Raw genomic sequence first — 72089 nt, 5'->3', positions numbered from 1 at the left:
TATAGGCTTCATTTTAATACTGGTGTGATACCCTTGGTTGTAAGTATCGATAAAATCCTGAACTTTATCAAAATATTTGAACGTGTTGACCGCTGTAAAATATCTCCACATTTTGGTCTTTATGGTGCGGTTAAACCTCTCCACTACCGATGCCTTAAGCTCATTACCGGTGGTGAAATGATGTATTTTGTGTCTCTTCAGTAGATTCTGAAATTCTCTGTTGAGAAACTCTTTTCCTTTATCAGTCTGCAGTTTTTTAGGACATCGACCCTGGGACAATATATCCTCAAAGGCCCTTGTCACCGCCCGACCTGTTTTATTATGTAGAATGCGAGCCCAGGCATATTTTGATAACACATCGATACACATCAACATAAATTTGTGACCATTGTTATGTTTTGATAAATTTGACATATCGACTAGATCCATTTGCCATTGTGAGTCTATGTCAGTTGCATATACGCGGTTTCTTTTAAAGTTAATCCTGAGAGGTTTATGTAAGGTATAGGCGTCTTGTTCCCGTAACCATTCTGAAACAACCACATCATTAACCTTCACTCCGGCCTCAGCGAGTCCTCTTTGAAAACCCTTCTTACCCGCCAAACCCCCAATCTTGGCTGGGTTGTAGTATAGTTCCTGCATTTGGGGAGCTTGCCGAGTCATTCTGTCAAATAACCACACAGACCCACACTATGCGCAAAGTTTTTATACAAGGTTTTTTATTCAACTTCAGGAGAGCAGATACCCCTTTTTAGACATTTGAGAAAAGTATAACATACACAACAATTTTTTCTACGGTCCAGACAAAAAGAAATCAGATGATTGGTTACTTGATCTATATCAACAAATATACCTGTTTCTTTATCTTGTAGGCACACACCTCAGTTACATATGTAAATAAAACAACAATATGACCTATTTTAAAAGTAAACAGAGGTGTATTAAACATGCTCAGTAAAAGGTCATACAGATGTTGATGAAATGGCCTAATATCATTCTTGGCCCCCTTGAGCCCTTCATCCCAGTGTTCGTACCCACCGGTCTTTGTTACAGCAGCCATTCACTTTGCCAGGTTTGAAAGTTGATCCTCATCGATGGTTAAATCTGTAGAGAAAAGGCTCGCGTTGGCTACTTTTCTGTCAAGCACATGGTGTAATAACGCTCTCAGGTTAGCTGCAGAGTGTTGATGACAGAACCAGTTGCAGAAGCAGTCCAGAACATTCCCCATGTTCAAAGTCCCTTAGTTCAGGTCAGAGTCTGAATCAGTGGCGTAGATGTCGAATTCTTCGTCGCTGCCCCCAGCTTTAACTTCTTTACGGAAGAAATAAGCTTTTAGCTTGCCAGCGGTTTTTCTACTCGGCTCATCCAGGTCATTGACCAGCTGCCCAAGTTTCTCTATTATAAACGGCTCCTTTTTCAGCTCCAGCAAAATCTCATCTATGATTTTCTGGACTTGTCCCGCAGTGACATGTATGTGGGAGTAAGACAGCGCCTTGATTAGTGCCGGTTTCAGCCACGGTTTGTTCAGTCTTCTGTAAAACACGTTGAAATAGAACAGGAAATAGTAACGGTCTGGTTCAAACAAACAACTGTGTCTCAACTGACTGGGGTGATTCACTTCACACCCCCGACAGACTTCTTTCAGAGCTCGGTCGATGAGAGCACTCAGAATATACACCAGGGTGCTTTTAACCACTCTGCTTACTTGGTCACATACCCCGGGCATAAATCCTGCGTCTTCATCACCCCCCGGGACAGTCCGATGCTCATTGGGTCGCCTGGTGGTTTGTGGGGTGTTTCAACATCAATTGGACTGACCCCCTCCTGAGACGCACAGACGGTAGACAGTTCGGCAAAATCGAGGCCCTCCATGAGCTCCAGAGGCTGGGGATCCCCGAGACTCATTTGGACATCCATCGCACCGCATGTTGTTTTGTAATGAGGGACCGGGGTCTGAGGTCTCGGAGAGTAACCGCAGTCAGAGGGTTCCGGAGTGTATACAAAATCTGGGGAATAGAACCAGGGGTGATCCCGGGTTTGAAGAGGCCTGTAGAGCCTGTCGACATCCGCAGCTTTCGGGTAAGACATTCTCTTTAATTTTAAACCATGAATGAATTGTTGCGCCTTTTATCCTATCTCTTCACTACGTCACGACACACCGCCCTCTTAGAATAGAGTAGCCCCTGAGCCGTCAGACCCCCCTCCAAAACCCCACACGTCATCTGTTTTATCATCGTCGTCGTCATTCAAGGGGGATATATAATCCATAATCCAGCATATTCTCCTTCTAACCAAATCCAGTTGCGAACATTTGGTCAAGATGTCAAAACCATCATTTATACAGTTTATGACCTCTTTCAAGAACGGCCAGTCCACGGCGTCAAACATAATTTCAGTAACCTGTTTTTCTGGATCCTCCACACCCCCTTCAATAGGGTTTGTAATCAGGGTACTGCTAAACAAAACCTTACGATCTGTAGTTAGAGATAGACTCTTCACCACTCTACCGTAGTTCTGCAAGCTTTCCCATTCACACCTTTCAAAACCCTGAGTCGGAGACTCCATTTCGCATTCTTTTGGTCCCTCTTGCAAGCCTTCTAGAGTCTTATCCACAAGCCCCAGATCTCTCCAGGCCATCACCTTCAACCAGTCCTCATAAGAGTATTCAATTACCGTCTCAAAAGGTTCCAACGTACCCTCCTTCTCTCCCAAAGCAAAAAGCTCCACTCCAACATAGCTGGGATCCCTTTTAAAGCGGTAACCCCGTCGAGCCCCCCAGAACAACACCCAGGAGCGTTCAATCTTCAAATTGGTGAGTACAGGAACCCTTGCCTGGGATTGTTTCTTGCGGGGTTTCATGTTGATGTCGCTGGACATGTTGAAGAAGCGGGATGTTTCAGATGCTGAGAATTAAAGAGGTATTGCCTAAAAGCAGCGCGGGTTCTTAAATAGAGAGGAGAGTTTCGGGGCGTTGCCTTCAGAGGGGTGGGGGTATTTATGGGTGGCCTTGTTGTTCAGGGTTTTATGGGTGTACACTTTCTGACGGATATGACGTAGGAATAATTAAGGAAATAACTCTACCTAAAATCACGCCCCCCAATTATGACGTAGGAATATTAATAAGCTTAGGGCATACGTCATAACAAAATAGGCCGCGCCCAAAAAACCCTACTATCTACTCTTATGTAGTTGAAGGCGCAGTATAGCTCTGATAGTCTGGTGGTGACGGAAGACCACCAGCCGTTTGAACAAGCCATTCAGCATCACCTTGTTGGGCTAAGTGCAGGCACTGTCAGAGCGCAGGGCGTCCTGCCTTTGAAAGAGTTTCCAAAGTGTCCTGATGTGCCCTTTAGCAATGCCAAACAGGTCTGTGAAAATGGCATCCTTTCGCGGCACTTCAGACGCCATCTCACAGTCTAACCGACCTGAATCGCCACAGCCCGTTTTACCAGCAGGCTTCAACAGTAACCGTTCGAAGCAAGAAGCGGCAGTGTCGGTTTCCGTAGCATAGCGTTATCACATACGCCTCACATGCGAAAGGTCCCTGGTTCGAAACTGTGCGGAAACAACCCGCGGTGCACGCGTGCCAGTGCCGTGTTACCTGTCGCCATCTCTCTGCCCCAAGGCTGGCCATCGTTTTCTCTTCATCGGAGTGGCAAGAAATCCTGACCTTGAGAACAAACGATCGCAGAAGGGTAGCTTTGCGAAGCGCTGGAACTGACACTTTTAAAATCGATACATGTTGTTGCTGTTACAATACGACCGTAGCAGGATCAGCGACATTGCTGTTACTCTTATGAGTAGATAGTAGGGTTTTTTGGGCGCGGCCTATTTTGTTATGACGTATGCCCTAAGCTTATTAATATTCCTACGTCATAATTGGGGGGCGTGATTTTAGGTAGAGTTATATCCTTAATTATTCCTACGTCATATCCGTCAGAAAGTGTACACCCATAAAACCCTGAACAACAAGGCCGCCCATATCCTGTTGTTCTTGTTGTTCTTGTTGGTCAACTGTAGAGTGTGAATGGGTCGGCTCTTCCTGTAGTGGTTGGGGGTCTTTTTTAAATATACATGTAATGGTTTAGTAAATCTAAACCGTTATAAGATCAACAAGTTCTGTTGTCTGTAATGGTCCCAGGTCTTAACAATGCCAGTTTTGAATAGTGCGTTTATCATATTCACACTGTCTCTGTCTGTCTCTCTCTCTCTCTCGCCCAATCATTTTATAAGATCAACAAGTTCTGTTGTCTGTTATGATCCCAGGTCCTAACAATGCCTGTTTTGCATAGGGTTCTTATGTTATCCACACTGTATCTGGCTCTGTCTCTCCCCTCAAATTTAATTAAAAATAAAATTAAAAAAGAGGGTGTGTGTGTGGGTGTTTGTGTGTATAGGTTAATTGTTTTTGTAAAACAAAAACAAAAAAAGCTGTGGTTAAATTTTATCTCTCACATAATGTGTTCAGTCGTTTTACTTAAATACATTCTAGGGTCTTAAAGCTCATAAGAGTTAGACTTAAGATAAGGATATGCTTTTAAGGTATTTTAGCAGTCTCAATCCCTGATGATAAGGAATCGTTTAAAAAATAAAAACAACTGATCACTCAATGCTAAATAGATCACAACACTCAAGGCTAAATCACTCACACCATGGGGGTGGGGGTGGGCTCAGACAACAGTACGTATGGCGTGTGGTATCAAAACATTCAGAATACTTTTAACCTATATAATTTATAAGCTTTGTAAAATAAACCCAAATATCTCTTTTGCGGGGATAAACGCTGTTCTGAGTAGTTTGTGACTTGTTTAATACCAAACAAAGCATCGCTATAAAAAAAAAAAAAAAAAATCACTGTAAAAGCGCTAGTTATTTTAGATCTTTATAGTTATTTTCTTGGCTCAGGTTGTTTATTAGCGCTTATAAAGGCCTGAAATATTCTTAGTGGTTGTTGACTATAGGTCTTGATGCTTAAAAATGTTTTTTGAGAGACCAAAAGGTTCTAATAAAAGTTTAGAGTAGAGAGGAGAGAGATCGTCTCCATCTTGGTTTCTATTTGAAATTTGATGCAGTGTCATTTTATTGGTTGGTTTTGATATGTTAATTGGTAACAGGGCGGCACAAAGGCCAGACCAGAACAATGCCTTACAAGCAGATCCGGCATGTGGCCATCAGTATAAGTATGAAGGTCTGGTCTTCAGCTCGACAGACTCACACTGACCTTTCGATTTAAAACTAAAGATCAACAATGTCCGGAAACAACATCAGCGACTTCGATTTAAACGAGTTTTTAGGCAAGTCTTCAGATTATTTTCATTGACTCAGAGCGTCATCTGTTTTAAGTTCTGTAAAATTATTTTTCAGCCAGTCAACAGGAGTTAATTCCCAACGCTGAGGAGATCATCTGGAACAACGACGTAAGATTTTTGTGTTTGCGCTCATGGGTTCTTATGTATGGGTGTGTGTGGTTTTGAAGCGGCTCATTAGAGTTATGAAAACGTTTTAATATATATTAATGCCGGTCTCGTTAATTACACAGAAACTATCGAAAGGCCTGTGATTAATGTCTCCGAGGATCGACCAAGAGAAGTGGTTGTCCCTAGACAGGCTGTCTGCCGACCGGGTAAGAACTAAACCCCTGTTTGTTTGTATAACGTTTCTGTAAGATGTTTGAGTCCAGTTTTGTTAATTTTAAAAAATTATCCTGTCTAGCAGTATTAAGAAACGTGGTTCGAGACAACGAAAGGCCTTCCACATCGAGGGCTTGTTTCGTTTTACCTTCGAGAACCGTAACCTTTCAAGAATCTGAAAGGCCGTCAGCCCCGGTATCTGATAGCTGTGAGTATATATCTGCAGCCTGTAAGAGGTTAAAGCTTTTTATAAAGCGGTGTGGTTAAAGGTTAAACATGTCTCTTACATTCACAGCGGTGCAAAAAGCTAAACCAGCCGAAAAACATAAGAAACGATTATTCTGTGGAGGTAAGTAAGATCTTTCAAACTTTAATGTTTTTAAAAGGGCTTTGTTTTGCCCGTTGGGGGCTAATATTTAAGCGATGGGTGACCGTTTCCTGTAGGGCGGGGGGTTCTGGGAAAGATCTTTAGAAGTCCGGACAGGTCTAGGCTTGTTTCTGGGGAACGTGTTTAGAAATGACCGATTGCCGTACCGTCTGGTTAGGAAGTAAAGCCGTCCGAAAGGGTTTAGTAAGTTGTTTGGCTTATCTCCCGCTATTATACTTCTGTTTTAAAGTGGTTGTAGGAAAAGGCTTGAAGGTGTTCATTGTATTTAATATTTAAACAGATCGTGAAAACGTTTGTGAAACAGGAAGTCCCGGGATCAGGAAGCGTTTACACTTGGAAGGTTCGTTTAAAAATGAAATGTTGTTGTGTGTGTGTGTGTTTTATTAACAATATTTCAGTTTTTAAAGAAACATTTAAGAAACAGTTTATTTACAGCGGCTTCTCTGTTTTACATTTATTATCAAGTCCTAATAAATATATTGTCTGTAAATAATAAGGCGTTGTAGTGAATGTCTAAGGCTATTTTCAAAGGTCTAAAAAAGCTAAAGGTTTTGAATGTCCTGGACATGTTGTTTTAAGTTTGATTTCTGTCGCCGTTTAAAGATGTAAATGTAATGTATATTTTTATTCTTCCCAAGACTCTTGGGATAGTCATTCTGTGGATGAGCTATTGAGGACAATTACCCCGTCTAAGTGGGATCAAACATCTTCCCCGGTGAGATCACCGAGAGGATCCCCCACGGTGGTCTTGGAGACACCCCAACATCTACTCAGGCCACAGCCTTCTGGGGGTAATTCAACACCCCAGATTCAGCCCGCCGCATTGTCGGGCGGAACAAATACAGGCATCCAACAACCTCAGGGGTCGCCGTCAGTCAGGGCTGACACACCACCCAACGACGGCCTGGTTTCAACATCGTCCCCCCAGACCCGTTTCTTGGCTACAGAAACGCGGAACAGTACCCCGCGCTTGGCCAGGGTGTAACCGCAAAGGCCTTCTTGGTCTCCGTCCATGAGTATACGCTCGCTCCCTGCCTCCTTCGACCGAGATTTACCGGAGCGACCATCCTTTGAAGCTGAGCCAGGCCACCAGCCCCCGGAGCTACTTCCTGAAGGTCGGCATGAGTTGCTACATACTTTGTTACAAAATCAAAGACTTGTGTTAGTGGGGCAAAACCTGATGATAGAGAGCCAAAACACCCTTATTAATCCCCTTACTAACGAATTGTACCGTATTTAATGTTTTAATAGACACAAAATGCCTTACTATTGTGGGTTGTTGGAAAAATATTTTTTTTTTTTAAAAATGTCCTGACTTGGTAAAAGAACTCACAAACTAAAGGATTATGAACAAGCTAGGGCCCCAAAAAGACCTTCCCGAGAGAACATCCCCGGCCCTGTTGTGAACTCCTCTGATGTCCCAATGAACCTGGAACTATTACAAATGATAAATGATTCAAATAACCCCCAATTACCACCGATAGAATGTGAATTAACAGACTTACCGGTGAACCCCGACCTGTTACAGATGGTCAATGATCTAAATAACCACCTCCCACCGGTAGCGCTTATAGAGGTTCACCCCCTAGTTCACCCCGATTTGTTTGAAATGGTGGAGGCTTTGGAGGAGCTACCCCTACCAAATTCTGCCCCTATTATAAATGATTTGAGACAATTAGAACACAGGATGGCGGCAGAAGCAGCCATCACTATAGAGGAGGGTATTGACATTAACCGGTTGGATATCTTTGAAGGACTTTTACAGGCTTTAAATGAGCCTCCTCAAAAAGGGGGTTTTGTAGATGTCAGCAGTGGGGGTGTTCGGAATGTGGAGGGTTCTGAGACTGATAAGGCTGTGGAGGACATGCTCTGTGAGAATGTAGGGGGTGAAGGCTTGGTTCAAAATGATGATGTGTCCAAGAGTACCAGTGATCCCGTGATTATAGATAGACCGGCCTATAACAATTTTGAAATGATTCAGCGTTTTACTTTTGCAGAACTTTTAAATTGTGACAATTATGCAGAAATATTTGTCAACATACACGAGGCCTTGCAGAAAATGCTTGAACAGGTTGCTGAAAGGGTCAGACCTCGAGATGTTGTACAGTTAGAACTCAGAGGGGATGATTTGTTTAGCAACCTATCTGTAATGCTGAGTGGAGATAATTTAGATGTCTGGCTAAAATCGAAGCGTTATTGCAAAGTAACGCAGCCATCTTAGCTGATGAAAGTCTGTCTCTGGTAATGAATGTGGTTCATAACCCTGAGGGTGGGGCGCTTAGAAGACTGTCGAAATGCTTGAAGAACAACATAATTAGGACCAAGCTCAGGCAATTAGTGGTGAGTTCCAGTGGGGACAATAAGCTCTGTTTTGCTTACAGTTTAATAAAACTACTCACCCCCGACATGCCTGAACCCCAAGCTCTGCAAGAGGCTTTAATGCTTCATCAGAGGGCCGGCTTAAACTCTCAACAGATGGTTGCCTTTTCAGACATCACCAAGTTTGAGGAGTTGTTGTCTTTAAAAATTGTTGTGTGGTACCGTTGTGAGGTAAAGGAAGTATTTGTGAAATTTCAGACACATCCTGAAACCCATACACAGACACTGTTTCTCTTCCTAAGTGATAGTCATTACTATGGAATAAAGAGTTTGACGGCTTTTTTGGGTTGTTTGTATGTTTGTCATTGGTGTTATAAGGCCTTCAATGATAAGCTTAAGCACCGCTGTGACGGTTACTGTAACGTCTGTTTCAATCCGCAATGTCGTAAGGGTTTGGCCCCTACCATCCGATGTAAAGATTGCTTAAGGATTTGTCTCTCAGCGTTCTGTTTTTCCGAGCATAAGGTACAGAGGGCGCTGCTGAGGGGGTTAAAAAATTGAGTTATTGTGATCAAACTAAATATTGCCCGCAGTGTTGCCTCCAGTACCGTTTTCATGAGATAAAACCACACAAATGTCTGGAGCCGAGATGCAGGATCTGTAATGCTGATTTAACCCCGGGGTCCGAACACCAGTGCTTTATTCAGCCGGTTAAAAAGGAGCCGCCGCACAACCGGTATGTCTTTTTTGCTTTTGAATGCCGGCAAGAAAACGGGGTCCACGTTGCTAATTATATACACTGTATTGACATGTTGGATCGTGAGTGGTCAGCTAGCGGTGAGAGTTGTGTCAGGGATTTCTTTACGCGGTATCGCGGTCCAAAATACCTCAATTACACATTTATTGCCCACAATGCTAAGGGTTATGATTCTTACATTTTGATGAAGTATCTGGTGGAAAATGGGGTGACCCCAAAAATAATAGCTCAGGGTGACAAGATCATGTGTTTCACCGACGAAGCTTTCAACTAACGTTACATAGACTCGTTAAATTTCCTCCCCATGAAATTGAGCGCTTTGCCTAAGGCTCTGGGTTTTGAGGCTCAGAAGAAAGGTTGGTTCTGCCATTTTTTTAATACTCTGGACACTCAAAATTATCGAGGGTCCTACCTGCCCGCCTCTTATTATGGGGTTGATACTATGATGTCTCATGAGAGGGAGGAATTCTTTAAATGGTACAATACGGTTAAGGGAGGTGTTTTTGATTACCGAGAAGAGATGGCCGCTTATTGTAAAAATGATGTGGTGATCCTTAAAGAAGCCTGTGTGCGTTTCCGCGCCGAGGTTATCAACACATCGGGTCTCGACCCTTTGCAAAGTGTGACCATAGCGTCTCTCTGCATGAAAATGTATCGGTCCAATTTCTTGCAGAAAATCACTATAGCGGTCACCACTTCTGACAACTATCGTGCTAGACAAAATAACTTTTCGACTGTCTCCATACAGTGGCTGGAATACCTGAGTGCCCGGGATAACATCTTCATCAGACATGCTTTAAATCAAGGGGAAGTAAAAATGGGGCCTTACTACTTAGACGGTTTTAGCGACGTGTCCGGGCGGCGTACCGCTTATGAGTTTGCAGGTTGTATTTACCATGGCTGTCCTCAGTGCTTCGACCCAAACACCTTTAACCCCGTAACACAAAAACTCTGCGGTGATATGTACTATGATTTCCAGGAACGAATTGAAACTTTAAAAAACACCTATGGTTTGAACGTGCTGGTGATTTGGGAACACGAGTGGACGACCCTGAAGCAACAGGATGCGGGGGTACAACGGTTTATGGAAACCTTGGACTTTCCTGAACGTCTAGAGCCCCGGGATGCGTTATTTGGGGGTCGTACCAATGCCCTCTGTTTACATTATGAGGTAAAGGAGGGTGAGAGAGTAGATTACTATGATTTCACCAGTCTGTACCCTTATGTCAACAAGACCAAAATGTACCCGATGGGGCGTCCAACCATTGTTTATCGTGACTTTCTCGAAATCGGACATTACTTTGGTTTGATCAAAGTCACCATGTACCCTCCTCGCGAGCTGTTCTTACCCGTGTTGCCTTACAGGTGTTCGGGAAAATTGATGTTCCCTCTGTGTAGAACGTGTGTGGAAACTGAAAATCAAACTACCTCTTGTCTGCACAGTGATGAAGAGAGAGCGCTGACGGGTGTCTGGTGTAGCATTGAGCTTGACAAGGCGGTGGAGAAAGGTTACAGAGTCGGTAAGGTGTATGAGGTTTGGCATTTTTCTGAAAAACCTGATACTCTTTTTGCTGATTACATTATGACCCATCTGAAAGGGAAACAGGAGGCATCGGGCTATCCCTCATGGTGTGTTGACTCCGCGGCCAAAGAGCAATACGTTCAGCAATATTTTGAAAAGGAAGGGATCCGTCTAGAGCCGGGGAACATAACTGTAAACCCCGCCAAGAGACAAATGTCCAAACTGATTTTAAACAGTCTGTGGGGTAAGTTTGGGGAAAGAAATTACCGTCTAAACACAACCTTGATTAAAACCCCTAAACAGTTTATAGAATTTATGTTTTCCAAACAACATGCAGTATCACACTTTCAATTCTTAAATGACCACGTGGCACAGGTCCAGTGGAGGGCCCCTAAAGATTTCCCCACCAAACAGGGGAACGTTAATGTTTTCATAGCGGTTTTTACCACGGCTTTCGCCCGGCTTGAACTGTACAACTTAATGGATCAGTTGCAGGAACGCACGCTCTATCAAGATACTGACTCTGTAATCTTTGTCACCAGGCCAGGGGATTGGGTCCCTCCCCTCGGGGACTACCTTGGGGAGTTAACGAGTGAACTAGATCCTCAGGACCACATAGTGGAGTTTGTTTCAGGGGGTCCTAAGACTTACGCATACAGAACGGCTGCGGGTAAGACCTGTATGAAAGTTAAGGGTTTCACTCTGAACCACTGTAACATCAAGCTCATTAACATCAAGTCTCTGACGACCCTGGTAGAAAGTTTTTTAACCGAGAAAGACGCGCCTCCTCGTGAGATTATTACAGCCGGAAATCAGATCTATCGCAATAAAAAGGGGTACACGTTGTAAAATAGATCACTAAACAAACGGTTCAGGGTGGTGTACAATAAAAGAGTGTTGAAGACTGATTATACCACTCTGCCTTATGGATATAAGCGGTGGTTTTGATAACAGACTTCAACACCCTTTCTCCTGTATTATAGCCGGTCCCTCCAATTCGGGGAAGAGCTATCTTATAAAGAACATCATAGAAGATGTGGACGCAACCGTGTCCCAAGCTCTTGACAACATAGTGTGGTACTCTTGCTGGCAACCTCTCTACGATGATTTGGCTTCGAAAAAAAATAATCTGAAATTTGTGCAAGGTCTCCCCGCCTCGTTGTGTGACGATGACTTGTTCCCGCCCGGTCAAACTAATCTAGTGATCCTTGATGACCTGATGGAGCAGGCCGGTGACAACAGTGAAGTGGAAAAAGCTTACACAAAGTACACTCATCATAGGAATTTAAGTATTATTTATTTAGTTCAAAATCTATTTTTTCAAGGTAAAAAAAGCCGCACTATTAATTTAAATGCCAATTATATAATTCTTTTTAAAAACCCCAGAGATAAACTACAGGTCACCGTCGTGGCTCGTCAAATGTAACCTAACCAGACCAAGTTCTTTTTGGAGGCATTTGAGGATGCCACCAAAAAACCCTACGGGTACTTGATTGCGGACTTAAAAGCACAAACCCCAGAAGACTTTCGCCTCAGAACAGGTTTGTGCCCGCCCGATTGGCCGGCAGTGTATGTGCTAAAGAAAAGGAAATAAATAAGAATGTCTGTTCGGATTAAAAGAAATCTGCCGCTTTTGCAAATGTTATCTGAGGGGAGCCCGCGCCATAGGAAAGCTGTGCTGGCAGGGGCCCCCTCGGATTTGATCGAGACCCTGTGTGAAATAGCTTTTAACATCTTACGCGGTAATATACCCCTAACCCCTTCTCAACATTCTAAACTCAAAAAACAAAAAGCGGTTATCAAGATCATCGCTAATAAGAAGTATTCTATTAAAAGAAAAAGAAAGAAGATTAATCAAACCGGGGGTTTTATAGGACCGCTGTTGAGCATAGCCGTGCCTTTCCTAACCAGTCTTCTAGCTTCCAGAGTGGGTTAATAATGGAATATGCTCAGAAAATGTTTTTGATCCCTCAGGAGCAGCTTGAGAAACTGAGAAAAAATGTTGTCGGGCCAGAGCCCATTAGACAAACGGCCGAAAACAATCTGAACTCTGAAATGAAAGCTATACAGGCCAGGGCTGATTTAAATCAGTATTCCAAAGCCCAGTTGTATACCAACACTTTACAGCGCTACCTCCGTCTGGTTAGACAGGGTGAAAAAGATCAAAACATTTTAACTTTAACCATGGCCTCTCAAGAAAATGGTTCTGGGGCTGATGCGGGAGGTACGGTTGATAAAGATGTTGCGGTGACCGAACCTGTTGAGAGTTCAGAGGGAGATGTTGTAACGGATGTTTTGAGAAACATGCCGGCCAGAAGCAAAAGACATGCAGAATATATCCTGCACAAAATGGTTCAGAAACCGCGGGTAACGGCTTGGAATGAACAGGGTGAATTTGTTTTTAAAGGACAACTGATCAAAGGTTCACACGTTTGATTTGTTGAAGAGTGTCACTAGCACTAATAAGGTACCCGATAGTCGCCGACCTGTAGGCTGGAATGCTTTCCTACAGGCGATGGCCTGTCTGAACATGCCCCAATCCACAGTTCCTAACCAGGAAACGCTACAAAAAATCCGTCTGTGTAAAGAGGTGGAGCCTGATCTGACTCCGATATCTCATTACTCTGACCGTGCTGAGCGACCATCCTCAGGATCTATCCATCGTTGGGAAGCTTATTAATCTCATGTTTTTATTTGTCTCCCCTGTAAATAATGACCCGACAAACAATTTTTTATTTTATTTTTTTTTTTTCAAATGTTGTACATTTATTTATAACATAACCCCTGCTTTGTATAAGAATTGTATTGAAAAAAAACAATAACTAATGATTCAAAGGCTGTTTTCATTATTTTTTCACCTTAACACGCATGACATCTTTTAAAATCCTCACAAGAACACCCCATCTGTATACATGGCTGGCTAGGGTCGTAAGTCATTGTGTTATAAGGGGGGGTCCACAGTGTCCTGACAAACTCTGCCACTTTTTTATCATTTTGGCCTAAATCCTCACTGTACAAGGCCATAATATCGGGGTATGACCTTCCTTTAGATCTATGATATAAGAAAAACACACAGTGTTGACCACAAGTGAAGGTCTGAAGACTTTGTACTTGACGACCGCTGTAAATGGTTTCTTGACAGTTGTTGAGCAGAAAGTTATTGATCTTCCGAGGGAAATGTCTGAAATCCGGGGGGTTTGCATAGGAATCAAAAAATTCACCACGGTGGTCCTCCCTTAGATAAATAGCCAGCCAATGTTCTCCGGGCATGTTTTTAGGGTGTGTGTTGATTATGTACATTGCAGGTAAATTCTTGATCTTAAATTTAGGCAGCTGATCGCAGGCGTTGACCCTTTAAACAGTTTCCGTGAGCCGGCCAGGGCATTCATGATGTGGTTGAGCTCTCTGGTGTTCATTTTAATAATAATCATACAGAACGTTTCTTCTCTGATTCACCTCAATAATGTTGTCAAACACAGCATACACGACCATATTTACAGTGCGTGGTAGAGGCTGCTTGAAACGCATCTCCAAACGCATATTGCCCGTCTTCATCAGTGAAAAATGTTGTCCACACTCTTCGTCAGGGGTCAGGTTGAAACCGTACAGGGTGTAACCGCTGCAGTATTCCCGGCGATCGATCAGCAGAGTTTGATCCTTGAGATGGCGACCCGTAGCCAGTACTAGACTGTAATATTCACGAACCGCATTGCCGTTTTCAAAGTCAGGTTGAAAAGGTCTGGATGGAACCTGCACACCATCGACGTACAACGCTATAAATTCCGCATTATAATCTTTAAAGTTAAAGGGGTTCTTGTTGTAAACCCCGGTAAATGCATCATTAACCACGAGGCCTATAATAACCTGTTTTGGGAGCTGTCCTAGAAACAGATTTTCCTGGTTCATCACCCGTGTCCCTGCGGGGATACTGTGGACTTTCATATAGACTCTTTCGATCGGGTACTCGGCGTTTGCCGTCATTAACGCCTGCGCGTGTCCTAGTTTAACCGCCGGGGAGACGGACACTTTTTTCACAAACAGCGAGGCCGATAATATGGTCAGTTTATATTTTTCAGTATCAGGGGTCATCAGACAAAAAGCACTTTTACTACGGATCATTTTAATTTTAATGTCTACCCCGTTGAGCATGAGTTTTTCTTGGAAAAATATGTCTGCATGGATATGCCCCATTAGCTCAAAGGTCCTCCCTTCTGTTGAAGAGGCCGTTCTTTTTTGCAAACCCTTATTGAGTCCCTCTGGATCCTTGTCGTCCATAGCTTCCGGGATGTCTTTGAAGAAAAGGCCGGGGCTGTACTGTTTGCTTAGGGTCTCCTTACTATAATTAAGTTTACACTCCATCATGGCTCTATAGGGGTAAGTATTGCTGCTTTGACTAATGAGCCGATCTCCCAGGGTCACATCCACCTGTGAAAACATGGTGGCCACCGGGTAATTGATGACCCCAGCGTTGGTCGTCTTCTCGATTGCATCGCCATCCTAATCAGTCACTTTTCAGTTCATTAAAATAAATGTGTTATTCAAATCAATATAATCCTCGCCATTGCCAGCTATAAAAAACTCCAGAGGGGCCGTGTCTGAAATTGCAGAAAGAGGGGGAATCTCTACATATATGATCTTATCTATACTCGTTTGAGTGTATGGAACTGTAAACAGATCCAGTTCTGATTTGACGCATTCTTCCGATAGACTGTGGACAAAAGACATGTTTAAAAGATGTATCCTGAGGCTCTATTTTTCTTTCTTTGAGACTTTCTTTTTGCAGGTTTTTTCTTGTGCTGCTTCCTTCTCCGAGTGTTTCCACAATATGTTGGAGAATGAGAGATTCTTCGTTTTTTGTTAGCCACAGATCATCGTCGCCCTGGTGGACACATGCTGTTTCTTCTTTTACCCCCCCTCCTCGCCATTACCATGAGACCCGAACCCTCCTGATGCTCATGGCTAGCTGCCCGGTTCATAACATTGGTGAACACGTCACTAACAATATTTTTAGCCGCTGATTTCAAGTGGGGTCTGGCTATAGCAAAGCCTCTCTTAAGCAGGGGTACGGCCATTCTAAAGAGACCACGAAAGAGTCCTCCTAGACCGGCGCCATACATTGTGGGGGCTCCTACAAAACCGGGCAAGCCGTTCCATCTTGCATCTTGTAATAATCCACATAGGCGCTAGGATCTACATAACCCCTCGAGGTAGCCATTTTAATAATGTACACACTGTTTCAGGGGTCGAAAATGTAGTTTGACATTAACTTTACCGAAGCGGAAGGGTACGTTGATATTCTGATCCGATTTTACTTCGATCGTGATGTTGTCAAAGTGGGTCTTTGAGACTGGTACGTAGTGTGGCTTGTCATAAGTAATTGTGACCATGTCATTGCTTTTACCTTTAATAAGTACATTTCTCAAAAGGGGGACATAACTATCCCCAACCCTCTGGTGGGTTATGATATCCGTATACACATAAAGAGTGTTAAAGCCGCCACACCACTTCTGAGAACCTGCTCTCTGTGTCAGAATAGAACCCTAATATACGCCCCAGTTGGCCGCTGGTTTGAATGCTAATACCTGGTAACACCTTGTACACTCTGTTTTTAATAGGGTTGTAATATAGCTTGATGTTGGGGGTGCCTTCTGAGAACTGTTTATGCATCTCATCTAATATTTTATCCACATTGTCATAATAACCTCCTTGTATCGTGAATGTCCATTGACTCTTTTTAACATCATCAAAAATGGCGAAGGTGGCATCCTTATCTTGTAAAACAGCCCAAGTGTAAGGATACTGTATTTCCGCCAACCCCACTTCCCACAACCCCCTTAGATCTATAGATTTTCCAAATTGTACCGTGTAACTGGATATTTCATTTTTAGGGTATATATCGAGAGAGGCGTTACTGGGTAGAGTCACGTAGAAGCCTCCTGATTCCATCTTGAGTATCGAAAGTAATGCCCCCAACACACCCGCGGGCTTGTTGTTATAAGGATTGAATATCGCAAACCTGTTGTTCCGGGACCCAACTATTGAACTTTTCAGGCCATCCAAGCCATTTCACCAACACATATTTTTTCCGGTTCTGGGTTTTTTCAGCTAATATCTTTTCAACTCTGTATACACTGTCTTTACCCACAATAATTTTTTGTAACTCGGCTTCGTAAAACGTTCCTTCTATATCCTCCCCGTCATAGTCTTTTAACCGGTACACGGGGGGGTCTCTAGCCAACTGTTCGGTAACTGTAAAATATTCGTCAGAAAATGTTTGTTCATAACCTTTGGCAAAAGTACTCCTTAGCTTTGAAACGCGAACCACATCACCGATGTTGAACTTATAAGTAGTTTTTCCCTTCTTAATAAATGGTCCGTATAATTTTGTATAGACCTGAAAAGAATTACTTTGATCAACATCTATAGACTTCATTTTAATACTGGTGTGATACCCTTGGTTGTAAGCATCAATAAAATCCTGAACTTTATCAAAATACTTGAACGTGTTGACCGCTGTAAAATATCTCCACATTTTGGTCTTTATGGTGCGGTTAAACCTCTCCACTACCGATGCTTTAAGCTCATTTCCGGTGGTGAAATGATGTATTTTGTGTCTCTTCAGTAGATTCTGAAATTCTCTGTTGAGAAACTCTTTTCCTTAATCAGTCTGCAGTTTTTTAGGACATCGACCCTGGGACAATATATCCTCAAAGGCCCTTGTCACCGCCCAACCTGTTTTATTATGTAGAATTCGAGCCCAGGCATATTTTGATTACACATCGATACACATCAACATCAATTTGTGACCATTGTTATGTTTTGATAAATTTGACATATCGACTAGATCCATTTGCCATTGTGAGTCTATGTCAGTTGCATATACGCGGTTTCTTTTAAACTTAATCCTGAGAGGTTTATGAAAGGTATAGGCGTCTTGTTCCCGTAACCATTCTGAAACAACCACAACATTAACCTTCACTCCGGCCTCAGCGAGTCCTCTTTGAAAACCCTTCTTACCCGCCAAACCCCCAATCTTGGCTGGGTTGTAGTATAGTTCCTGCATTTGGGGAGCTTGCCGAGTCATTCTGTCAAATAACCACACAGACCCACACTATGCGCAAAGTTTTTATACAAGGTTTTTTATTCAACTTCAGGAGAGCAGATACCCCTTTTTAGACATTTGAGAAAAGTATAACATACACAACAATTTTTTCTACGGTCCAGACAAAAAGAAATCAGATGATTGGTTACTTGATCTATATCAACAAATATACCTGTTTCTTTATCTTGTAGGCACACACCTCAGTTACATATGTAAATAAAACAACAATATGACCTATTTTAAAAGTAAACAGAGGTGTATTAAACATGCTCAGTAAAAGGTCATACAGATGTTGATGAAATGGCCTAATATCATTCTTGGCCCCCTTGAGCGCTTCATCCCAGTGTTCGTACCCCCCGGTCTTTGTTACAGCAGCCATTAACTTTTCCAGGTTTGAAAGTTGATCCTCATCGATGGTTAAATCTGTAGAGAAAAGGCTCGCGTTGGCTACTTTTCTGTCAAGCACATGGTGTAATAGCGCTCTCAGGTTAGCTGCAGAGTGTTGATGACAGAACCAGTTGCAGAAGCAGTCCAGAACATTCCCCATGTTCAAAGTCCCTTAGTTCAGGTCAGAGTCTGAATCAGTGGCGTAGATGTCGAATTCTTCGTCGCTGCCCCCAGCTTTAACTTCTTTACGGAAGAAATAAGCTTTTAGCTTGCCAGCGGTTTTTCTACTCGGCTCATCCAGGTCATTGAGCAGCTGCCCAAGTTTCTCTATTATAAACGGCTCCTTTTTCAGCTCCAGCAAAATCTCATCTATGATTTTCTGGACTTGTCCCGCAGTGACATGTATGTGGGAGTAAGACAGCGCCTTGATTAGTGCCGGTTTCAGCCACGGTTTGTTGAGTCTTCTGTAAAACACGTTGAAATAGAACAGGAAATAGTAACGGTCTGGTTCAAACAAACAACTGTGTCTCAACTGACTGGGGTGATTCACTTCACACCCCCGACAGACTTCTTTCAGAGCTCGGTCGATGAGAGCACTCAGAATATACACCAGGGTGCTTTTAACCACTCTGCTTACTTGGTCACATACCCCGGGCATAAATCCTGCGTCTTCATCATGCCTCCGGGACAGTCCGATGCTCATTGGGTCGCCTGGTGGTTTGTGGGGTGTTTCTACATCCATTGGACTGACCCCCTCCTGAGACGCACAGACGGTAGACAGTTCGGCAAAATCAAGGCCCTCCATGAGCTCCAGAGGCTGGGGATCCCCGAGACTCATTTGGACATCCATCGCACCGCATGTTGTTTCATCCTGAGGGACCGGGGTCTGAGGTCTTGGAGAGTAACCGCAGTCAGAGGGTTCCGGAGTGTATACAAAATCTGGGGAATAGAACCAGGGGTGATCCCGGGTTTGAAGAGGCCTGTAGAGCCTGTCGACGTCCGCAGCTTTCGGGTAAGACATTCTCTTTAATTTTAAACCATGAATGAATTGTTGTGCCTTTTATCCTATCTCTTCACTACGTCACGACACACCGCCCTCTTAGAAGAGAGTAGCCCCTGAGCCGTCAGACCCCCCTTCAAAACCCCACACGTCGTCTGTTTTATCATCGTCGTCGTCATTCAAGGGGGATATATAATCCATAATCCAGCATATTCTCCTTCTAACCAAATCCAGTTGCGAACATTTGGTCAAGATGTCAAAACCATCATTTATACAGTTTATGACCTCTTTCAAGAACGGCCAGTCCACGGCGTCAAACATAATTTCAGTAACCTGTTTTTCTGGATCCTCCACACCCCTTTCAATAGGGTTTGTAATCAGGGTACTGCTAAACAAAATCTTACGATCTGTAGTTAGAGATAGACTCTTCACCACTCTACCGTAGTTCTGCAAGCTTTCCCATTCACACCTTTCAAAACCCTGAGTCGGAGACTCCATTTCGCATTCTCTTGGACCCTCTTGCAAGCCTTCTAGAGTCTTATCCACAAGCCCCAGATATTTCCAGGCCATCACCTTCAACCAGTCCTCATAAGAGTATTCAATTACCGTCTCAAAAGGTTCCAACGTACCCTCCTTCTCTCCCAAAGCAAAAAGCTCCACTCCAACATAGCCGGGATCCCTTTTAAAGCGGTAACCCTGTCGAGCCCCGCAGAACAACACCCAGGAGCGTTCAATCTTCAAATTGGTGAGTACAGGAACCCTTGCCCGGGATTGTTTCTTGCGGGGTTTCATGTTGATGTCGCTGGACATGTTGAAGAAGCGGGATGTTTCAGAAGCTGAGAATTAAAGAGGTATTGCCTAAAAGAAGCGCGGGTTCTTAAATAGAGAGGAGAGTTTCGGGGCGTTGCCTTCAGAGGGGTGGGGGTATTTATGGGTGGCCTTGTTGTTCAGGGTTTTATGGGTGTACACTTTCTGACGGATATGACGTAGGAATAATTAAGGAAATAACTCTACCTAAAATCACGCCCCCCAATTATGACTTAGGAATATTAATAAGCTTAGGGCATACGTCATAACAAAATAGGCCGCGCCCAAAAAACCCTACTATCTACTCTTATGTAGTTGAAGGCGCAGTATAGCTCTGATAGTCTGGTGGTGACGGAAGACCACCAGCCGTTTGAACAAGCCATTCAGCATCACCTTGTTGGGTTAAGTGCAGGCACTGTCAGAGCGCAGGGCGTCCTGCCTTTGAAAGAGTTTCCGAAGTGTCCTGATGTGCCCTTTTGCAATGCCAAACAGGTCAGTGAAAATGGCATCCTTTCGCGGCACTTCAGACGCCATCTCATAGCCAAGCCGACCTGAAACGCCTGAGCACGTTTTACCAGCAGGCTTCAACGGTAACCGTTCGAAGCAAGAGGCAGCGGTGTCAGTTTCCGTAGTGTAACGGTTATCACGTTTGCCTAACGCGCGAAAGGTCCCTGGTTCGAAACCGGGCGGAAACAGCCTGCTGTGGGCCGGTCCTTTTCATCCTGCTTGCCCTCGTGGTTCCCCGGAGGCGGTGGGTGGTTTTTCTTCGTTGGAGTGCCCGAAATCGGTGCACTCACAGCGTCCGTCCGTCGACAGGTTGAAATTGTAAGTGCTGGTGTAGGCACTTTTAATTAAAATCTGATGATGATGATGATGATGTTGTTGTTCTTGTTCTTTTGTTGCTGTTGTTTTTGTTGTTGTTCTTGTTGTTCTTGTTGTCGTCGTGGTCGCCGTCATTATTATTGTTAAAGTAAAGCAGTAGTTAGATTTGTTGCTACCGTAAGGTGTAGAAGGCACAATAGCTCTGTGAATGTCTGATGGTGGCAAAAGACGAGCAGCAGCTGTTTGAACAAGCCATTGAGCATCACCTTGTTGGGGTAAGTGTAAGTCTTGTCATAGCTCAGGGCGTTCTTCCTTTGAAAGAGTTTCCAAAGTGTCCTGATGTGCCCTTGAGCAATGCAAAATAGGTCAGTGAAAATAGAAACCTTTATCTCACAGGCTGGCCCACAGGAAATGCCTGTGCGCGTTTTACCAGCCTACTTCAATGGGAGCCATTCGAAACGCCAGGATGGGTTGGTTTCCGTAGTGTAGTGGCTATCACATTCGCCTCACATGCGAATGGTCCCCGGTTCGAAACCGGGCGGAAACAACCCGCGGTGCACGCGTGCCAGTACCGTGTTACCCGTCCTCATCTCCCTGCCCCAAGGCCGGCCGTCGTTTTCTCTTCCTCGGAGTGGCAAGAAATCCTGACCTTGAGAAGAAATGATCGCAAAAGGGTAGCTTTGCGAGGCGCTGGAACTGACACTTTTAAAATCGATACATGTTGTTGCTGTTACTATACGACCGTAGCAGGATCGGCGACATTGCTGTTACTCTTATGTAGTTGAAGGCGCAGTATAGCTCTGATAGTCTGGTGGTGACGGAAGACCACCAGCCGTTTGAACAAGCCATTCAGCATCACCTTGTTGGGCTAAGTGCAGGCACTGTCAGAGCGCAGGGCGTCCTGCCTTTGAATGAGTTTCCGAAGTGTCCTGATGTGCCCTTTAGCAATGCCAAACAGGTCTGTGAAAATGGCATCCTTTCACGGCACTTCAGACGCCATCTCACAGTCTAGCCGACCTGAAATGCCTGAGCCCGTTCTACCAGCAGGCTTCAACGGTAACCGTTTGAAGCAAGACGCGGCGGTGTCAGTTTCCGTATTGTAGCGGTTATCACGTTCGCTTAACACGCGAAAGGTCCCCGGTTCGAAACCGGGCGGAAACAGCCTGCTGTGGGCCGGCCCTTTTCGTCCTGTTTGCCCTCGTGGTTCCCCGGAGGCGGTGGGTAGCTTTTCTTCATTGGAGTGCCCGAAATCGGTGCACTCACAGCGTCCGTCCGTCGACAGGTTGAAATTGTAAACGCTGGTGTAGCCACTTTTAATTAAAATCTGATGATAATGATGATGATGATGTTGTTGTTCTTGTTGTTGTTCTTGTTGTCGTCGTAGTCGCCGTCATTACTAATGTTAAAGTAAAGCAGTAGTTAGATTTGTTGCTACCGTAAGGTGCAGAAGGCACAATAGCTCTGTGATTGTCTGATGGTGGCACAAGACGAGCAGCAGCTGTTTGAACATGCCATTGAGCATCACCTTGTTGGGGTAAGTGTAAGTCTTGTCATTGCTCAGGGCGTTCTTCCTTTGAAAGAGTTTCCAAAGTGTCCTGATGTGCCCTTGAGCAATGCAAAATAGGTCAGTGAAAATAGAAACCTTTATCTCACAGGCTGGCCCACGGGAAACGCCTGTGTACGTTTTACCAGCCGGCTTCGATAGGAGTTATTCGAAACACCAGGACGGGTTGGTTTGCGTAGTGTAGTGGCTATCACGTTCGCTTCACACGCGTAAGGTCCCCGGTTCGAAACCGGGTGGAAACAACCCGCGGTGCACGCGTGCCAGTGCCGTGTTACCCGTCCCCCATCTCTCTGCCCCAAGGGTGGCTGTCGTTTTCTCTTCCTCTGAGTGTCAAGAAATCCTGACCTTGAGAACAAACGATCGCAGAAGGGTAGCTTTGCGAGGCGCTGGAACTGACACTTTTAAAATCGATACATGTTGTTGCTGTTACAATTCGACCGTAGCAGGATCGGCGACATTGCAGTTACTCTTATGTAGTTGAAGGCGCAGTATAGCTCTGATAGTCTGGTGGTGACGGAAGACCACCAGCCGTTTGAACAAGCCATTCAGCATCACCTTGTTGGGTTAAGTGCAGGCACTGTCTGAGCGCAGGGCGTCCTGCCTTTGAAAGAGTTTCCGAAGTGTCCCGAAATCGGTGCACTCAGAGCGTCCGTCCGTCGACAGGTTGAAATTGTTAACACTGGTGTAGCCACTTTTAATTAAAATCTGATGATGATGTTGTTGTTCTTGTTCTTGTTGTTGTTGTTGTTCTTGTTTTTCTTGTTGTTCTTGTTGTCGTCGTGGTCGCCGTCATTATTATTGTTAAAGTAAAGCAGTAGTTAGATTTGTAGCTACCGTAAGGTGTAGAAGGCACAATAGCTCTGTGATTGTCTGATGGTGGCACAAGACGAGCAGCAGCTGTTTGAACAAGCCATTGAGCATCACCTTGTTGGTGTAAGTGTAAGTCTTGTCATAGCTCAGGGCGTTCTTCCTTTGAAAGAGTTTCCAAAGTGTCCTGATGTGCCCTTGAGCAATGCAAAATAGGTCAGTGAAAATAGAAACCTTTATCTCACAGGCTGGCCCACGGGAAACGCCTGTGTGTGTTTTACCAGCCGGCTTCGATGGGAGCCATTCGAAACACCAGGACGGGGCGGTTTCCGTAGTGTAGTGGCTATCACGTTCGCCTCACACGTGAAAGGTCCCCGGTTCGAAACCGGGTGGAAACAACCCGCGGTGCACATGTGCCAGTGCCGTGTTACCCGTCCCCATCTCTCTGCCCCAAGGCTGGCTGTAGTTTTCTCTTCCTCGGAGTGGCAAGAAATCCTGACCTTGAGAACAAACGATCGCAGAAGGGTAGCTTTGCGAGGCGCTGGAACTGACACTTTTAAAATCGATACATGTTGTTGCTGTTACAATACGACCGTAGCAGGATCGGCGACATTGCTGTTACTCTTATGAGTAGATGGTAGAGTTTTATGGGCGCGGCCTATTTTGTTATGACGTATGCCCTAAGCTTATTAATATTCCTACGTCATAATTGGGGGGCGTGATTTTAGGTAGAGTTATTTCCTTAATTATTCCTACGTCATATCCGTCAGAAAGTGTACACCCATAAAACCCTGAACAACAAGGCCGCCCATAACCTGTTGTTCTTGTTGTTCTTGTTGGTCAACTGTAGAGTGTGAATGGGTCGGCTCTTCCTGTAGTGTTTGGGGGTCTTTTTTAAATATACATGTAATGGTTTAGTAAATCTAAACCGTTATAAGATCAACAAGTTCTGTTGTCTGTAATGGTCCCAGGTCTTAACAATGCCAGTTTTGAATAGTGCGTTTATCATATTCACACTGTCTCTGTCTGTCTCTCTCTCTCTCTCGCCCAATCATTTTATAAGATCAACAAGTTCTGTTGTCTGTTATGATCCCAGGTCCTAACAATGCCTGTTTTGCATAGGGTACTTATGTTATCCACACTGTATCTGGCTCTGTCTCTCCCCTCAAATTTAATTAAAAATAAAATTAAAAAAGAGGGTGTGTGTGTGGGTGTTTGTGTGTATAGGTTAATTGTTTTTGTAAAAAAAAAAAAAAAAAAAGCTGTGGTTATATTTTATCTCTCACATAATGTGTTCAGTCGTTTTACTTAAATACATTCTAGGGTCTTAAAGCTCATAGGAGTTAGACTTAAGATAAGGATATGCTTTTAAGGTATTTTAGCAGTCTCAATCCCTGATGATAAGGAATCGTTTAAAAAATAAAAACAACTGATCACTCAATGCTAAATAGATCACAACACTCAAGGCTAAATCACTCACACCATGGGGGGCGGGGGTGGGCTCAGACAACAGTAGGTATGGCGTGTGGTATCAAAACATTCAGAATACTTTTAACCTATATAATTTATAAGCTTTGTAAAATAAACCCAAATATCTCTTTTGCGGGGATAAACGCTGTTCTGAGTAGTTTGTGACTTGTTTAATACCAAACAAAGCATCGCTATTAAAAAAAAAAAAAAAAATCACTGTAAAAGCGCTAGTTATTTTAGATCTTTATAGTTATTTTCTTGGCTCAGGTTGTTTTTTAGTGCTTATAAAGGCCTGAAATATTCTTAGTGGTTTGTTGACTATAGGTCTTGATGCTTAAAAATGTTTTTTTGAGAGACCTAAAGGTTCTAATAAAAGTTTAGAGTAGAGAGGAAGAGATCGTCTCCATCTTGGTTTCTATTTGAAATTTGATGCAGTGTCATTTTATTGGTTGGTTTTGATATGTTAATTGGTAACAGGGCGGCACAAAGGCCAGACCAGAACAATGCCTTACAAGCAGATCCGGCATGTGGCCATCAGTATAAGTATGAAGGTCTGGTCTTCAGCTCGACAGACTCATACTGACCTTTCGATTTAAGTCTAAAGATCAACAATGTCCGGAAACAACATCAGCGACTTCGATTTAAACGAGTTTTTAGGCAAGTCTTCAGATTATTTTCATTGACTCAGAGCGTGTTGTGTGCATGTATTGTAAATAAGGCTATAACATTTGTTTTAAGTTCTGTAAAATTATTTTTCAGCCAGTCAACAGGAGTTAATTCCCAACGCTGAGGAGATCATCTGGAACAACGACGGTAAGATTTTTGTGTTTGCGCTCATGGGTTCTTATGTATGGGTGTGTGTGGTTTTGAAGCGGCTCATTAGAGTTATGAAAACGTTTTAATATATATTAATGCCGGTCTCTTTAATTACACAGAAACTATCGAAAGGCCTGTGATTAATGTCTCGACCAAGAGAAGTGGTTGTCCCTAGACAGGCTGTCTGCCGACCGGGTAAGAACTAAACCCCTGTTTGTTTGTATAACGTTTCTGTAAGATGTTTGAGTCCAGTTTTGTTAATTTTAAAAAAATTATCCTGTCTAACAGTATTAAGAAACGTGGTTCGAGACAACGAAAGGCCTTCCACATCGAGGGCTTGTTTCGTTTTACCTTCGAGAACCGTAACCTTTCAAGAATCTGAAAGGCTGTCAGCCCCGGTATCTGATAGCTGTGAGTATATGTCTGCAGCCTGTAAGAGGTTAAATCTTTTTATAAAGCGGTGTGGTTAAAGGTTAAACATGTCTCTTACCTTCACAGCGGTGCAAAAAGCTAAACCAGCCGAAAAACATAAGAAACGATTATTCTGTGGAGGTAAGTAAGATCTTTCAAACTTTAATGTTTTTAAAAGGGCTTTGTTTGCACGTTGAGGGCTAATATTTAAGCGATGGGTGACCGTTTCCTGTAGGGCGGGGGGTTCTGGGAAAGATCTTTAGAAGTCCGGACAGATCTAGGCTTGTTTCTGGGGAACGTGTTTAGAAATGACCGATTGTCGTACCGTCTGGTTAGGAAGTAAAGCCGTCCGAAAGGGTTTAGTAAGTTGTTTGGCTTATCTCCCGCTATTATACTTCTGTTTTAAAGTGGTTGTAGGAAAAGGCTTGAAGGTGTTCATTGTATTTAATATTTAAACAGATCGTGAAAACGTTTGTGAAACAGGAAGTCCCGGGATCAGGAAGCGTTAACACTTGGAAGGTTCGTTTAAAAATGAAATGTTGTTGTGTGTGTGTGTGTTTTATTAACAATATTACAGTTTTTAAAGAAACATTTAAGAAACAGTTTATTTACAGCGGCTTCTCTGTTTTACATTTATTATCAAGTCCTAATAAATATATTGTCTGTAAATAATAAGGCGTTGTAGTGAATGTCTAAGGCTATTTTCAAAGGTCTAAAAAAGCTAAAGGTTTTGAATGTCCTGGACATGTTGTTTTAAGTTTGATTTCTGTCGCCGTTTAAAGATGTAAATGTAATGTATATTTTTATTCTTCCCAAGACTCTTCTGTGGATGAGCTATTGAGGACAATTACCCCGTCTAAGTGGGATCAAACATCTTCCCCGGTGAGATCACCGAGAGGATCCCCCACGGTGGTCTTGGAGACCCCCCAACATCTACTCAGGCCACAGCCTTCTGGGGGTAATTCAACACCCCAGATTCAGCCCGCCGCATTGTCGGGCGGAACAAATACAGGCATCCAACAACCTCAGGGGTCGCCGTCAGTCAGGGCTGACACACCACCCAACGACGGCCTGGTTTCAACATCGTCCCCCCAGACCCGTTTCTTGGCTACAGAAACGCTGAACAGTACCCCGCGCTTGGCCAGGGTGTCACCGCAAAGGCCTTCTTGGTCTCCGTCCATGAGTATACGCTCGCTCCCTGCCTCCTTCGACCGAGATTTACCGGAGCGACCATCCTTTGAAGCTGAGCCAGGCCACCAGCCCCCGGAGCTACTTACTGAAGGTCGGCATGAGTTGCAACATACTTTGTTACAAAATCAAAGACTTGTGTTAGTGGGGCAAAACCTGCTGATAGAGAGCCAAAACACCCTTATTAATACCCTTACTAACGAATTGTACCGTATTTAATGTTTTAATAGACACAAAACGCCTTACTATTGTGGGTTGTTGGAAAAATAAAAAATAAATTAAAAAATGTCCTGACTTGGTAAAAGAACTCACAAACTAAAGGATTATGAACAAGCTAGGGCCCCAAAAAGACCTTCCCGAGAGAACATCCCCGGCCCTGTTGTGAACTCCTCTGATGTCCCAATGAACCTGGAACTATTACAAATGATAAATGATTTAAATAACCCCCAATTACCACCGATAGAATGTGAATTAACAGACTTACCGGTGAACCCCGACCTGTTACAGATGGTCAATGATCTAAATAACCACCTCCCACCGGTAGCGCTTATAGAGGTTCACCCCCTAGTTCACCCCGATTTGTTTGAAATGGTGGAGGCTTTGGAGGAGCTACCCCTACCAAATTCTGCCCCTATTATAAATGATTTGAGACAATTAGAACACAGGATGGCGGCAGAAGCAGCCATCACTATAGAGGAGGGTCTTGACATTAACCGGTTGGATATCTTTGAAGGACTTTTACAGGCTTTAAATGAGCCTACTCAAAAAGGGGGTTTTGTAGATGTCAGCAGTGGGGGTGTTCGGAATGTGGAGGGTTCTGAGACTGATAAGGCTGTGGAGGACATGCTCTGTGAGAATGTAGGGGGTGAAGGCTTTGTTCAAAATGATGATGTGTCCAAGAGTACCTGTGATCCCGTGATTATAGATAGACCGGCCTATAACAATTTTGAAATGATTCAGCGTTTTAATTTTGCAGAACTTTTAAATTGTGACAATTATGCAGAAATATTTGTCAACATACACGAGGCCTTGCAGAAAATGCTTGAACAGGTTGCTGAAAGGGTCAGACCTCGAGATGTTGTACAGTTAGAACTCAGAGGGGATGATTTGTTTAGCAACCTATCTGTAATGCTGAGTGGAGATAATTTAGACGTCTGGCTAAAATTGAAGCGTTATTGCAAAGTAACGCAGCCATCATAGCTGATGAAAGTCTGTCTCTGGTAATGAATGTGGTTCGTAACCCTGAGGGTGGGGCGCTTAGAAGACTGTCGAAATGCTTGAAGAACGACATAATTAGGACCAAGCTCAGGCAATTAGTGGTGAGTTCCAGTGGGGACAATAAGCTCTGTTTTGCTTACAGTTTAATAAAACTACTCACCCCCGACATGCCTGAACCCCAAGCTCTGCAAGAGGCTTTAATGCTTCATCAGAGGGCCGGCTTAAACTCTCAACAGATGGTTGCCTTTTCAGACATCACCAAGTTTGAGGAGTTGTTGTCTTTAAAAATTGTTGTGTGGTACCGTTGTGAGGTAAAGGAAGTATTTGTGAAATTTCAGACACATCCTGAAACCCATACACAGACACTGTTTCTCTTCCTAAGTGATAGTCATTACTTTGGAATAAAGAGTTTGACGGCTTTTTTGGGTTGTTCGTATGTTTGTCATTGTTGTTATAAGGCCTTCAATGATAAGCTTAAGCACCGCTGTGACGGTTACTGTAACGTCTGATTCAATCCGCAATGTTGTAAGGGTTTGGCCCCTACCATCCGATGAAAAGATTGCTTAAGGATTTGTCTCTCTGCGTTCTGTTTTTCCGAGCATAAGGTACAGAGGGCCGCTTCTGAGGGGGTTAAAAAACTGAGTTATTGTGATCAAACTAAATATTGCCCGCAGTGTTGCCTCCAGTACCGTTTTCATGAGGTTAAACCACACAAATGTCTGGAGCCGAGATGCAGGATCTGTAATGCTGATTTAACCCCGGGGTCCGAACACCAGTGCTTTATTCAGCCGGTTAAAAAGGAGCCGCCGCACAATTATAATTAATTATATACACTGTATTGACATGTTGGATCGTGAGTGGTCAGCTAGCGGTGAGAGTTGTGTCAGGGATTTCTTTACGCGGTATCGCGGTCCAAAATACCTCAATTACACATTTATTGCCCACAATGCTAAGGGTTATGATTCTTACATTTTGATGAAGTATCTGGTGGAAAATGGGGTGACCCCAAAAATAATAGCTCAGGGTAGCAAGATCATGTGTTTCACCGACGAAGCTTTCAACTAACGTTACATAGACTCGTTAAATTTCCTCCCCATGAAATGGAGCGCTTTGCCTAAGGCTCTGGGTTTTGAGGCTCAGAAGAAAGGTTGGTTCTGCCATTTTTTTAATACTAAGGACACTCAAAATTATCGAGGGTCCTACCCGCCCGCCTCTTATTATGGGGTTGTTACTATGATGTCTCATGAGAGGGAGGAATTCTTTAAATGGTACAATACGGTTAAGGGAGGTGTTTTTGATTTCCGAGAAGAGATGGCCGCTTATTGTAAAAATGATGTGGTGATCCTTAAAGAAGCCTGTGTGCGTTTCTGCGCCGAGGTTATCAACACATCGGGTCTCGACCCTTTGCAAAGTGTGACCATAGCGTCTCTCTGCATGAAAATGTATCGGTCCAATTTCTTGCAGAAAAACACTATAGCGGTCACCACTTCTGACAACTATCGTGCTAGACAAAAGAACTTTTCGACTGTCTCCATACAGTGGCTGGAATACCTGAGTGCCCGGGATAACATCTTCATCAGACATGCTTTAAATCAAGGGGAAGTCAAAATGGGGCCTTACTACTTAGACGGTTTTAGCGACGTGTTCGGGCGGCGTACCGCTTATGAGTTTGCTGGTTGTATTTACCATGGCTGTCCTCAGTGCTTCGACCCAAACACCTTTAACCCCGTAACACAAAAACTCTGCGGTGATATGTACTATGATTTCCAGGAACGAATTGAAACTTTAAAAAACACCTATGGTTTGAACGTGCTGGTGATTTGGGAACACGAGTGGACGACCCTGAAGCAACAGGATGCGGGGGTACAACGGTTTATGGAAACCTTGGACTTTCCTGAACGTCTAGAGCCCCGGGATGCGTTATTTGGGGGTCGTACCAACGCCCTCTGTTTACATTATGAGGTAAAGGAGGGTGAGAGAGTAGATTACTATGATTTCACCAGTCTGTACCCTTATGTCAACAAGACCAAAATGTACCCGGTGGGGCGTCCAACCATTGTTTATCGTGACTTTCTCGAAATCGGACATTACTTTGGTTTGATCAAAGTCACCATGTACCCTCCTCGCGAGCTGTTCTTACACGTGTTGCCTTACAGTTGTTCGGGAAAATTGATGTTCCCTCTGTGTAGAACGTGTGTGGAAACTGAAAATCAAACTACCTCTTGTCTGCACAGTGATGAAGAGAGAGCGCTGACGGGTGTCTGGTGTAGCATTGAGCTTGACAAGGCGGTGGAGAAAGGTTACAGAGTCGGTAAGGTGTATGAGGTTTGGCATTTTTCTGAAAAACCTGATACTCTTTTTGCTGATTACATTATGACCCATCTGAAAGGGAAACAGGAGGCATCGGGCTATCCCTCATGGTGTGTTGACTCCGCGGCCAAAGAGCGATAAGTTCAGCAATATTTTGAAAAGGAAGGGATCCGTCTAGAGCCGGGGAACATAACTGTAAACCCCGCCAAGAGACAAATGTCCAAACTGATTTTAAACAGTCTGTGGGGTAAGTTTGGGGAAAGAAATTACCGTCTAAACACAACCTTGATTAAAACCCCTAAACAGTTTATAGAATTTATGTTTACCAAACAACATGCAGTATCACACTTTCAATTCTTAAATGACCACGTGGCACAGGTCCAGTGGAGGGCCCCTAAAGATTTCCCCACCAAACAGGGGAACGTTAATGTTTTCATAGCGGTTTTTACCACGGCTTACGCCCGGCTTGAACTGTACAACTTAATGGATCAGTTGCAGGAACGCACGCTCTATCATGATACTGACTCTGTAATCTTTGTCACCAGGCCAGGGGATTGGGTCCCTCCCCTCGGGGACTACCTTGGGGAGTTAACGAGTGAACTAGATCCTCAGGACCACATAGTGGAGTTTGTTTCAGGGGGTCCTAAGACTTACGCATACAGAACGGCTGCGGGTAAGACCTGTATGAAAGTTAAGGGTTTCACTCTGAACCACTGTAACATCAAGCTCATTAACATCAAGTCTCTGACGACCCTGGTAGAAAGTTTTTTAACCGAGAAAGACGCGCCTCCTCGTGAGATTATTACAGCCGGAAATCAGATCTATCGCAATAAAAAGGGGTACACGTTGTAAAATAGATCACTAAACAAATGGTTCAGGGTGGTGTACAATAAAAGAGTGTTGAAGACTGATTATACCACTCTGCCTTATGGATATTAGCGGTGGTTTTGATAACAGACTTCAACACCCTTTCTCCTGTATTATAGCCGGTCCCTCCAATTCGGGGAAGAGCTATCTTATAAAGAACATCATAGAAGATGTGGACGCAACCGTGTCCCAAGCTCTTGACAACATAGTGTGGTGTTACTCTTGCTGGCAACCTCTCTACGATGATTTGGCTTCGAAAAAAAATAATCTGAAATTTGTGCAAGGTCTCCCCGCCTCGTTGTGTGACGATGACTTGTTCCCGCCCGGTCAAACTAATCTAGTGATCCTTGATGACCTGATGGAGCAGGCCGGTGACAACAGTGAAGTGGAAAAAGCTTTCACAAAGTACACTCATCATAGGAATTTAAGTATTATTTATTTAGTTCAAAATCTATTTTTTCAAGGTAAAAAAAGCCGCACTATTAATTTAAATGCCAATGATATAATTCTTTTTAAAAACCCCAGAGATAAACTACAGGTCACCGTCGTGGCTCGTCAAATGTACCCTAACCAGACCAAGTTCTTTTTGGAGGCATTTGAGGATGCCACCAAAAAACCCTACGGGTACTTGATTGCGGACTTAAAAGCACAAACCCCAGAAGACTTTCGCCTCAGAACAGGTTTGTGCCCGCCCGATTGGCCGGCAGTGTATGTGCTAAAGAAAAGGAAATAAATAAGAATGTCTGTTCGGATTAAAAGAAATCTGCCGCTTTTGCAAATGTTATTTGAGGGGAGCCCGCGCCATAGGAAAGCTGTGCTGGCAGGGGCCCCCTCGGATTTGATCGAGACCCTGTGTGAAATAGCTTTTAACATCTTACGCGGTAATATACCCCTAACCCCTTCTCAACATTCTAAACTCAAAAAACAAAAAGCGGTTATCAAGATCATCGCTAATAAGAAGTATTCTATTAAAAGAAAAAGAAAGAAGATTAATCAAACCGGGGGTTTTATAGTACCGCTGTTGAGCATAGCCGTGCCTTTCCTAACCAGTCTTCTAGCTTCCAGAGTGGGTTAATAATGGAATATCCTCAGAAAATGTTTTTGATCCCTCAGGAGCAGCTTGAGAAACTGAGAAAAAATGTTTTCGGGCCAGAGCCCATTAGACAAACGGCCGAAAACAACCTGAACTCTGAAATGAAAGCTATACAGGCCAGGGCCGATTTAAATCAGTATTCCAAAGCCCAGTTGTATACCAACACTTTACAGCGCTACCTCCGTCTGGTTAGACAGGGTGAAAAAGATCAAAACATTTTAACTTTAACCATGGCCTCTCAAGAAAATGGTTCTGGGGCTGATGCGGGAGGTACGGTTGATAAAGATGTTGCGGTGACCGAACCTGTTGAGAGTTCAGAGGGAGGTGTTGTAACGGATGTTTTGAGAAACATGCCGGCCAGAAGCAAAAGACATGCAGAATATATCTTGCACAAAATGGTTCAGAAACCGCGGGTAACGGCTTGGAATGAACAGGGTGAATTTGTTTTTAAAGGACAACTGATCAAAGGTTCACACATGTTTGATTTGTTGAAGAGTGTCACTAGCACTAATAAGGTACCCGATAGTCGCCGACCTGTAGGCTGGAATGCTTTCCTACAGGCGATGGCCTGTCTGAACATGCCCCAATCCACAGTTCCTAACCAGGAAACGCGACAAAAAATCCGTCTGTGTAAAGAGGTGGAGCCTGATCTGACTCCGATATCTCATTACTCTGACCGTGCTGAGCGACCATCCTCAGGATCTATCCATCGTTGGGAAGCTTTTTAATCTCATGTTTTTATTTGTCTCCCCTGTAAATAATGACCCGACAAACAATTTTTTTTTTTATTTATTTATTTTTCAAATGTTGTACATTTATTTATAACATAACCCCTGCTTTGTATAAGAATTGTATTGAATAAAAACAAAAACTAATGATTCAAAGGCTGTTTTCATTATTTTTTCACCTTAACACGCATGACATCTTTTAAAATCCTCACAAGAACACCCCATCTGTATACATGGCTGGCCAGGGTCGTAAGTCATTGTGTTATAAGGGGGGGTCCACAGTGTCCTGACAAACTCTGCCACTTTTTTATCATTTTGGCCTAAATCCTCACTGTACAAGGCCATAATATCGGGGTATGACCTTCCATTAGATCTATGATATAAGAAAAACACACAGTGTTGACCACAAGTGAAGGTCTGAAGACTTTGTACTTGACGACCGCTGTAAATGGTTTCTTGACAGTTGTTGAGCAGAAAGTTATTGATCTTCCGAGGGAAAGGTCGGAAATCCGGGGGGTTTGCATAGGAATCAAAAAATTCACCACGGTGGTCCTCCCTTAGATAAATAGCCAGCCAATGTTCTCCGGGCATGTTTTTAGGGTATGTGTTGATTATGTACATTGCAGGTAAATTCTTGATCTTAAATTTAGGCAGCTGATCGCAGGCGTAGACTCCTTGAAACAGTTTCCGTGAGCCGGCCAGGGCATTCATGATGTGGTTGAGCTCTCTGGTGTTCATTTTAATAATAATCATACAGAACGTTTCTCCTCTGATTCACCTCAATAATGTTGTCAAACACAGCATACACGACCATATTTACAGTGCGTGGTAGAGGCTGCTTGAAACGCATCTCCAAACGCATATTGCCCGTCTTCATCAGTGAAAAATGTTGTCCACACTCTTCGTCAGGGGTCAGGTTGAAACCGTACAAGGTGTAACCGCTGCAGTATTCCCGGCGATCGATCAGTAGAGTTTGATCCTTGAGATGGCGACCCGTGGCCAGTACTAGACTGTAATATTCACGAACCGCATTGCCGTTTTCAAAGTCAGCTTGAAAAGGTCTGGATGGAACCTGCACACCATCGACGTACAACGCTATAAATTCCGCATTATAATCTTTAAAGTTAAAGGGGTTCTTGTTGTAAACCCCGGTAAATGCATCATTATCCACGAGGCCTATAATAACCTGTTTTGGGAGCTGTCCTAGAAACAGATTCTCCTGGTCCATCACCCGTGTCCCTGCGGGGATTCTGTGGACTTTCATATAGACTCTTTCGATCGGGTACTCGGCGTTTGCCGTCATTAACGCCTGCGCGTGTCCTAGTTTAACCGCCGGGGAGACGGACACTTTTTTCACAAACAGCGAGGCCGATAATATGGTCAGTTTATATTTTTCAGTATCAGGGGTCATCAGACAAAAAGCACTTTTACTACGGATCATTTTAATTTTAATGTCTACCCCGTTGAGCATGAGTTTTTCTTGGAAAAATATGTCTGCATGGATATGCCCCATTAGCTCAAAGGTCCTCCCTTCTGTTGAAGAGGCCGTTCTTTTTTGCAAACCCTTATTGAGTCCCTCTGGATCCTTGTCGTCCATAGCTTCCGGGATGTCTTTGAAGAAAAGGCCGGGGCTGAACTGTTTGCTTAGGGTCTCCTCACTATAATTAAGGATACACTCCATCATGGCTCTATAGGGGTAAGTATTGCTGCTTTGACTAATGAGCCGATCTCCCAGGGTCACATCCACCTGTGAAAACATGGTGGCCACCGGGTAATTGAAGACCCCAGCGTTGGCCGTCTTCTCGATTGCATCGCCATCCTCATCAGTCACTTTACAGTTCATTAAAATAAATGTGTTATTCAAATCAATATAATCCTCGCCATTGCCAGCTATAAAAAAACTCTTGAGGGGCCGTGTCTGAAATTGCAGAAAGAGGGGGAATCTCTACATATATGCTCTTATCTATACTCGTTTGAGTGTATGGAACTGTAAACAGATCCAGTTCTGATTTGACGCATTCTTCCGATAGACTGTGGACAAAAGACATGTTTAAAAGATGTATCCTGAGGCTCTATTTTTCTTTCTTTGAGACTTTCTTTTTGCAGGTTTTTTCTTGTGCTGCTTCCTTCTCCGAGTGTTTCCACGATATGTTGGAGAATGAGAGATTCTTCGTTTTTTGTTAGCCACGGATCTTCGTCGCCCCCTGGTGGACACATGCTGATTCTTCTTTTACCCCCCTCCTCGCCATTACCATGAGACCCGAACCCTCCTGATGCTCATGGCTAGCTGCCCGGTTCATAACATTGGTGAACACGTCACTAACAATATTTTTAGCCGCTGATTTCAAGTGGGGTCTGGCTATAGCAAAGCCTCTCTTAAGCAGGGGTACGGCCATTCTAAAGAGACCACGAAAGAGTCCTCCTAGACCGGCGCCATACATTGTGGGGGCTCCTACAATACCGGGCAAGCCGTTCCCGTCTTGCATCTTGTAATAATCCACATAGGCGCTAGGATCTACATAACCCCTCGAGGTAGCCATTTTAATAATGTACACACTGTTTCAGGGGTCTAAAATGTAGTTTGACATTAACTTTACCGAAGCGGAAGGGTACGTTGATATTCTGATCCGATTTTACTTCGATCGTGATGTTGTCAAAGTGGATCTTTGAGACTGCTACGTAGTGTGGTTTGTCATAAGTAATTGTGACCATGTCATTGCTTTTACCTTTAATAAGTACATTTCTCAAAAGGGGGACATAACTATCCCCAACCCTCTGGTGGGTTATGATATCCGTATACACATAAAGAGTGTAAAAGCCGCCCCACCACTTCTGAGAACCTGCTCTCTGTGTCAGAATAGAACCCTAATATACGCCCCAGTTGGCCGCTGGTTTGAATGCTAATACCTGGTTTTGACACCTTGTACACTCTGTTTTTAATAGGGTTGTAATATAGCTTGATGTTGGGGGTGCCTTCTGAGAACTGTTTATGAATCTCATCTAATATTTTATCCACATTGTCATAATAACCTCCTTGTATCGTGAATGTCCATTGATTTTAACATCATCAAAAATGGCGAAGGTGGCATCCTTATCTTGTAAAACAGCCCAAGTGTAAGGATACTGTATTTCCGCCAACCCCACTTCCCACGACCCCCTTAGATCTATAGATTTTCCAAATTGTACCGTGTAACTGGATATTTCATTTTTAGGGTATATATCGAGAGAGGCGTTACTGGGTAGAGTCACGTAGAAGCCTCCTGATTCCATCTTGAGTACCGAAAGTAATGCCCCCATCACACCCGCGGGCACGTTGTTATAAGGATTGAATATCGCAAACCTGTTGTTCCGGGACCCAACTATTGAACTTTTCAGGCCGTCCAAGCCATTTCACCAACACATATTTTTTCCGGTTCTGGGTTTTTTCAGCTAATATCTTTTCAACTCTGTATACACTGTCTTTACCCACAATCATTTTTTGTAACTCGGCTTCGTAAAACGTTCCTTCTATATCCTCCCCGTCATAGTCTTTTAACCGGTACACGGGGGGGTCTCTAGCCAACTGTTCGGTAACTGTAAAATATTCGTCAGAAAATGTTTGTTCATAACCTTTGGCAAAAGTACTCCTTAGCTTTGAAACGCGAACCACATCACCGATGTTGAACTTATAAGTAGTTTTTCCCTTCTTAATAAACGGTCCGTATAATTCTATATAGACCTTAAAAGAATTACTTTGATCAACATCTATAGGCTTCATTTTAATACTGGTGTGATACCCTTGGTTGTAAGCATCGATAAAATCCTGAACTTTATCAAAATACTTGAACGTGTTGACCGCTGTAAAATATCTCCAGATTTTGGTCTTTATGGTGCGGTTAAACCTCTCCACTACCGATGCCTTAAGCTCATTACCGGTGGTGAAATGATATATTTTGTGTCTCTTCAGTAGATTCTGAAATTCTCTGTTGAGAAACTCTTTTCCTTTATCAGTCTGCAGTTTTTTAGGACATCGACCCTGGGACAATATATCCTCAAAGGCCCTTGTCACCGCCCGACCTGTTTTATTATGTAGAATGCGAGCCCAGGCATATTTTGATAACACATCGATACACATCAACATCAATTTGTGACCATTATTATGTTTTGATAAATTTGACATATCGACTAGATCCATTTGCCATTGTGAGTCTATGTCAGTTGCATATACGCGGTTTCTTTTAAAGTTAATCCTGAGAGGTTTATGTAAGGTATAGGCGTCTTGTTCCCGTAACCATTCTGAAACAACCACATCATTAACCTTCACTCCGGCCTCAGCGAATCCTCTTTGAAAACCCTTCTTACCCGCCAAACCCCCAATCTTGGCTGGGTTGTAGTATAGTTCCTGCATTTGGGGAGCTTGCCGAGTCATTCTGTCAAATAACCACACAGACCCACACTATGCGCAAAGTTTTTATACAAGGTTTTTTATTCAACTTCAGGAGAGCAGATACCCCTTTTTACACATTTGAGAAAAGTATAACATACACAACAATTTTTTCTACGGTCCAGACAAAAAGAAATCAGATGATTGGTTACTTGATCTATATCAACAAATATACCTGTTTCTTTATCTTGTAGGCACACACCTCAGTTACATATGTAAATAAAACAACAATATGACCTATTTTAAAAGTAAACAGAGGTGTATTAAACATGCTCAGCAAAAGGTCATACAGATGTTGATGAAATGGCCTAATATCATTCTTGGCCCCCTTGAGCGCTTCATCCCAGTGTTCGTACCCTCCGGTCTTTGTTACAGCAGCCATTCACTTTTCCAGGTTTGAAAGTTGATCCTCATCGATGGTTAAATCTGTAGAGAAAAGGCTCGCTATGGCTACTTTTCTGTCAAGCACATGGTGTAATAGCGCTCTCAGGTTAGCTGCATGGTTAGCTGTTGATGACAGAACCAGTTGCAGAAGCAGTCCAGAACATTCCCCATGTTCAAAGTCCCTTAGTTCAGGTCAGAGTCTGAATCAGTGGCGTAGATGTCGAATTCTTCGTCGCTGCCCCCAGCTTTAACTTCTTTACGGAAGAAATAAGCTTTTAGCTTGCCAGCGGTTTTTCTACTCAGCTCATCCAGGTCATTGAGCAGCTGCCCAAGTTTCTCTGTTATAAACGGCTCCTTTTTCAGCTCCAGCAAAATCTCATCTATGATTTTCTGGACTTGTCCCGCAGTGACATGTATGTGGGAGTAAGACAGCGCCTTGATTAGTGCCGGTTTCAGCCACGGTTTGTTCAGTCTTCTGTAAAACACGTTGAAATAGAACAGGAAATAGTAACGGTCTGGTTCAAACAAACAACTGTGTCTCAACTGACTGGGGTGATTCACTTCACACCCCCGACAGACTTCTTTCAGAGCTCGGTCGATGAGAGCACTCAGAATATACACCAGGGTGCTTTTAACTACTCTGCTTACTTGGTCACATACCCCGGGCATAAATCCTGCGTATTCATCACGCCCCCGGGACAGTCCGATGCTCATTGGGTCGCCTGGTGGTTTGTGGGGTGTTTCTACATCCATTGGACTGACCCCCTCCTGAGACGCACAGACGGTAGACAGTTCGGCAAAATCGAGGCCCTCCATGAGCTCCAGAGGCTGGGGATCCCCGAGACTCATTTGGACATCTATCGCACCGCATGTTGTTTCGTCCTGAGGGACCGGGGTCTGAGGTCTTGGAGGGTAACCGCAGTCAGAGGGTTCCGGAGTATATACAAAATCTGGGGAATAGAACCAGGGGTGATCCCGGGTTTGATGAGGCCTGTAGAGCCTGTCGACGTCCGCAGCTTTCGGGTAAGACATTCTCTTTAATTTTAAACCATGAATGAATTGTTGCGCCTTTTATCCTATCTCTTCACTACGTCACGACACACCGCCCTCTTAGAAGAGAGTAGCCCCTGAGCCGTCAGACGGCGTCAAACATAATTTCAGTAACCTGTTTTTCTGGATCCTCCACACCCCCTTCAATAGGGTTTGTAATCAGGGTACTGCTAAACAAAACCTTACGATCTGTAGTTAGAGATAGACTCTTCACCACTCTACCATAGTTCTGCAAGCTTTCCCATTCACCACCTTTCAAAACCCTGAGTCGGAGACTCCATTTTGCATTCTCTTGGACCCTCTTGCAAGCCTTCTAGAGTCTTATCCACAAGCCCCAGATCTCTCCAGGCCATCACCTTCAACCAGTCCTCATAAGAGTATTCAATTACCGTCTCAAAAGATTCCAACGTACCCTCCTTCTCTCCCAAAGCAAAAAGCTCCACTCCAACATAGCTGGGATCCCTTTTAAAGCGGTAACCCCGTCGAGCCCCCCAGAACAACACCCAGGAGCGTTCAATCTTTAAATTGGTGAGTACAGGAACCCTTGCCCGGGATTGTTTCTTGCGGGGTTTCATGTTGATGTCGCTGGACATGTTGAAGAAGCGGGATGTTTCTGATGCTGAGAATTAAAGAGGTATTGCCTAAAAGCAGCGCGGGTTCTTAAATAGAGAGGAGAGTTTCGGGGCATTACCTTCAGAGGGGTGGGGGTATTTATGGGTGGCCTTGTTGTTCAGGGTTTTATGGGTGTACACTTTCTGACGGATATGACGTAGGAATAATTAAGGAAATAACTCTACCTAAAATCACGCCCCCCAATTACGACGTAGGAATATTAATAAGCTTAGGGCATACATCATAACAAAATAGGCCGCGCCCAAAAAACCCTACTATCTACTCTTATGTAGTTGAAGGCGCAGTATAGCTCTGATAGTCTGGTGGTGACGGAAGACCACCAGCCGTTTGAACAAGCCATTCAGCATCACCTTGTTGGGCTAAGTGCAGGCACCGTCAGAGCGCAGGGCGACCTGCCTTTGAAAGAGTTTCCTAAGTGTCCCGAAATCGGTGCACTGAGAGCGTCCGTCCGTCGACAGGTTGAAATTGTAAACGCGGGTGTAGCCACTTTTAATTAAAATCTGATGATGATGATGATGATGATGCTGTTCTTGCTGTTGTTCTTGTTGTTCTTGTTGTCGTCGTGGTCGCTGTCATTATTATTGTTAAAGTAAAGCAGTAGATAGATTTGTTGCTACCGTAAGGTGTAGAAGGCACAATAGCTCTGTGATTGTCTGATGGTGGCACAAGACGAGCAGCAGCTGTTTGAACAAGCCATTGAGCATCACCTTGTTGGGGTAAGTGTAAGTCTTGTCATAGCTCAGGGCGTTCTTCCTTTGAAAGAGTTTCCAAAGTGTCCTGATGTGCCTTTGAGCAATGCAAAATAGGTCAGTGAAAATAGAAACCATTATCTCACAGGCTGGCCCACGGGAAACGCCTGTGCGTGTTTTACCAGCCTGCTTCGATGGAAGCCATTCGAAACGCCAGGACGGGTTGGTTTCCGTAGTGTAGTGGCTATCACGTTCGCCTCACACGCGAAAGGTCCCCGGTTCGAAACCGGGCGGAAACAACCCGCGGTGCACGCGTGCCAGTACCGTGTTACCCGTCCTCATCTCCCTGCCCCAAGGCCGGCCGTCGTTTTCTCTTCCTCGGAGTGGCAAGAAATCCTGACCTTGAGAACAATCGATCGCAGAAGGGTAGCTTTGCGAGGCGCTGGAACTGACACTTTTAAAATCGATACATCTTGTTACTGTTACAATACGACCGTAGCAGGATCGGCGACATTGCTGTTACTCTTATGTAGTTGAAGGCGCAGTATAGCTCTGATAGTCTGGTGGTGACGGAAGACCACCAGCCGTTTGAACAAGCCATTCAGCATCACCTTGTTGGGCTAAGTGCAGGCACTGTCAGAGCGCAGGGCGTCCTGCCTTTGAAAGAGTTTCCGAAGTGTCCTGATGTGCCCTTTAGCAATGCCAAACAGGTCTGTGAAAATGGCATCCTTTCGCGGCACTTCAGACGCCATCTCACAGTCTAGCCGACCTGAAATTCCTGAGCCCGTTTTACCAGCAGGCTTCAACGATAACCGTTTGAAGCAAGACGCCACGTTGTCAGTTTCCGTAGTGTAGCGGTTATCACGTTCGCCTAACGCGCGAAAGGTCCCCGGTTCGAAACCGGGCGGAAATAGCCTGCTGTGGGCCGGCCCTTTTCGTCCTGCTTGCCCTCGTGGTTCCCCGGAGGCGGTGGGTGGCTTTTCTTCATTGGAGTGCCCGAAATCGGTGCACTCAGAGCGTCCGTCTGTAGACAGGTTGAAATTGTAAACACTGGTGTAGCCACTTTTAATTAAAATCTGATGATGTTGTTGTTGTTGTTCTTGTTGTTGTTCTTGTTGTCATCGTGGTCGCCGTCATTATTATTGTTAAAGTAAAGCAGTAGTTAGATTTGTTGCTACCGTAAGGTGTAGAAGACAACAGTAGGTATGGCGTGTGGTATCAAAACATTCAGAATACTTTTAACGTATATAATTTATAAGCTTTGTAAAATATACCCAAATATCTCTTTTGCGGGGATAAACGCTGTTCTGAGTAGTTTGTGACTTGTTTAATACCAAACAAAGCATCGCTATAAAAAAAAAAAAAAAAATCACTGTAAAAGCGCTAGTTATTTTTGATCTTTATGCTTATTTTCTAGGCTCAGGTTGTTTTTTAGCGCTTATAAAGGCCTGAAATATTCTTAGTGGTTGTTGACTATAGGTCTTGATGCTTAAAAATGTTTTTTTGAGAGACCAAAAGGTTCTAATAAAAGTTTAGAGTAGAGAGGAGAGAGATCGTCTCCATCTTGGTTTCTATGTGAAATTTGATGCAGTGTCATCTTATTGGTTGGTTTTGATATGTTAATTGGTAACAGGGCGGCACAAAGGCCAGACCAGAACAATGCCTTACAAGCAGATCCGGCATGTGGCCATCAGTATAAGTATGAAGGTCTGGTCTTCAGCTCGACAGACTCATGCTGACCTTTCGATTTAAGACTAAAGATCAACAATGTCCGGAAACAACATCAGCGATTCGATTTAAACGAGTTTTTAGGCAAGTCTTCAGATTCTTTTCATTGACTCAGAGCGTGTTGTGTGCATGTATTGTAAATAAGGCTATAACATCTGTTTTAAGTTCTGTAAAATTATTTTTCAGCCAGTCAACAGGAGTTAATTCCCAACGCTGAGGAGATCATCTGGAACAACGACGGTAAGATTTTTGTGTTTGCGCTCATGGGTTCTTATGCATGGGTGTGTGTGGTTTTGAAGCGGCTCATTAGAGTTATGAAAACGTTTTAATATATATTAATGCCGGTCTCTTTAATTACACAGAAACTATCGAAAGGCCTGTGATTAATGTCTCCGAGGATCGACCAAGAGAAGTGGTTGTCCCTAGACAGGCTGTCTGCCGACCGGGTAAGAACTAAACCCCTGTTTGTTTGTATAACGTTTCTGTAAGATGTTTGAGTCCAGTTTTGTTAATTTTAAAAAATTATCCTGTCTAACAGTATTAAGAAACGTGGTTCGAGACAACGAAAGGCCTTCCACATCGAGGGCTTGTTTCGTTTTACCTTCGAGAACCGTAACCTTTCAAGAATCTGAAAGGCCGTCAGCCCCGGTATCTGATAGCTGTGAGTATATATCTGCAGCCTGTAAGAGGTTAAAGCTTTTTATAAAGCGGTGTGGTTAAAGGTTAAACATGTCTCTTACCTTCACAGCGGTGCAAAAAGCTAAACCAGCCGAAAAACATAAGAAACGATTATTCTGTGGAGGTAAGTAAGATCTTTCAAACTTTAATGTTTTTAAAAGGGCTTTGTTTGCCCGTTGAGGGCTAATATTTAAGCGATGGGTGACCGTTTCCTGTAGGGCGGGGGGTTCTGGGAAAGATCTTTAGAAGTCCGGACAGGTCTATGCTTGTTTCTGGGGAACGTGTTTAGAAATGACCGATTGCCGTACCGTCTGGTTAGGAAGTAAAGCCGTCCGAAAGGGTTTAGTAAGTTGTTTGGCTTATCTCCCGCTATTATACTTCTGTTTTAAAGTGGTTGTAGGAAAAGGCTTGAAGGTGTTCATTGTATTTAATATTTAAACAGATCGTGAAAACGTTTGTGAAACAGGAAGTCCCGGGATCAGGAAGCGTTTACACTTGGAAGGTTCGTTTAAAAATGAAATGTTGTTGTGTGTGTGTGTGTTTTATTAACAATATTACAGTTTTTAAAGAAACATTTAAGAAACAGTTTATTTACAGCGGCTTCTCTGTTTTAAATTTATTATCAAGTCCTAATAAATATATTGTCTGTAAATAATAAGGCGTTGTAGTGAATGTCTAAGGCTATTTTCAAAGGTCTAAAAAAGCTAAAGGTTTTGAATGTCCTGGACATGTTGTTTTAAGTTTGATTTCTGTCGCCGTTTAAAGATGTAAATGTAATGTATATTTTTATTCTTCCCAAGACTCTTGGGATAGTCATTCTGTGAATGAGCTATTGAGGACAATTACCCCGTCTAAGTGGGATCAAACATCTTTCCCGGTGAGATCACCGAGAGGATCCCCCACGGTGGTCTTGGAGACCCCCCAACATCTACTCAGGCCACAGCCTTCTGGGGGTAATTCAACACCCCAGATTCAGCCCGCCGCATTGTCGGGCGGAACAAATACAGGCATCCAACAACCTCAGGGGTCGCCGTCAGTCAGGGCTGACACACCACCCAACGACGGCCTAGTTTCAACATCGTCCCCCCAGACCCGTTTCTTGGCTACCGAAACGCGGAACAGTAACCCCGCGCTTGGCCAGGGTGTCACCGCAAAGGCCTTCTTGGTCTCCGTCCATGAGTATACACTCGCTCCTTGCCTCCTTCGACCGAGATTTACCGGAGCGACCATCCTTTGAAGCTGAGCCAGGCCACCAGCCCCCGGAGCTACTTCCTGAAGGTCGGCATGAGTTGCTACATACTTTGTTACAAAATCAAAGACTTGTGTTAGTGGGGCAAAACCTGGTGATAGAGAGCCAAAACACCCTTATTAATACCCTTACTAACGAATTGTACCGTATTTAATGTTTTAATAGACACAAAACGCCTTACTATTGTGGGTTGTTGGAAAAATAAAAAATAAATTAAAAAATGTCCTGACTTGGTAAAAGAACTCACAAACTAAAGGATTATGAACAAGCTAGGGCCCCAAAAAGACCTTCCCGAGAGAACATCCCCGGCCCTGTTGTGAACTCCTCTGATGTCCCAATGAACCTGGAACTATTACAAATGATAAATGATTTAAATAACCCCCAATTACCACCGATAGAATGTGAATTAACAGACTTACCGGTGAACCCCGACCTGTTACAGATGGTCAATGATCTAAATAACCACCTCCCACCGGTAGCGCTTATAGAGGTTCACCCCCTAGTTCACCCCGATTTGTTTGAAATGGTGGAGTCTTTGGAGGAGCTACCCCGACCAAATTCTGCCCCTATTATAAATGATTTGAAACAATTAGAACACAGGATGGCGGCAGAAGCAGCCATCACTATAGAGGAGGGTCTTGACATTAACCGGTTGGATATCTTTGAAGGACTTTTACAGGCTTTCAATGAGCCTCCTCAAAAAGGGGGTTTTGTAGATGTCAGCAGTGGGGGTGTTCGGAATGTGGAGGGTTCTGAGACTGATAAGGCTGTGGAGGACATGCTCTGTGAGAATGTAGGGGGTGAAGGCTTTGTTCAAAATGATGATGTGTCCAAGAGTACCAGTGATCCCGTGATTATAGATAGACCGGCCTATAACAATTTTGAAATGATTCAGCGTTTTAATTTTGCAGAACTTTTAAATTGTGACAATTATGCAGAAATATTTGTCAACATACACGAGGCCTTGCAGAAAATGCTTGAACAGGTTGCTGAAAGGGTCAGACCTCGAGATGTTGTACAGTTAGAACTCAGAGGGGATGATTTGTTTAGCAACCTATCTGTAATGCTGAGTGGAGATAATTTAGATGTCTGGCTAAAATCGAAGCGTTATTGCAAAGAAACGCAGCCATCTTAGCTGATGAAAGTCTGTCTCTGGTAATGAATGTGGTTCGTAACCCTGAGGGTGGGGCGCTTAGAAGACTGTCGAAATGCTTGAAGAACGACATAATTAGGACCAAGCTCAGGCAATTAGTGGTGAGTTCCAGTGGGGACAATAAGCTCTGTTTTGCTTACAGTTTAATAAAACTACTCACCCCCGACATGCCTGAACCCCAAGCTCTGCAAGAGGCTTTAATGCTTCATCAGAGGGCCGGCTTAAACTCTCAACAGATGGTTGCCTTTTCAGACATCACCAAGTTGCAGGAACATAACTGTAAACCCCGCCAAGAGACAAATGTCCAAACTGATTTTAAACAGTCTGTGGGGTAAGTTTGGGGAAAGAAATTACCGTCTAAACACAACCTTGATTAAAACCCCTGAACAGTTTATAGAATTTATGTTTTCCAAACAACATGCAGTATCACACTTTCAATTCTTAAATGACCACGTGGCACAGGTCCAGTGGAGGGCCCCTAAAGATTTCCCCACCAAACAGGGGAACGTTAATGTTTTCATAGCGGTTTTTACCACGGCTTACGCCCGGCTTGAACTGTACAACTTAATGGATCAGTTGCAGGAACGCACGCTCTATCATGATACTGACTCTGTAATCTTTGTCACCAGGCCAGGGGATTGGGTCCCTCCCCTCGGGGACTACCTTGGGGAGTTAACGAGCGAACTAGATCCTCAGGACCACATAGTGGAGTTTGTTTCAGGGGGTCCTAAGACGCATACAGAACGGCTGCGGGTAAGACCTGTATGAAAGTTAAGGGTTTCACTCTGAACCATTGTAACAACAAGCTCATTAACATCAAGTCTCTGAAGACCCTGGTAGAAAGTTTTGTAACCGAGAAAGACGCGCCTCCTCGTGAGATTATTACAGCCGGAAATCAGATCTATCGCAATAAAAAGGGGTACACGTTGGAAAATAGATCACTAAACAAACGGTTCAGGGTGGTGTACAATAAAAGAGTGTTGAAGACTGATTATACCACTCTGCCTTATGGATATTAGCGGTGGTTTTGATAACAGACTTCAACACCCTTTCTCCTGTATTATAGCCGGTCCCTCCAATTCGGGGAAGAGCTATCTTATAAAGAACATCATAGAAGATGTGGACGCAACCGTGTCCCAAGCTCTTGACAACATAGTGTGGTGTTACTCTTGCTGGCAACCTCTCTACGATGATTTGGCTTCGAAAAAAAATAATCTGAAATTTGTGCAAGGTCTCCCCGCCTCGTTGTGTGACGATGACTTGTTCCCGCCCGGTCAAACTAATCTAGTGATCCTTGATGACCTGATGGAGCAGGCCGGTGACAACAGTGAAGTGGAAAAAGCTTTCACAAAGTACACTCATCATAGGAATTTAAGTATTCTTTATTTAGTTCAAAATCTATTTTTTCAAGGTAAAAAAAGCCGCACTATTAATTTAAATGCCAATTATATAATTCTTTTTAAAAACCCCAGAGATAAACTACAAGTCACCGTCTTGGCTCGTCAAATGTACCCTAACCAGACCAAGTTCTTTTTGGAGGCATTTGAGGATGCCACCAAAAAACCCTACGGGTACTTGATTGCAGACTTAAAAGCACAAACCCCAGAAGACTTTCGCCTCAGAACAGGTTTGTGCCCGCCCGATTGGCCGGCAGTGTATGTGCTAAAGAAAAGGAAATAAATAAGAATGTCTGTTCGGATTAAAAGAAATCTGCCACTTTTGCAAATGTTATTTGAGGGGAGCCCGCGCCATAGGAAAGCTGTGCTGGCAGGGGCCCCCTCGGATTTGATCGAGACCCTGTGTGAAATAGCTTTTAACATCTTACGCGGTAATATACCCCTAACCCCTTCTCAACATTCTAAACTCAAAAAACAAAAAGCGGTTATCAAGATCATCACTAATAAGAAGTATTCTATTAAAAGAAAAAGAAAGAAGATTAATCAAACCGGGGGTTTTATAGGACCGCTGTTGAGCATAGCCGTGCCTTTCCTAACCAGTCTTCTAGCTTCCAGAGTGGGTTAATAATGGAATATGCTCAGAAAATGTTTTTGATCCCTCAGGAGCAGCTTGAGAAACTGAGAAAAAATGTTGTCGGGCCAGAGCCCATTAGACAAACGGCCGAAAACAACCTGGACTCTGAAATGAATGCTATACAGGCCAGGGCCGATTTAAATCAGTATTCCAAAGCCCAGTTGTATACCAACACGTTACAGCGCTACCTCCGTCTGGTTAGACAGGGTGAAAAAGATCAAAACATTTTAACTTTAACCATGGCCTCTCAAGAAAATGGTTCTGGGGCTGATGCGGGGGGTACGGTTGATAAAGATGTTGCGGTGACCGAACCTGTTGAGAGTTCAGAGGGAGATGTTGTAACGGATGTTTTGAGAAACATGCCGGCCAGAAGCAAAAGACATGCACAATATATCCTGCACAAAATGGTTCAGAAACCGCGGGTAACGGCTTGGAATGAACAGGGTGAATTTGTTTTTAAAGGACAACTGATCAAAGGTTCACACGTTTGATTTGTTGAAGAGTGTCACTAGCACTAATAAGGTACCCGATAGTCGCCGACCTGTAGGCTGGAATGCTTTCCTACAGGCGATGGCCTGTCTGAACATGCCCCAATCCACAGTTCCTAACCAGGAAACGCGACAAAAAATCCATCTGTGTAAAGAGGTGGAGCCTGATCTGACTCCGATATCTCATTACTCTGACCGTGCTGAGCGACCATCCTCAGGATCTATCCATCGTTGGGAAGCTTATTAATCTCATGTTTTTATTTGTCTCCCCTGTAAATAATGACCCGACAAACAATTTTTTATTTTATTTTTTTTATTTTCAAATGTTGTACATTTATTTATAACATAACCCGTGCTTTGTATTAGAATTGTTTTGAATAAAAACAAAACTAATGATTCAAAGGCTGTTTTCATTATTTTTTCACCTTAACACGCATGACATCTTTTAAAATCCTCACAAGAACACCCCATCTGTATACATGGCTGTCTAGGGTCGTAAGTCATTGTGTTATAAGGGGGGGTCCACAGTGTACTGACAAACTCTGCCACTTTTTTATCATTTTGGTCTAAATCCTCACTGTACAAGGCCATAATATCGGGGTATGACCTTCCTTTAGATCTATGATATAAGAAAAACACACAGTGTTGACCACAAGTGAAGGTCTGAAGACTTTGTACTTGACGACCGCTGTAAATGGTTTCTTGACAGTTGTTGAGCAGAAAGTTATTGATCTTCCGAGGGAAAGGTCTGAAATCCGGGGGGTTTGCATAGGAATCAAAAAATTCACCACGGTGGTCCTCCCTTAGATAAATAGCCAGCCAATGTTCTCCGGGCATATTTTTAGGGTGTGTGTTGATTATGTACATTGCAGGTAAATTCTTGATCTTAAATTTAGGCAGCTGATCGCAGGCGTAGACTCCTTGAAACAGTTTCCGTGAGCCGGCCAGGGCATTCATGATGTGGTTGAGCTCTCTGGTGTTCATTTTAATAATAATCATACATAACGTTTCTCCTCTGATTCACCTCAATAATGTTGTCAAACACAGCATACACGACCATATTTACAGTGCGTGGTAGAGGCTGCTTGAAACGCATCTCCAAACGCATATTGCCCGTCTTCATCAGTGAAAAATGTTGTCCACACTCTTCATCAGGGGTCAGGTTGAAACCGTACAGGGTGTAACCGCTGCAGTATTCCCGGCGATCGATCAGCAGAGTTTGATCCTTGAGATGGCGACCCGTAGCCAGTACTAGACTGTAATATTCACGAACCGCATTGCCGTTTTCAAAGTCAGGTTGAAAAGGTCTGGATGGAACCTGCACACCATCGACGTACAACGCTATAAATTCCGCGTTATAATGTTTAAAGTTAAAGGGGTTCTTGTTGTAAACCCCGGTAAATGCATCATTATCCACGAGACCTATAATAACCTGTTTTGGGAGCTGTCCTAGAAACAGATTTTCCTGGTTCATCACCCGTGTCCCTGCGGGGATACTGTGGACTTTCATGTAGACTCTTTCGATCGGGTACTTGGCGTTTGCCGTCATTAACGCCTGCGTGTGTCCTAGTTTAACCGCCGGGGAGACGGACACTTTTTTCACAAACTGCGAGGCCGATAATATGGTCAGTATATATTTTTCAGTATCAGGTGTCATCAGACAAAAAGCACTTTTACTACGGATCATTTTAATTTTAATGTCTACCCCGTTGAGCATGAGTTTTTCTTGGAAAAATATGTCTGCATGGATATGCCCCATTAGCTCAAAGGTCCTCCCTTCTGTTGAAGAGGCCGTTCTTTTTTGCAAACCCTTATTGAGTCCCTCTGGATCCTTGTCGTCCATAGCTTCCGGGATGTCTTTGAAGAAAAGGCCGGGGCTGAACTGTTTGCTCAGGGTCTCCTCACTATAATTAAGGATACACTCCATCATGGCTCTATAGGGGTAAGTATTGCTGCTTTGACTAATGAGCCGATCTCCCAGGGTCACATCCACCTGTGAAAACATGGTGGCCACCGGGTAATTGATGACCCCAGCGTTGGCCGTCTTCTCGATTGCATCGCCATCCTCATCAGTCACTTTACAGTTCATTAAAATAAATGTGTTATTCAAATCAATATAATCCTCGCCATTGCCAGCTATAAAAAACTCCAGAGGGGCCGTGTCTGAAATTTCCACGATATGTTGGAGAATGAGAGATTCTTCGATTTTTGTTAGCCACGGATCTTCGTCGCCCCCTGGTGGACACATGCTGATTCTTCTTTTACCCCCCTCCTCGCCATTACCATGAGACCCGAACCCTCCTGATGCTCATGGCTAGCTGCCCGGTTCATAACATTGGTGAACACGTCACTAACAATATTTTTAGCCGCTGATTTCAAGTGGGGTCTGGCTATAGCAAAGCCTCTCTTAAGCAGGGGTACGGCCATTCTAAAGAGACCACGAAAGAGTCCTCCTAGACCGGCGCCATACATTGTGGGGGCTCCTACAATACCGGGCAAGCCGTTCCCGGCTTGCATCTTGTAATAATCCACATAGGCGCTAGGATCTACATAACCCCTCGAGGTAGCCATTTTAATAATGTACACACTGTTTCAGGGGTCTAAAATGTAGTTTGACATTAACTTTACCGAAGCGGAAGGGTACGTTGATATTCTGATCCGATTTTACTTCGATCGTGATGTTGTCAAAGTGGATCTTTGAGACTGCTACGTAGTGTGGTTTGTCATAAGTAATTGTGACCATGTCATTGCTTTTACCTTTAATAAGTACATTTCTCAAAAGGGTGACATAACTATCCCCAACCCTCTGGTGGGTTATGATATCCGTATACACATAAAGAGTGTAAAAGCCGCCCCACCACTTCTGAGAACCTGCTCTCTGTGTCAGAATAGAACCCTAATATACGCCCCAGTTGGCCGCTGGTTTGAATGCTAATACCTGGTTTTGACACCTTGTACACTCTGTTTTTAATAGGGTTGTAATATAGCTTGATGTTGGGGGTGCCTTCTGAGAACTGTTTATGAATCTCATCTAATATTTTATCCACATTGTCATAATAACCTCCTTGTATCGTGAATGTCCATTGATTTTAACATCATCAAAAATGGCGAAGGTGGCATCCTTATCTTGTAAAACAGCCCAAGTGTAAGGATACTGTATTTCCGCCAACCCCACTTCCCACGACCCCCTTAGATCTATAGATTTTCCAAATTGTACCGTGTAACTGGATATTTCATTTTTAGGGTATATATCGAGAGAGGCGTTACTGGGTAGAGTCACGTAGAAGCCTCCTGATTCCATCTTGAGTACCGAAAGTAATGCCCCCATCACACCCGCGGGCATGTTGTTATAAGGATTGAATATCGCAAACCTGTTGTTCCGGGACCCAACTATTGAACTTTTCAGGCCGTCCAAGCCATTTCACCAACACATATTTTTTCCGGTTCTGGGTCTTTTCAGCTAATATCTTTTCAACTCTGTATACACTGTCTTTACCCACAATCATTTTTTGTAACTCGGCTTCGTAAAACGTTCCTTCTATATCCTCCCCGTCATAGTCTTTTAACCGGTACACGGGGGGGTCTCTAGCCAACTGTTCGGTAACTGTAAAATATTCGTCAGAAAATGTTTGTTCATAACCTTTGGCAAAAGTACTCCTTAGCTTTGAAACGCGAACCACATCACCGATGTTGAACTTATAAGTAGTTTTTCCCTTCTTAATAAACGGTCCGTATAATTCTATATAGACCTTAAAAGAATTACTTTGATCAACATCTATAGGCTTCATTTTAATACTGGTGTGATACCCTTGGTTGTAAGCATCGATAAAATCCTGAACTTTATCAAAATACTTGAACGTGTTGACCGCTGTAAAATATCTCCAGATTTTGGTCTTTATGGTGCGGTTAAACCTCTCCACTACCGATGCCTTAAGCTCATTACCGGTGGTGAAATGATATATTTTGTGTCTCTTCAGTAGATTCTGAAATTCTCTGTTGAGAAACTCTTTTCCTTTATCAGTCTGCAGTTTTTTAGGACATCGACCCTGGGACAATATATCCTCAAAGGCCCTTGTCACCGCCCGACCTGTTTTATTATGTAGAATGCGAGCCCAGGCATATTTTGATAACACATCGATACACATCAACATCAATTTGTGACCATTATTATGTTTTGATAAATTTGACATATCGACTAGATCCATTTGCCATTGTGAGTCTATGTCAGTTGCATATACGCGGTTTCTTTTAAAGTTAATCCTGAGAGGTTTATGTAAGGTATAGGCGTCTTGTTCCCGTAACCATTCTGAAACAACCACATCATTAACCTTCACTCCGGCCTCAGCGAATCCTCTTTGAAAACCCTTCTTACCCGCCAAACCCCCAATCTTGGCTGGGTTGTAGTATAGTTCCTGCATTTGGGGAGCTTGCCGAGTCATTCTGTCAAATAACCACACAGACCCACACTATGCGCAAAGTTTTTATACAAGGTTTTTTATTCAACTTCAGGAGAGCAGATACCCCTTTTTACACATTTGAGAAAAGTATAACATACACAACAATTTTTTCTACGGTCCAGACAAAAAGAAATCAGATGATTGGTTACTTGATCTATATCAACAAATATACCTGTTTCTTTATCTTGTAGGCACACACCTCAGTTACATATGTAAATAAAACAACAATATGACCTATTTTAAAAGTAAACAGAGGTGTATTAAACATGCTCAGTAAAAGGTCATTCAGATGTTGATGAAATGGCCTAATATCATTCTTGGCCCCCTTGAGCGCTTCATCCCAGTGTTCGTACCCTCCGGTCTTTGTTACAGCAGCCATTAACTTTTCCAGGTTTGAAAGTTGATCCTCATCGATGGTTAAATCTGTAGAGAAAAGGCTCGCTATGGCTACTTTTCTGTCAAGCACATGGTGTAATAGCGCTCTCAGGTTAGCTGCATGGTTAGCTGTTGATGACAGAACCAGTTGCAGAAGCAGTCCAGAACATTCCCCATGTTCAAAGTCCCTTAGTTCAGGTCAGAGTCTGAATCAGTGGCGTAGATGTCGAATTCTTCGTCGCTGCCCCCAGCTTTAACTTCTTTACGGAAGAAATAAGCTTTTAGCTTGCCAGCGGTTTTTCTACTCGGCTCATCCAGGTCATTGAGCAGCTGCCCAAGTTTCTCTGTTATAAACGGCTCCTTTTTCAGCTCCAGCAAAATCTCATCTATGATTTTCTGGACTTGTCCCGCAGTGACATGTATGTGGGAGTAAGACAGCGCCTTGATTAGTGCCGGTTTCAGCCACGGTTTGTTCAGTCTTCTGTAAAACACGTTGAAATAGAACAGGAAATAGTAACGGTCTGGTTCAAACAAACAACTGTGTCTCAACTGACTGGGGTGATTCACTTCACACCCCCGACAGACTTCTTTCAGAGCTCGGTCGATGAGAGCACTCAGAATATACACCAGGGTGCTTTTAACTACTCTGCTTACTTGGTCACATACCCCGGGCATAAATCCTGCGTATTCATCACGCCCCCGGGACAGTCCGATGCTCATTGGGTCGCCTGGTGGTTTGTGGGGTGTTTCTACATCCATTGGACTGACCCCCTCCTGAGACGCACAGACGGTAGACAGTTCGGCAAAATCGAGGCCCTCCATGAGCTCCAGAGGCTGGGGATCCCCGAGACTCATTTGGACATCTATCGCACCGCATGTTGTTTCGTCCTGAGGGACCGGGGTCTGAGGTCTTGGAGGGTAACCGCAGTCAGAGGGTTCCGGAGTATATACAAAATCTGGGGAATAGAACCAGGGGTGATCCCGGGTTTGATGAGGCCTGTAGAGCCTGTCGACGTCCACAGCTTTCGGGTAAGACATTCTCTTTAATTTTAAACCATGAATGAATTGTTGCGCCTTTTATCCTATCTCTTCACTACGTCACGACACACCGCCCTCTTAGAAGAGAGTAGCCCCTGAGCCGTCAGACGGCGTCAAACATAATTTCAGTAACCTGTTTTTCTGGATCCTCCACACCCCCTTCAATAGGGTTTGTAATCAGGGTACTTCTAAACAAAACCTTACGATCTGTAGTTAGAGATAGACTCTTCACCACTCTACCATAGTTCTGCAAGCTTTCCCATTCACCACCTTTCAAAACCCTGAGTCGGAGACTCCATTTTGCATTCTCTTGGACCCTCTTGCAAGCCTTCTAGAGTCTTATCCACAAGCCCCAGATCTCTCCAGGCCATCACCTTCAACCAGTCCTCATAAGAGTATTCAATTACCGTCTCAAAAGATTCCAACGTACCCTCCTTCTCTCCCAAAGCAAAAAGCTCCACTCCAACATAGCTGGGATCCCTTTTAAAGCGGTAACCCCGTCGAGCCCCCCAGAACAACACCCAGGAGCGTTCAATCTTTAAATTGGTGAGTACAGGAACCCTTGCCCGGGATTGTTTCTTGCGGGGTTTCATGTTGATGTCGCTGGACATGTTGAAGAAGCGGGATGTTTCTGATGCTGAGAATTAAAGAGGTATTGCCTAAAAGCAGCGCGGGTTCTTAAATAGAGAGGAGAGTTTCGGGGCATTACCTTCAGAGGGGTGGGGGTATTTATGGGTGGCCTTGTTGTTCAGGGTTTTATGGGTGTACACTTTCTGACGGATATGACGTAGGAATAATTAAGGAAATAACTCTACCTAAAATCACGCCCCCCAATTACGACGTAGGAATATTAATAAGCTTAGGGCATACATCATAACAAAATAGGCCGCGCCCAAAAAACCCTACAATCTACTCTTATGTAGTTGAAGGCGCAGTATAGCTCTGATAGTCTGGTGGTGACGGAAGACCACCAGCCGTTTGAACAAGCCATTCAGCATCACCTTGTTGGGCTAAGTGCAGGCACTGTCAGAGCGCAGGGCGACCTGCCTTTGAAAGAGTTTCCTAAGTGTCCCGAAATCGGTGCACTCAGAGCGTCCGTCCGTCGACAGGTTGAAATTGTAAACGCGGGTGTAGCCACTTTTAATTAAAATCTGATGATGATGATGATGATGATGCTGTTCTTGCTGTTGTTCTTGTTGTTCTTGTTGTCGTCGTGGTCGCTGTCATTATTATTGTTAAAGTAAAGCAGTAGATAGATTTGTTGCTACCGTAAGGTGTAGAAGGCACAATAGCTCTGTGATTGTCTGATGGTGGCACAAGACAAGCAGCAGCTGTTTGAACAAGCCATTGAGCATCACCTTGTTGGGGTAATTGTAAGTCTTGTCACAGCTCAGGGCGTTCTTCCTTTGAAAGAGTTTCCAAAGTGTCCTGATGTGCCCTTGAGCAATGCAAAATAGGTCAGTGAAAATAGAAACCTTTATCTCACAGGCTGGCCCACGGGAAACGCCTGTGTGCGTTTTACCAGCCGGCTTCGATAGGAGTTATTCGAAACACCAGGACGGGTCGTTTTCCGTAGTGTAGTGGCTATCACGTTCGCCTCACACGCGAAAGGTCCCCGGTTCGAAACCGGGCGGAAACAACCCGTGGTGCACGCGTGCCAGTGCCGTGTTACCCGTCCCCCATCTCTCTGCCCCAAGGGTGGCTGTAGTTTTCTCTTCCTCGGAGTGGCAAGAAATCCTGACCTTGAGAACAAACGATGTAAGAAGGGTAGCTTTGCGAGGCGCTGCAACTGACACTTTTAAAATCGATACATGTTGTTGCTGTTACAATACGACCGTAGCAGGATCGGCGACATTGCTGTTACTCTTATGTAGTTGAAGGCGCAAAATAGCTCTGATAGTCTGGTGGTGACGGAAGACCACCAGCCGTTTGAACAAGCCATTCAGCATCACCTTGTTGGGCTAAGTGCAGGCACTGTCTGATCGCAGGGCGTCCTGCCTTTGAAAGAGTTTCCGAAGTATCCCGAAATCGGTGCACTCAGAGCGTCCGTCCGTCGACAGGATGAAATTGTAAACGCTGGTGTAGCCACTTTTAATTAAAATCTGATGATGATGATGATGATGATGTTGTTGTTCTTGTTGATGTTGTTGTTCTTGTTGTTGTTCTTGTTGTCGTCGTGGTCGCCGTCATTATTATTGTTAAAGTAAAGCAGTAGTTAGATTTGTTGCTACCGTAAGGTGTAGAAGGCACAATAGCTCTGATAGTCTGGTGGTGAAGGAAGACCACCAGCCGTTTGAACATGCCATTCAGCATCACCTTGTTGGGCTAAGTGCAGGCACTGTCAGAGCGCAGGGCGTCCTGCCTTTGAAAGAGTTTCCAAAGTGTCCTGATGTGCCCTTGAGCAATGCAAAATAGGTCAGTGAAAATAGAAACCTTTATCTCACAGGCTGGCCCACGGGAAACGCTTGTGCGCGTTTTACCAGCCTGCTTCGATGGGAGCCATTCGAAACGCCAGGACGGGTCGGTTTTACCAGCAGTCTCCAACGGTAACCGTTCTAAGCAAGAGGTGACGGTGTCAGTTTCCGAAGTGTAGCGGTTATCACGTTCTCCTAACGCACGAAAGGTCCCCGGTTTGAAACCGGGCGGAAAGAGCCTGCTGTGGGCCGGCCCTTTTCGTCCTGCTTGCCCTCGTGGTTCCCCGGAGGCGGTAGGTGGCTTTTCTTCATTGGAGTTTCCGAAATTGGTGGACTCAGAGCGTCCGTCCGTCGACAGGTTGAAATTGTAAACGCTGGTGTAGCCACTTTTAATTAAAATCTGATGATGATGTTATTGTTCTTGTTGTTGTTGTTGTTGTTCTTGTTTTTCTTTTTGTCGTCGAGGTCGCCGTCATTATTATTGTTAAAGTAAAGCTACCGTAAGGTGTAGAAGGCACAATAGCTCTGTGATTGTCTGATGGTGGCACAAGATGAGCAGCAGCTGTTTGAACAAGCCAGTGAGCATCACCTTGTTGGGGTAAGTCTAAGTCTTGTCATAGCTCAGGGCGTTCTTCCTTTGAAAGAGTTTCCAAAGTGTCCTGATGTGTCCTTGAGCAATGCAAAATAGGTCAGTGAAAATAGAAACCTTTATCTCACAGGCTGGCCCACGGGAAACGCCTGTGCGCGTTTTACCAGCCGGCTTCGATGGGAGCCATTCGAAACACCAGGACAGGTCGGTTTCCGTAGTGTAGTGGCTATCACGTTCGCCTCACACGCGACAGGTCCCTGGTTCGAAACCGGGCGGAAACAACCCGCGGTGCACGCGTGCTAGTGCTTTGTTATCTGTCCCTGTAACGCGGCCGGCCATCGTTTTCTCTTCCTCGGAGTGTCAAGAAATCCTGACCTTGAGAACAAACGATCACAGAAGGGTAGCTTTGCGAGGCGCTGGAACTGACAGTTTTAAAATCGATACATGTTGTTGCTGTTACAATACGACCGTAGCAGGATCGGCGACATTGCTGTTACTCTTATGAGTAGATAGTAGGGTTTTATGGGCGCGGCCTATTTTGTTATGACGTATGCCCTAAGCTTATTAATATTCCTACGTCATAATTGGGGGGCGTGATTTTAGGTAGAGTTATTTCCTTAATTATTCCTACGTCATATCCGTCAGAAAGTGTACACCCATAAAACCCTGAACAACAAGGCCGCCCATAACCTGTTGTTCTTGTTGTTCTTGTTGGTCAACTGTAGAGTGTGAATGGGTCGGCTCTTCCTGTAGTGTTTGGGGGTCTTTTTAAAATATACATGTAATGGTTTAGTAAATCTAAACCGTTATAAGATCAACAAGTTCTGTTGTCTGTAATGGTCCCAGGTCTTAACAATGCCAGTTTTGAATAGTGCGTTTATCATATTCACACTGTCTCTGTGTGTCTCTCTCTCTCTCTCGCCCAATCATTTTATAAGATCAACAAGTTCTGTTGTCTGTTATGATCCCAGGTCCTAACAATGCCTGTTTTGCATAGGGTACTTATGTTATCCACACTGTATCTGGCTCTGTCTCTCCCCTCAAATTTAATTAAAAATAAAATTAAAAAAGAGGGTGTGTGTGTGGGTGTTTGTGTGTATAGGTTAATTGTTTTAAAAAAAAAAAAAAAAAAGCTGTGGTTATATTTTATCTCTCACATAATGTGTTCAGTCGTTTTACTTAAATACATTCTAGGGTCTTAAAGCTCATAAGAGTTAGACTTAAGATAAGGATATGCTTTTAAGGTATTTTAGCAGTCTCAATCCCTGATGATAAGGAATCGTTTAAAAAATAAAAACAACTGATCACTCAATGCTAAATAGATCACAACACTCAAGGCTAAATCACTCACACCATGGGTGGCGGGGGTGGGCTCAGACAACAGTACGTATGGCATGTGGTATCAAAACATTCAGAATACTTTTAACCTACATAATTTATAAGCTTTGTAAAATAAACCCAAATATCTCTTTTGCGGGGATAAACGCTGTTCTGAGTAGTTTGTGACTTGTATAATACAAAACAAAGCATCGCTATTAAAAAAAAAAAAAAATCACTGTAAAAGCGCTAGTTATTTTAGATCTTTATAGTTATTTTCTTCGCTCAGGTTGTTTTTTAGCGCTTATAAAGGCCTGAAATATTCTTAGTGGTTTGTTGACTATAGGTCATGATGCTTAAAAATATTTTTTTGAGAGACCTAAAGGTTCTAATAAAAGTTTAGAGTAGAGAGGAAGAGATCGTCTCCATCTTGGTTTCTATTTGAAATTTGATGCAGTGTCATTTTATTGGTTGGTTTTGATATGTTAATTGGTAACAGGGCGGCACAAAGGCCAGACCAGAACAATGCCTTACAAGCAGATCCGGCATGTGGCCATCAGTATAAGTATGAAGGTCTGGTCTTCAGCTCGACAGACTCATACTGACCTTTCGATTTAAGACTAAAGATCAACAATGTCCGGAAACAACATCAGCGACTTCGATTTAAACGAGTTTTTAGGCAAGTCTTCAGATTCTTTTCATTGACTCAGAGCGTGTTGTGTGCATGTATTGTAAATAAGGCTATAACATCTGTTTTAAGTTCTGTAAAATTATTTTTCAGCCAGTCAACAGGAGTTAATTCCCAACGCTGAGGAGATCATCTGGAACAACGACGGTAAGATTTTTGTGTTTAAGCTCATGGGTTCTTATGTATGGGTGTGTGTGGTTTTGAAGCGGCTCATTAGAGTTATGAAAACGTTTTAATATATATTAATGCCGGTCTCTTTAATTACACAGAAACTATCGAAAGGCCTGTGATTAATGTCTCGACCAAGAGAAGTAGTTGTCCCTAGACAGGCTGTCTGCCGACCGGGTAAGAACTAAACCCCTGTTTGTTTGTATAACGTTTCTGTAAGATGTTTGAGTCCAGTTTTGTTAATTTTAAAAAAATTATCCTGTCTAACAGTATTAAGAAACGTGGTTCGAGACAACGAAAGGCCTTCCACATCGAGGGCTTGTTTCGTTTTACCTTCGAGAACCGTAACCTTTCAAGAATCTGAAAGGCCGTCAGCCCCGGTATCTGATAGCTGTGAGTATATGTCTGCAGCCTGTAAGAGGTAAAAGCTTTTTATAAAGCGGTGTGGTTAAAGGTTAAACATGTCTCTTACCTTCACAGCGGTGCAAAAAGCTAAACCAGCCGAAAAACATAAGAAACGATTATTCTGTGGAGGTAAGTAAGATCTTTCAAACTTTAATGTTTTTAAAAGGGCTTTGTTTGCCCGTTGAGGGCTAATATTTAAGCGATGGGTGACCGTTTCCTGTAGGGCGGGGGGTTCTGGGAAAGATCTTTAGAAGTCCGGACAGGTCTATGCTTGTTTCTGGGGAACGTGTTTAGAAATGACCGATTGCCGTACCGTCTGGTTAGGAAGTAAAGCCGTCCGAAAGGGTTTAGTAAGTTGTTTGGCTTATCTCCCGCTATTATACTTCTGTTTTAAAGTGGTTGTAGGAAAAGGCTTGAAGGTGTTCATTGTATTTAATATTTAAACAGATTGTGAAAACGTTTGTGAAACAGGAAGTCCCGGGATCAGGAAGCGTTTACACTTGGAAGGTTCGTTTAAAAATGAAATGTTGTTGTGTGTGTGTGTGTTTTATTAACAATATTACAGTTTTTAAAGAAACATTTAAGAAACAGTTTATTTACAGCGGCTTCTCTGTTTTACATTTATTATCAAGTCCTAATAAATATATTGTCTGTAAATAATAAGGCGTTGTAGTGAATGTCTAAGGCTATTTTCAAAGGTCTAAAAAAGCTAAAGGTTTTGAATGTCCTGGACATGTTGTTTTAAGTTTGATTTCTGTCGCCGTTTAAAGATGTAAATGTAATGTATATTTTTATTCTTCCCAAGACTCTTGGGATAGTCATTCTGTGGATGAGCTATTGAGGACAATTACCCCGTCTAAGTGGGATCAAACATCTTCCCCGGTGAGATCACCGAGAGGATCCCCCACGGTGGTCTTGGAGACCCCCCAACATCTACTCAGGCCACAGCCTTCTGGGGGTAATTCAACACCCCAGATTTAGCCCGCCGCATTGTCGGGCGGAACAAATACAGGCATCCAACAACCTCAGGGGTCGCCGTCAGTCAGGGCTGACACACCACCCAACGACGGCCTGGTTTCAACATCGTCCCCCCAGACCCGTTTCTTGGCTACAGAAACGCGGAACAGTACCCCGCGCTTGGCCAGGGTGTTACCGCAAAGGCCTTCTTGGTCTCCGTCCATGAGTATACGCTCGCTCCCTGCCTCCTTCGACCGAGATTTACCGGAGCGACCATCCTTTGAAGCTGAGCCAGGCCACCAGCCCCCGGAGCTACTTCCTGAAGGTCGGCATGAGTTGCTACATACTTTGTTACAAAATCAAAGACTTGTGTTAGTGGGGCAAAACCTGGTGATAGAGAGCCAAAACACCCTTATTAATACCCTTACTAACGAATTGTACCGTATTTAATGTTTTAATTGACACAAAACGCCTTACTATTGTGGGTTGTTGGAAAAATAAAAAATAAATTAAAAAATGTCCTGACTTGGTAAAAGAACTCACAAACTAAAGGATTATGAACAAGCTAGGGCCCCAAAAAGACCTTCCCGAGAGAACATCCCCGGCCCTGTTGTGAACTCCTCTGATGTCCCAATGAACCTGGAACTATTACAAATGATAAATGATTTAAATAACCCCCAATTACCACTGATAGAATGTGAATTAACAGACTTACCGGTGAACCCCGACCTGTTACAGATGGTCAATGATCTAAATAACCACCTCCCACCGGTAGCGCTTATAGAGGTTCACCCCCTAGTTCACCCCGATTTGTTTGAAATGGTGGAGGCTTTGGAGGAGCTACCCCGACCAAATTCTGCCCCTATTATAAATGATTTGAGACAATTAGAACACAGGATGGCGGCAGAAGCAGCCATCACTATAGAGGAGGGTCTTGACATTAACCGGTTGGATATCTTTGAAGGACTTTTACAGGCTTTAAATGAGCCTCCTCAAAAAGGGGGTTTTGTAGATGTCAGCAGTGGGGGTGTTCGGAATGTGGAGGGTTCTGAGACTGATAAGGCTGTGGAGGACATGCTCTGTGAGAATGTAGGGGGTGAAGGCTTTGTTCAAAATGATGATGTGTCCAAGAGTACCAGTGATCCCGTGATTATAGATAGACCGGCCTATAACAATTTTGAAATGATTCAGCGTTTTAATTTTGCAGAACTTTTAAATTGTGACAATTATGCAGAAATATTTGTCAACATACACGAGGCCTTGCAGAAAATGCTTGAACAGGTTGCTGAAAGGGTCAGACCTCGAGATGTTGTACAGTTAGAACTCAGAGGGGATGATTTGTTTAGCAACCTATCTGTAATGCTGAGTGGAGATAATTTAGATGTCTGGCTAAAATCGAAGCGTTATTGCAAAGTAACGCAGCCATCTTAGCTGATGAAAGTCTGTCTCTGTTAATGAATGTGGTTCGTAACCCTGAGGGTGGGGCGCTTAGAAGACTGTCGAAATGCTTGAAGAACGACATAATTAGGACCAAGCTCAGGCAATTAGTGGTGAGTTCCAGTGGGGACAATAAGCTCTGTTTTGCTTACAGTTTAATAAAACTACTCACCCCCGACATGCCTGAACCCCAAGCTCTGCAAGAGGCTTTAATGCTTCATCAGAGGGCCGGCTTAAACTCTCAACAGATGGTTGCCTTTTCAGACATCACCAAGTTTGAGGAGTTGTTGTCTTTAAAAATTGTTTTGTGGTACCGTTGTGAGGTAAAGGAAGTATTTGTGAAATTTCAGATACATCCTGAAACCCATACACAGACACTGTTTCTCTTCCTAAGTGATAGTCATTACTTTGGAATAAAGAGTTTGACGGCTTTTTTGGGTTGTTCGTATGTTTGTCATTGGTGTTATAAGGCCTTCAATGATAAGCTTAAGCACCGCTGTGACGGTTACTGTAACGTCTGTTTCAATCCGCAATGTCGTAAGGGTTTGGCCCCTACCATCCGATGTAAAGATTGCTTAAGGATTTGTCTCTCAGCGTTCTGTTTTTCCGAGCATAAGGTACAGAGGGCCGCTGCTGAGGGGGTTAAAAAACGGAGTTATTGTGATCAAACTAAATATTGCCCGCAGTGTTGCCTCCAGTACCGTTTTCATGAGGTTAAACCACACAAATGTCTGGAGCCGAGATGCAGGATCTGTAATGCTGATTTAACCCCGGGGTCCGAACACCAGTGCTTTATTCAGCCGGTTAAAAAGGAGCCGCCGCACAACCGGTATGTCTTTTTTGCTTTTGAATGCCGGCAAGAAAACGGGGTCCACGTTGCTAATTATATACACTGTATTGACATGTTGGATCGTGAGTGGTCAGCTAGCGGTGAGAGTTGTGTCAGGGATTTCTTTACGCGGTATCGCGGTCCAAAATACCTCAATTACACATTTATTGCCCACAATGCTAAGGGTTATGATTCTTACATTTTGATGAAGTATCTGGTGGAAAATGGGGTGACCCCAAAAATAATAGCTCAGGGTAGCAAGATCATGTGTTTCACCGACGAAGCTTTCAACTAACGTTACATAGACTCGTTAAATTTCCTCCCCATGAAATTGAGCGCTTTGCCTAAGGCTCTGGGTTTTGAGGCTCAGAAGAAAGGTTGGTTCTGCCATTTTTTTAATACTAAGGACACTCAAAATTATCGAGGGTCCTACCCGCCCGCCTCTTATTATGGGGTTGATACTATGATGTCTCATGAGAGGGAGGAATTCTTTAAATGGTACAATACGGTTAAGGGAGGTGTTTTTGATTTCCGAGAAGAGATGGCCGCTTATTGTAAAAATGATGTGGTGATCCTTAAAGAATCCTGTGTGCGTTTCCGCGCCGAGGTTATCAACACATCGGGTCTCGACCCTTTGCAAAGTGTGACCATAGCGTCTCTCTGCATGAAAATGTATCGGTCCAATTTCTTGCAGAAAAACACTATAGCGGTCACCACTTCTGACAACTATCGTGCTAGACAAAAGAACTTTTCGACTGTCTCCATACAGTGGCTGGAATACCTGAGTGCCCGGGATAACATCTTCATCAGACATGCTTTAAATCAAGGGGAAGTCAAAATGGGGCCTTATGACTTAGACGGTTTTAGCGACGTGTCCGGGCGGCGTACCGCTTATGAGTTTGCAGGTTGTATTTACCATGGCTGTCCTCAGTGCTTCGACCCAAACACCTTTAACCCCGTAACACAAAAACTCTGCGGTGATATGTACTATGATTTCCAGGAACGAATTGAAACTTTAAAAAACACCTATGGTTTGAACGTGCTGGTGATTTGGAAACACGAGTGGACGACCCTGAAGCAACAGGAAGCGGGGGTACAACGGTTTATGGAAACCTTGGACTTTCCTGAACGTCTAGAGCCCCGGGATGCGTTATTTGGGGGTCGTACCAACGCCCTCTGTTTACATTATGAGGTAAAGGAGGGTGAGAGAGTAGATTACTATGATTTCACCAGTCTGTACCCTTATGTCAACAAGACCAAAATGTACCCGGTGGGGTGTCCAACCATTGTTTATCGTGACTTTCTCGAAATCGGACATTACTTTGGTTTGATCAAAGTCACCATGTACCCTCCTCGCGAGCTGTTCTTACCCGTGTTGCCTTACAGGTGTTCGGGAAAATTGATGTTCCCTCTGTGTAGAACGTGTGTGGAAACTGAAAATCAAACTACCTCTTGTCTGCACAGTGATGAAGAGAGAGCGCTGACGGGTGTCTGGTGTAGCATTGAGCTTGACAAGGCGGTGGAGAAAGGTTACAGTTGGTAAGGTGAATGAGGTTTGGCATTTTTCTGAAAAATCTGATACTCTTTTTGCTGATTACATTATGACCCATCTGAAAGGGAAACAGGAGGCATCGGGCTATCCCTCATGGTGTGTTGACTCCGCGGCCAAAGAGCGATACGTTCAGCAATATTTTGAAAAGGAAGGGATCCGTCTAGAGCCGGGGAACATAACTGTAAACCCCGCCAAGAGACAAATGTCCAAACTGATTTTAAACAGTCTGTGGGGTAAGTTTGTGGAAAGAAATTACCGTCTAAACACAACCTTGATTAAAACCCCTGAACTGTTCATAGAATTTATGTTTTCCAAACAACATGCAGTATCACACTTTCAATTCTTAAATGACCACGTGGCACAGGTCCAGTGGAGGGCCCCTAAAGATTTCCCCACCAAACAGGGGAACGTTAATGTTTTCATAGCGGTTTTTACCACGGCTTACGCCCGGCTTGAACTGAACAACTTAATGGATCAGTTGCAGGAACGCACGCTCTATCATGATACTGACTCTGTAATCTTTGTCACCAGGCCAGGGGATTGGGTCCCTCCCCTCGGGGACTACCTTGGGGAGTTAACGAGCGAACTAGATCCTCAGGACCACATAGTGGAGTTTGTTTCAGGGGGTCCTAAGACTTACGCATACAGAACGGCTGCGGGTAAGACCTGTATGAAAGTTAAGGGTTTCACTCTGAACCATTGTAACAACAAGCTCATTAACATCAAGTCTCTGACGACCCTGGTAGAAAGTTATGTAACGAGAAAGACGCGCCTCCTCGTGAGATTATTACAGCCGGAAATCAGATCTATCGCAATAAAAAGGGGTACACGTTGGAAAATAGATCACTAAACAAACGGTTCAGAGTGGTGTACAATAAAAGAGTGTTGAAGACTGATTATACCACTCTGCCTTATGGATATTAGCGGTGGTTTTGATAACAGACTTCAACACCCTTTCTCCTGTATTATAGCCGGTCCCTCCAATTCGGGGAAGAGCTATCTTATAAAGAACATCATAGAAGATGTGGACGCAACCGTGTCCCAAGCTCTTGACAACATAGTGTGGTGTTACTCTTGCTGGCAACCTCTCTACGATGATTTGGCTTCGAAAAAAAATAATCTGAAATTTGTGCAAGGTCTCCCCGCCTCGTTGTGTGGTGATGACTTGTTCCCGCCCGGTCAAACTAACCTAGTGATCCTTGATGACCTGATGGAGCAGGCCGGTGACAACAGTGAAGTGGAAAAAGCTTTCACAAAGTACACTCATCATAGGAATTAAAGTATTATTTATTTAGTTCAAAATCTATTTTTTCAAGGTAAAAAAAGCCGCACTATTAATTTATATGCCAATTATATAATTCTTTTTAAAAACCCCAGAGATAAACTACAGGTCACCGTCTAGGCTCGTCTAATGTACCCTAACCAGACCAAGTTCTCTTTGGAGGCATTTGAGGATGCCACCAAAAAACCCTACGGGTACTTGATTGCGGACTTAAAAGCACAAACCCCAGAAGACTTTCGCCTCAGAACAGGTTTGTGCCCGCCCGATTGGCCGGCAGTGTATGTGCTAAAGAAAAGGAAATAAATAAGAATGTCTGTTCGGATTGAAAGAAATCTGCCGCTTTTGCAAATGTTATTTGAGAGGAGCCCGCGCCATAGGAAAGCTGTGCTGGCAGGGGCCCCCTCGGATTTGATCGAGACCCTGTGTGAAATAGCTTTTAACATCTTACGCGGTAATATACCCCTAACCCCTTCTCAACATTCTAAACTCAAAAAACAAAAAGCGGTTATCAAGATCATCGCTAATAAGAAGTATTCTATTAAAAGAAAAAGAAAGAAGATTAATCAAACCGGGGGTTTTATAGGACCGCTGTTGAGCATAGCCGTGCCTTTCCTAACCAGTCTTCTAGCTTCCAGAGTGGGTTAATAATGGAATATGCTCAGAAAATGTTTTTGATCCCTCAGGAGCAGCTTGAGAAACTGAGAAAAAATGTTGTCGGGCCAGAGCCCATTAGACAAACGGCCGAAAACAACCTGGACTCTGAAATGAAAGCTATACAGGCCAGGGCCGATTTAAATCAGTATTCCAAAGCCCAGTTGTATACCAACACGTTACAGCGCTACCTCCGTCTGGTTAGACAGGGTGAAAAAGATCAAAACATTTTAACTTTAACCATGGCCTCTCAAGAAAATGGTTCTGGGGCTGATGCGGGGGGTACGGTTGATAAAGATGTTGCGGTGACCGAACCTGTTGAGAGTTCAGAGGGAGATGTTGTAACGGATGTTTTGAGAAACATGCCGGCCAGAAGCAAAAGACATGCAGAATATATCCTGCACAAAATGGTTCAGAAACCGCGGGTAACGGCTTGGAATGAACAGGGTGAATTTGTTTTTAAAGGACAACTGATCAAAGGTTCACACATGTTTGATTTGTTGAAGAGTGTCACTAGCACTAATAAGGTACCCGATAGTCGCCGACCTGTAGGCTGGAATGCTTTCCTACAGGCGATGGCCTGTCTGAACATGCCCCAATCAACAGTTCCTAACCAGGAAACGCGACAAAAAATCCGTCTGTGTAAAGAGGTGGAGCCTGATCTGACTCCGATATCTCATTACTCTGACCGTGCTGAGCGACCATCCTCAGGATCTATCCATCGTTGGGAAGCTTATTAATCTCATGTTTTTATTTGTCTCCCCTGTAAATAATGACCCGACAAACATTTTTTTATTTTTATTTTTTATTTTTCAAATGTTGTACATTTATTTATACCATAACCCCTGCTTTGTATAAGAATTGTGTTGAATAAAAACAAAACTAATGATTCAAAGGCTGTTTTCATTATTTTTTCACCTTAACACGCATGACATCTTTTAAAATCCTCACAAGAACACCCCATCTGTATACACGGCTGGCTAGGGTCGTAAGTCATTGTGTTATAAGGGGGGATCCACAGTGTCCTGACAAACTCTGCCACTTTTTTATCATTTTGGCCTAAATCCTCACTGTACAAGGCCATAATATCGGGGTATGACCTTCCTTTAGATCTATGATATAAGAAAAACACACAGTGTTGACCACAAGTGAAGGTCTGAAGACTTTGTACTTGACGACCGCTGTAAATGGTTTCTTGACAGTTGTTGAGCAGAAAGTTATTGATCTTCCGAGGGAAAGGTCTGAAATCCGGGGGGTTTGCATAGGAATCAAAAAATTCACCACGGTGGTCCTCCCTTAGATAAATAGCCAGCCAATGTTCTCCGGGCATATTTTTAGGGTGTGTGTTGATTATGTACATTGCAGGTAAATTCTTGACCTTAAATTTAGTCAGCTGATCGCAGGCGTAGACTCCTTGAAACAGTTTCCGTGAGCTGGCCAGGGCATTCATGATGTGGTTGAGCTCTCTGGTGTTCATTTTAATAATAATCATACATAACGTTTCTCCTCTGATTCACCTCAATAATGTTGTCAAACACTGCATACACGACCATATTAACAGTGCGTGGTAGAGGCTGCTTGAAACGCATCTCCAAACGCATATTGCCCGTCTTCATCAGTGAAAAATGTTGCCCACACTCTTCGTCAGGGGTCAGGTTGAAACCGTACAGGGTGTAACCGCTGCAGTATTCCCGGCGATCGATCAGCAGAGTTTGATCCTTGAGATGGCGACCCGTAGCCAGTACTAGACTGTCATATTCACGAACCGCATTGCCGATTTCAAAGTCAGGTTGAAAAGGTCTGGATGGAACCTGCACACCATCGACGTACAACACTATAAATTCCGCGTTATAATGTTTAAAGTTAAAGGGGTTCTTGTTGTAAACCCCGGTAAATGCATCATTATCCTCGAGACCTATAATAACCTGTTTTGGGAGCTGTCCAAGAAACAGATTTTCCTGGTTCATCACCCGTGTCCCTGCGGGGATACTGTGGACTTTCATATAGACTCTTTCGATCGGGTACTCGGCGTTTTCCGTCATTAACGCCTGCGCGTGTCCTAGTTTAACCGCCGGGAAGACGGACACTTTTTTCACAAACAGCGAGGCCGATAATATGGTCAGTTTATATTTTTCCGTATCAGGGGTCATCAGACAAAAAGCACTTTTACTACGGATCATTTTAATTTTAATGTCTACCCCGTTGAGCATGAGTTTTTCTTGGAAAAATATGTCTGCATGGATATGCCCCATTAGCTCAAAGGTCCTCCCTTCTGTTGAAGAGGCCGTTCTTTTTTGCAAACCCTTATTGAGTCCCTCTGGATCCTTATCGTCCATAGCTACCGGGATGTCTTTGAAGAAAAGGCCGGGGCTGAACTGTTTGCTTAGGGTCTCCTCACTATAATTAAGGATACACTCCATCATGGCTCTATAGGGGTAAGTATTGCTGCTTTGACTAATGAGCCGATCTCCAAGGGTCACATCCACCTGTGAAAACATGGTGGCCACCGGGTAATTGATGACCCCAGCGTTGGCCGTCTTCTCGATTGCATCGCCATCCTCATCAGTCACTTTACAGTTCATTAAAATAAATGTGTTATTCAAATCAATATAATCCTCGCCATTGCCAGCTATAAAAAACTCCAGAGGGGCCGTGTCTGAAATTGCAGAAAGAGGGGGAATCTCTACATATATGATCTTATCTATACTCGTTTGAGTGTATGGAACTGTAAACAGATCCAGTTCTGATTTGACGCATTCTTCCGATAGACTGTGGACAAAAGACATGTTTAAAAGATGTATCCTGAGGCTCTATTTTTCTTTCTTTGAGACTTTCTTTTTGCAGGTTTTTTCTTGTGCTGCTTCCTTCTCCGAGTGTATCCACGATATGTTGGAGAATGAGAGATTCTTCGTTTTTTGTTAGCCACGAATCTTCGTCGCCCTGGTGGACACATGCTGTTTCTTCTTTTACCCCCCCTCCTCGCCATTACCATGAGACCCGAACCCTCCTGATGCTCATGGCTAGCTGCCCGGTTCATAACATTGGTGAACACGTCACTAACAATATTTTTAGCCGCTGATTTCAAGTGGGGTCTGGCTATAACAAAGCCTCTCTTAAGCAGGGGTACGGCCATTCTAAAGAGACCACGAAAGAGTCCCCCTAGACCGGCGCCATACATTGTGGGGGCTCCTACAAAACCGGGCAAGCCGTTCCCGGCTTGCATCTTGTAATAATCCACATAGGCGCTAGGATCTACATAACCCCTCGAGGTAGCCATTTTAATAATGTACACACTGTTTCAGGGGTCGAAAATGTAGTTTGACATTAACTTTACCGAAGCGGAAGGGTACGTTGATATTCTGATCCGATTTTACTTCGATCGTGATGTTGTCAAAGTGGGTCTTTGAGACTGGTACGTAGTGTGGTTTGTCATAAGTAATTGTGACCATGTCATTGCTTTTACCTTTAATAAGTACATTTCTCAAAAGGGGGACATAACTATCCCCGACCCTCTGGTGGGTTATGATATCCGTATACACATAAAGAGTATAAAAGCCGCCCCACCACTTCTGAGAACCTGCTCTCTGTGTCAGAATAGAACCCTAATATACGCCCCAGTTGGCCGCTGGTTTGAATGCTAATACCTGGTTTTGACACCTTGTACACTCTGTTTTTAATAGGGTTGTAATATAGCTTGATGTTGGGGGTGCCTTCTGAGAACTGTTTATGCATCTCATCTAATATTTTATCCACATTGTCATAATAACCTCCTTGTATCGTGAATGTCCATTGACTCTTTTTAACATCATCAAAAATGGCGAAGGTGGCATCCTTATCTTGTAAAACAGCCCAAGTGTAAGGATACTGTATTTCCGCCAACCCCACTTCCCACGACACCCTTAGATCTATAGATTTTCCAAATTGTACCGTGTAACTGGATATTTCATTTTTAGGGTATATATCGAGAGAGGCGTTACTGGGTAGAGTCACGTAGAAGCCTCCTGATTCCATCTTGAGAATCGAAAGTAATGCCCCCAACACACCCGCGGGCATGTTGTTATAAGGATTGAATATCGCAAACCTGTTGTTCCGGGACCCAACTATTGAACTTTTCAGGCCATCCAAGCCATTTCATCAACACATATTTTTTCCGGTTCTGGGTTTTTTCATCTAATATCTTTTCAACTCTGTATACACTGTCTTTACCCACAATAATTTTTTGTAACTTGGCTTCGTAAAACGTTCCTTCTATATCCTCCCCGTCATAGTCTTTTAACCGGTACACGGGGGGGTCTCTAGCCAACTGTTCGGTAACTGTAAAATATTCGTCAGAAAATGTTTGTTCATAACCTTTGGCAAAAGTACTCCTTAGCTTTGAAACGCGAACCACATCACCGATGTTGAACTTATAAGTAGTTTTTCCCTTCTTAATAAATGGTCCGTATAATTTTTTATAGACCTTAAAAGAATTACTTTGATCAACATCTATAGGCTTCATTTTAATACTGGTGTGATACCCTTGGTTGTAAGCATCGATAAAATCTTGAACTTTATCAAAATACTTGAACGTGTTGACCGCTGTAAAATATCTCCACATTTTGGTCTTCATGGTGCGGTTAAACATCTCCACTACCGATGCCTTAAGCTCATTACCGGTGGTGAAATGATGTATTTTGTGTCTCTTCAGTAGATTCTGAAATTCTCTGGTGAGAAACTCTTTTCCTTTATCAGTCTGCAGTTTTTTAGGACATCGACCCTGGGACAATATATCCTCAAAGGCCCTTGTCACCGCCCGACCTGTTTTATTATGTAGAATGCGAGCCCAGGCATATTTTGATAACACATCGATACACATCAACATCAATTTGTGACCATTGTTATGTTTTGATAAATTTGACATATCGACTAGATCCATTTGCCATTGTGAGTCTATGTCAGTTGCATATACGCAGTTTCTTTTAAAGTTAATCCTGAGAGGTTTATGTAAGGTATAGGCGTCTTGTTCCCGTAACCATTCTGAAACAACCACATCATTAACCTTCACTCCGGCCTCAGCGAGTCCTCTTTGAAAACCCTTCTTACCCGCCAAACCCCCAATCTTGGCTGGGTTGTAGTATAGTTCCTGCATTTGGGGAGCTTGCCGAGTCATTCTGTCAAATAACCACACAGACCCACACTATGCGCAAAGTTTTTATACAAGGTTTTTTATTCAACTTCAGGAGAGCAGATACCCCTTTTTAGACATTTGAGAAAAGTATAACATACACAACAATTTTTTCTACGGTCCAGACAAAAAGAAATCAGATGATTGGTTACTTGATCTATATCAACAAATATACCTGTTTCTTTATCTTGTAGGCACACACCTCAGTTACATATGTAAATAAAACAACAATATGACCTATTTTAAAAGTAAACAGAGGTGTATTAAACATGCTCAGTAAAAGGTCATACAGATGTTGATGAAATGGCCTAATATCATTCTTGGCCCCCTTGAGCGCTTCATCCCAGTGTTCGTACCCCCCGGTCTTTGTTACAGCAGCCATTAACTTTTCCAGGTTTGAAAGTTGATCCTCATCGATGGTTAAATCTGTAGAGAAAAGGCTCGCGTTGGCTACTTTTCTGTCAAGCACATGGTGTAATAGCGCTCTCAGGTTAGCTGCAGAGTGTTGATGACAGAACCAGTTGCAGAAGCAGTCCAGAACATTCCCCATGTTCAAAGTCCCTTAGTTCAGGTCAGAGTCTGAATCAGTGGCGTAGATGTCGAATTCTTCGTCGCTGCCCCCAGCTTTAACTTCTTTACGGAAGAAATAAGCTTTTAGCTTGCCAGCGGTTTTTCTACTCGGCTCATCCAGGTCATTGAGCAGCTGCCCAAGTTTCTCTATTATAAACGGCTCCTTTTTCAGCTCCAGCAAAATCTCATCTATGATTTTCTGGACTTGTCCCGCAGTGACATGTATGTGGGAGTAAGACAGCGCCTTGATTAGTGCCGGTTTCAGCCACGGTTTGTTCAGTCTTCTGTAAAACACGTTGAAATAGAACAGGAAATAGTAACGGTCTGGTTCAAACAAACAACTGTGTCTCAACTGACTGGGGTGATTCACTTCACACCCCCGACAGACTTCTTTCAGAGCTTGGTCGATGAGAGCACTCAGAATATACACCAGGGTGCTTTTAACCACTCTGCTTACTTGGTCACATACCCCGGGCATAAATCC

At 43.7% G+C, this 72089-nt stretch overlaps 8 non-coding genes across 8 annotated transcripts; all 8 read left to right on the top strand.

The window, feature by feature from the left end:
- The first annotated feature begins 20534 nt into the window (after positions 1 to 20534).
- On the top strand, positions 20535 to 20607 carry trnav-aac (transfer RNA valine (anticodon AAC)). The gene has a single exon. It is a non-coding gene; the product is annotated as a tRNA-Val (tRNA).
- Positions 20608 to 21208: 601 nt separating this feature from the next.
- Positions 21209 to 21281, top strand: trnav-cac (transfer RNA valine (anticodon CAC)). The gene has a single exon. It is a non-coding gene; the product is annotated as a tRNA-Val (tRNA).
- A 541-nt stretch (positions 21282 to 21822) lies between these two features.
- On the top strand, positions 21823 to 21895 carry trnav-aac (transfer RNA valine (anticodon AAC)). Its single transcript has one exon. It is a non-coding gene; the product is annotated as a tRNA-Val (tRNA).
- A 1535-nt stretch (positions 21896 to 23430) lies between these two features.
- On the top strand, positions 23431 to 23503 carry trnav-cac (transfer RNA valine (anticodon CAC)). The gene has a single exon. It is a non-coding gene; the product is annotated as a tRNA-Val (tRNA).
- Positions 23504 to 40611: 17108 nt separating this feature from the next.
- On the top strand, positions 40612 to 40684 carry trnav-cac (transfer RNA valine (anticodon CAC)). Its single transcript has one exon. It is a non-coding gene; the product is annotated as a tRNA-Val (tRNA).
- Positions 40685 to 41225: 541 nt separating this feature from the next.
- trnav-aac (transfer RNA valine (anticodon AAC)) lies at positions 41226 to 41298 on the top strand. The gene has a single exon. It is a non-coding gene; the product is annotated as a tRNA-Val (tRNA).
- A 13849-nt stretch (positions 41299 to 55147) lies between these two features.
- Positions 55148 to 55221, top strand: trnav-cac (transfer RNA valine (anticodon CAC)). The gene has a single exon. It is a non-coding gene; the product is annotated as a tRNA-Val (tRNA).
- A 1572-nt stretch (positions 55222 to 56793) lies between these two features.
- trnav-cac (transfer RNA valine (anticodon CAC)) lies at positions 56794 to 56866 on the top strand. Its single transcript has one exon. It is a non-coding gene; the product is annotated as a tRNA-Val (tRNA).
- Positions 56867 to 72089: the final 15223 nt, after the last annotated feature.

The sequence above is a fragment of the Amia ocellicauda genome (assembly GCF_036373705.1).
Source record: "Amia ocellicauda isolate fAmiCal2 chromosome 11 unlocalized genomic scaffold, fAmiCal2.hap1 SUPER_11_unloc_2, whole genome shotgun sequence".
In the NCBI taxonomy this organism is placed as follows: Eukaryota; Metazoa; Chordata; class Actinopteri; order Amiiformes; family Amiidae; genus Amia; species Amia ocellicauda.
Note: the sequence above shows the minus strand (reverse complement) of the source record. Positions and strands in the feature narration are given on the sequence as shown.